This window comes from Colletotrichum siamense, assembly GCF_013390195.1.
Source record: "Colletotrichum siamense strain Cg363 chromosome Unknown KSG_Cg363_contig11, whole genome shotgun sequence".
NCBI lineage: Eukaryota > Fungi > Ascomycota > Sordariomycetes > Glomerellales > Glomerellaceae > Colletotrichum > Colletotrichum siamense.
In genome coordinates this window covers 207,191-279,279 of record NW_023501024.1, presented here as the reverse complement: position 1 = coordinate 279,279, position 72,089 = coordinate 207,191, and the positions used below count along the sequence as shown (strand labels likewise).

At 50.1% G+C, this 72,089-nt stretch overlaps 4 protein-coding genes across 4 annotated transcripts; 1 reads left to right on the top strand and 3 right to left on the bottom strand.

Moving 5' to 3' along the window:
* Nucleotides 1–29,054: 29,054 nt before the first annotated feature.
* asaR-1 (C6 transcription factor asaR) lies at nucleotides 29,055–31,157 on the bottom strand (the record flags this gene model as incomplete). Its single annotated transcript, XM_036646881.1, has 2 exons — nucleotides 29,055–30,170; nucleotides 30,255–31,157. 2 exons carry the CDS (start codon nucleotides 31,155–31,157, stop codon nucleotides 29,055–29,057), a joined length of 2,019 nt encoding a protein of 672 aa, XP_036487898.1.
* Nucleotides 31,158–46,258: 15,101 nt separating this feature from the next.
* Nucleotides 46,259–47,298, bottom strand: CGCS363_v015031 (uncharacterized protein; the record flags this gene model as incomplete). The annotated part of the gene is made up of 2 exons (XM_036646880.1): nucleotides 46,259–46,826; nucleotides 46,886–47,298. 2 exons carry the CDS (start codon nucleotides 47,296–47,298, stop codon nucleotides 46,259–46,261), a joined length of 981 nt encoding a protein of 326 aa, XP_036487894.1.
* A 2,014-nt stretch (nucleotides 47,299–49,312) lies between these two features.
* On the bottom strand, nucleotides 49,313–49,690 carry CGCS363_v015030 (uncharacterized protein; the record flags this gene model as incomplete). Its single annotated transcript, XM_036646879.1, has 1 exon — nucleotides 49,313–49,690. One exon carries the CDS (start codon nucleotides 49,688–49,690, stop codon nucleotides 49,313–49,315), a length of 378 nt encoding a protein of 125 aa, XP_036487901.1.
* Nucleotides 49,691–70,023: 20,333 nt separating this feature from the next.
* Nucleotides 70,024–70,372, top strand: CGCS363_v015029 (uncharacterized protein; the record flags this gene model as incomplete). Its single annotated transcript, XM_036646878.1, has 2 exons — nucleotides 70,024–70,234; nucleotides 70,326–70,372. The coding sequence occupies 2 exons, from the start codon at nucleotides 70,024–70,026 to the stop codon at nucleotides 70,370–70,372; spliced, it is 258 nt and encodes an 85-aa protein (XP_036487909.1).
* Nucleotides 70,373–72,089: the final 1,717 nt, after the last annotated feature.

The following is a 72,089-nucleotide window of genomic DNA, read 5'->3' as shown; positions in this document are numbered from 1 at the left end:
GGTGCACCTGCTCAAGCCATTGGGCCTGTTCCGCTGGCCTTGATGAAGGTTCATCTGAGTTCCTCGCTCCGCGCTGTCGGATTAGGTGACAGACATCAATCGTAAACCTTCGCAAGATAGATCGAGCCACTCCGTCGATCATTTCGTCACCCGTCAGATGAGTATCGGTGAGTCAAGGGGTGCTGCAAATAGGGTTGACCGTCAGGTAGGCTGGATCGCTTTTTTGTCGATCGCCGGAGATGTCGATCGGATGCAGTGCATAATCGACGCCGGTCTCTTCCCGCATCAGGATCGGGTTAATGCCAATCAAGTTGCTCCTGTTGTAAAGTTGATTTATCGCTGGAAACTTCTTCGGCGTCTGACGAGCCATCAGATGCTTCTTGACCGCACAGGAAAGCTGGAGAGCAGCCCCTTGTTGTGTGTTCGGCGAAAAGTTCGTAGAGAATGCGACAGTCAGAATCCAGAAGCAAACCACCAACTTCAAACTCCCTGAATCTGGCCACGCATTCATGTCAGCTGGTGGCAACGTAAGATGAATGTGTTCAAGCTGTATCAGCCGAAAGCGTGTTGGAAACATGGAGAGCTGGCTCATTGTCTTGATTCCTTCACTGCGGGCATATTTGTCGGGAGCGGCGATGTGACCTACTGCTCGCCCACTTTCATCAACTGCTCCTGTAGAACCACGGCGCAAGGCTTCCGCTTCCCTGACGACCTTCTCATCAGCATCGCCCAACACAAAAGAGCCAACTCCGCCGGCAGGGCCGCGCGTCTGGCTGTCAAGCTCGACAATGATGCCGCAGGCGCACCTTGGGCCTGCTGGAAACCGTGGGCGCCGGGAGGCCCCCGAGAAGCATTTGCAGCGCTCCATCGTCCATTCGCCCGAAGTCCTGGCGGTCAGCATGCGTGATACCATTCTTCAACCGTTCCAGCCCGGCAAGAAGGGTCAGGAGACCTGCCTTGTCGGAGCCGAACGGACCCAGCTGCCATGGTCAGATCCACGCAGATTAGACCTCTCAGTCATACCAGTGGACATGTCTCTCACGGTGAAGCCAGTCAACAGAAAGCAAGAGGTGCTCATGCCTCTGATCAGTGGTCCTGCTGATATTTTGGCAGGGCAGCACTTCCCTCTGAACGAGACTTGGAATCTCGTGCGCCGCCTCCTTTCAGATGTTTCCACGTGACGGTGGCTGTGTTGGGTAGGTACCTACTTTACATACGGATACCTAGGTAGCTAAGGTAAGGTAGGTAGGTGCACCTGCGGCGGCTACCACCTACCTCGAGCCCCTGTGTGAGGGTAGCCCCACAGGGCACTACTTGTGGCTACCTCACGCCCCTATGTACCTAGACTTGCACTCAACCAATACATCTACACTCACACCACTACGCAGGCCTCACACCCTGTCTCCTGCTTCCCTTTCTGGCGGAGGGGGGGGGGGGGCAGGTTTCCTGCCTTCTTCCCCCTTCCGCCTCGGCCCCGATGCCCTCGGTCGCCGCCACATCGTCGCTACCTTACCTTAGGGGAGGGATCAATGCAACTGAGCTTCTTCTTTTTTGGGGTCGGCCGGTGCAGCGAGTTACCCGACTCCCGTCTACATAATGGATGCATGTCTCGGCTCGGCCCGTCCCTTCCATCCTCAGACCCAGTCACTTGCAAGAACAGATCGGAGGCTGGGATGGCTGCGCTTCAACTGTTGGCGCTGCAATCACTTGGTCGCAGTCTGGATGCGATCCAGGTGTCGCTCTCGTCTCGTCAGGGCGGGAGCTGGCACGAGAAATGCCAGAACGCTCTGATGACGTAGCGTTCTGGCCAAGAAAAAGCCAGAACGCAGCGTGGCACCTCGCGACGAGAGGAAGGAGCGGACCGACCTGTCACCTCACAATCCCCCTACCCAAAGAGGGAGGCCCGAAGCAGTCGCTCTTGCCCAACCTGCAAGACTCAGAGGTAAGGTACGCTTCCCCGCACTGCCTCTCTGGATAAATGAGGCATGATGTCACAATCAATAACTGCCATTCCCCCCCACCACACCACATCAACCTACCCAACACACATTCGTGGACACACCCAACACTCTGCACCGGTGCGCTCGGCCAAACCGATGCACCCGAGTGCGACAGTTCAACCAATGTCTTCCTTCACGGCAGCCACTCCGACATTGTAGGGGCGAATCTATTTCTCGAGGCATTCGCGGCCACCGAATCCCTCTCGTTGTGGTGACGCCCGTCGACAAACAAGGCCCCGCCATCGAAAACACTCGGGAGGCAAGAACGCACCCAGCACCCACCGCCCTCCTATCCTGTCCCTCGTTGGCTGATCTCCTGACCTGGCATTCCTCCCAACCCCCATCCATCCATCATCACAATTTCTGCAAACCCGTATACACCTGGAAAATCTCTCGACTTTTTGGACCCTCACAACCTAGTCATCATTGCCACCCTCGTTCACTTCATCGCCATCTTTTCAGACCGCGCAAGCATGTGCGAAGCCACCTACCCTCTTTGACACAGATAACCTAAACGGCATGCACTCCCCGGAGACTCTACAAACGAGGATTAATTCCTTCCTCCAGAAGCTGCCCGCCCTCACCGACATCACGGCGCTTGATGATAACGTCGTAAGGTACCTCGTCGATTTCGAAAAGGCAGTTGCTTCGGAGGTCGACTTTCTCGAGTTCCGCGACAGGCTCCCTGCCAAGGCCGTTGACATCTTTGTTTACTGCATCGGCCGCTCCGACATCTGCGGCGCTCACCATCGTTCCAAGCCGAAGCTCGAAAAAGTGCGTTCGGCCTAGGGCGTCGAGTCAGGCTTCATCCTCTTCCATCTAGGCTGGAAACACGGCCGGACGACGTGGGACAAACTAAAGGACCTCGCCGACTGCCTCTGCTGGAGGGACGCAGTACAACAACTGAGACAAGAAGCAGACTCACGTCGGAAGCAACGTCCAGAGGATCGCCCAGGGGTCCACGTTCACAAACCAGGGATTATCCACGCAGATGTCATTGCCGTCCTACTTCGCCAAAAAGGACCACCAAAGGTTCCCCGTCGCACGAAGAGAGGCAGACCCAGGAAAGAGGTCCCAACGCCCGTCGCCACCAGTCCCGATTCCAAGCACAGCGAAGACGACACCATCAGCGACGAAGAGCCGCCAGAAACGGCAAGACACATCCCACACTATCCACAGGACGACGAGAGGAGTCTGGGCTCCGATCCTTTTGATTTCGGATCGAACGACGGCTTTTCCCCTCTGTTAGCGTCTCCGTCACCGCCGCATAACACATCGCCAATAGCTTCTCCAGAAAACTTTAGCGTTGACGTCTCCGAAGTGGACATCATCAACCTGCGCCCCACATCTCCAATCACCACCATTGGCGACCACGCGCCCATTTCCCCCGAGGTAGACAGGCAACTCAGTTCCCCCAACGCCTCCATTGCAGACAGAACCAGCAGGGACATCGAAGCATCCCCCAGTCACTCAGTACAGCTACAACTATCATCGCCAGACGAGTCGGATTTCAGTGTATTGGACGTTAATATTGACCCGAACGCGAGCATCAACACATCCGCAAGCATGGATTTGACGAATGTGACCATAAAAAGACCCCGTGCGCAGTCTGATGCAGGTGAGTTGTTCCCGATTGCCCAACGCTTATCTACGCCACCTCCCCCACCATGTTCTAACCATTCTTCTAGCAGGAACATCAAGCAAACGACCAAAACTGCCTGCCAAGCCCGACAACAACGAAGGCAGCGACGATCCGCAATCGATAACAAAAGAGTCGCAATGGGTTCGAGGAACCTGGCTGCAAAATTCCCTTGACGCCATGACACGAGGCATTGATGGGGTGGTCGTGGTCGACTTTTCCGTACTTGAAAATCTCGACAGGGAGGACCACACACGCCACCGCAAGCTGGCCGCAATGGTCGAGTCCCACTCCACGACATGTCTTGTGCTCCCAATGTATCACGACTCCCACTAGTTCCTGGTGGTCGTCAAGCTGAAGGACGCCCAACCCTATGTGGTATCGTTCTACGACTCGGTCCCGGCCGAGGAGAACACCAAGGTTGCCCGCCGCCGGACCCAGCGCTTGCTTGAGCTGTACCTACCAAACGCCACAATATCCGTCAACAGACTGTTCAAGAGGATGGCGGGACCCCTACAGAGCAATGGACATGATTGTGGAGTTTACGTCTTTGCCACGGCTCTCCACCTCATTGTCGACGAGAACCTGCCTAGCGAATACCATTCGAAGATATGGAGGAAGCTGATGGCCTCAGCCCTAAGCCAAGGCGGAAGTTGGGACAGAGCACTTATGCTTCCGACGCCCCCGAATGACCCAGCCAAGCCGCCAGCATGTGTCGACGGTTCAGCGACGGCTTACGGCAACTGGGAGGCCCAGATGAAGAAGTGGCAGGACGACAAACGAACGCGTATGATTCACAAGACAGAGCAGTTTGTCGTCAAGCTTGGGACTACCATCACTCACATCGAGTCTGCCGCGAGGGTTGCTGCAGATTTACTCAGCCAAACGAAAAGTAGACTGGAAGCGACATTGTCACAAACCTTCCAGGCCGAGCCAGAAGGGGCCGAACACGACGAGGAGGCCGCCGCAGAGACTGCAAAATTGCGGGTAAGAGTCAACAATCTAGAAAAATCGTGCAGCATTCTGGCCGGGATTGTGGAGGCGCTGGGACAAAAGGAAAACACATTCAAGCAGGCTCTGGATAAACAGGAGAGGGAAGTTGCCATATGGGCGAACCGTGTGGCGTGATCAGTATTAGTTGATAGGTGCTCTGGAGTAGAAATATGACTTGCTTTGGTGCTATCCACGCATTGATCTGCGCGACGTTGAGAATTGACGTCTTGCTCGTTTGTTTGCATCTAGATTCCTTGATGTTGCAAGCTGTAAGGAAATGTCCGTCTGCCCAATATCAACCAAGCATCACCTGGCTTCCGATTCTCCGAGGGATCATTAATCGGCTCGAGACATGTCAACGACGCTCCTCGCCTAACAATTCCAGCTTGCTCCCGTAGTCCAATCGGTCAAAGAATGAGTACTTCGGACGCGAGTGATCGCAGCAGGCGGCACGAGCTGCTGACAGAACCGACCTGGTGGTTTCCGGCACAGTCACCTGAAGGAAAAGGAGGAAATCCGTGCCGACAGTCACTTCTCGACGGGAAACGTGTTCGAGACGATGCAGAGGCTTGGCAATCGTCTGGGCTCGGCGGGAGACTTGCCTCTGGCCTGCTCAGCAGCATTGCATCGGCCGGGGATGCAGTGGCGGAGTCGAACTTTTTGCCAGCTTCGGGGCCGCAGAGTGGATATGGAGTTGCCGGGGTGTGACGGCTGCTGATCAGCTGGCAAAAGATATTGGGCGCACCGAGTGACACGGCGAACATGCACGAAATTTTCGTCGACTAGCGTCTTGGTTAAGAGGTACCTACAATGGCACCGTGGGGCTTTGCACGCAGGTTTTCGGTGCGTCACAGCCACATCGCGTCCGAAGCGCCAACGCTGTGCGTCTCGTCAACCACACTGCCGTGGCGGCCCTGCTGCAATTAAGGGCATTCCCAAAGGAAGCGACAACAATGGAGAAGTCCAGCATGCGATCGCTCTGGCCGCGTCAAATATAGCTGCCAGGAGAACGACTGAGGCCAGACTTCGTTTTTTCCCCAGACCTTGATTCTTTGCACGTTGTGGCTGAAAATCGCCAGAACGCTCCCTGGGTCATCAGGGTGCTGGCTTTTTTGGCCAGAACACTACGTCACTGGAGCGTTCTGGCGTTTTTTGGCCAGAACGCCCCTTGGATCATCAGGGTCCTGGTGACTTCCAGCCAGAACGCTTCCTTGGACCATTAAGGTAATGGCGATTTTTAGCCAGAACGCTCCCATTCCAGAGAGGTGCTGGCGATTTTTGGCCACGACGCCCCACAGGAGCTGTGGTCACATGGCCCGTGCAGTGCTGACATAACACAGTCTGGAGTACGTACCCTGCCCGTCTGTTTCACCGTCCAGCTTTCAACTCGCCCCTCCCGCTCTCCAACCCGGGATTCTTGATGGGATGTGCAACTTTGTCGAGCTCTTCGCTTTCAACTTGGGTTGCCAAGTAGACCGTCTTCGTGGACGGTTTTGGCGGAAGGTGCCGTTTTCAGACGACGTCCTTTTTCGGTCTCGTTCCGGAGCGCACGAGATTCTGCGTCTCGGTCGGCCTCTTTCATGGCGCGCGGCACCGGTTGCCAGCCACCCAGATTGGGCCCCGGGGTAGTGGGATTGTTTCTGGTGTGCTTTTGGAATGCTCGATTGACTGCAGCTCCTAGGTAAGACCCCTCTCGTCCGCAATTTGTCTCGATCTGACTGCCCAAGCAGGACGTCGCAATCATCAACGCTTCCCAATCTACCATGCATCGCGAACATTCACGGCCTTCAACTGAAAGTAACATCAGACACGCTGCAGCTGTCCTTACAGCCGACTGAGCAGACTACGAACGCTGCCAGCTCCACCGTTGGGAATGACTATGCCTTCACATCTCCTGTGCTCGCCGCCGAGGCCAAGTTGGAGAACGAGGCCGCTTGTGGCTGCTGGGGCTGAAGTTGCTGTTCTACTTGGGGCTGAGGCTGAAGCTAAGGCATATCTACTGCTCCGACAGCGGCTTCTCCCTCTCCTTCTCCACACCATCCGCCCGACCCCCCCTGGAAGCAGGCTCCCGGTCCGCACCCTCTTCTAGCTGCCAAAGGTCTTGGTCAAGAACGCCCTGAGGTACCTGTGCTGCTCTTTGCCCCAGCTCAGGGGTCAGCAGTCCTGCTTAAACTGCTGCTTCCATCCAGACGGCACTAGCTCCTCCAGAACCCCGTGGCCTGGACCAAGGCTGTCGAGCAGGTCCCAGACAGCCCGAGCATATTCTCGGCACCCGCATCCCGAGGGTACGCCGCGAGGAAGCGCTGGAGCTGGGCACTACGAAGTCGACGAAACAACTGCTCTTGTTCCTGTTTCTATGCGCCGGGAAGATCTTCGATGGAGCCTGTGTCGTGTGTCAGGAGCCTGCTCCTGCGAATGGTGGTGAGGATGGCATGGGGCCGAACTTGATGGGCTTTGTGTAGCTGGCTTCGGCCCAAAGGCGTTGGCCGTGGCGGTGGGCACGATGGGCGCGTCTGCCGATGAAATTATGTTGCCTCACAGACCAGTGCGTATCGCTTTCCAAAGTTGCGACGACGGGGCGGCAGAATCTGTCACAGACGGTGTGGCTTTGGCACCTTTGACGATGTGGCGATCGGCGCCGTGGCAGTCGACGACATAGCGGGAGATTCAGCCGTCAAGGTCAGCTTCATCAATGCGATGGTGGTGGTATCTGTCTGTGTCGGATTTGCAGGTGCTGTTGTTGATGGGTGAGTTCCGAAGCGTATTTTCCTGGACTCAGATGCCAGACACACCGTCAAGGCGTCAAGACAAATAACACAAAGCAAAACACCGTCAAATCAGCGAAAGACTGGGCTTTCCTAGACATGCGCACTTTCCTTCTTTTCTTCTTCCCTTCCAACTTTCTTCCGCAGTCTGCCGCCTGTGAGCACACCTTTTTGACCGCCGAATCACTCTGACGGAGAAATATGTGAGAGCTAGGATGGCAGTCGAGCCTCCATGACCCCCTACGGGGTTTATGGAAAGGGCGCAAGTCGCTTCACATGCGACAGTTTGCTCTTTACCACTGCAACCAATTACTCCCTTCAACATCAAGATGCCGAAGTCCTTCCAATCGCAAACCAATTACCTCCACAGCCTCCCCAATCTGTGAGATGCGTCCTTTCCACCACACACACACAAACGCACACATGTCTGAAGCCGGGAGGCCCATCTCAAACCATCAACACAAATAAAACGCATCAATCCCCATCAAATCAAAGCCAGACGCCCCACGACTCACCCAGAGGCACGCAGTGACCCACGCCGTGGCCCGCGCAGTGTCGTCAAGCAGCGTGGCCGTCGCCTGCCCACGCATGCCATCATCCCTATCGGCATTGATTTATGACGATACGACAGCCTCTCTATCGATCCTATCCACAGCAACGTTCCGTGCCCGACTCAAGCTGGCCTCCGGCTTACCCACGTTGACGATGCGCGCGTCAGCATCATCGCCGTCGGGATACTTCAACCGCGGAGCGCCCTCGGCTGAGGCAGGAACCCCAAACAGCGTCGGCAGCGCGTGATGACGGCACCTGCAACCAATGCAGCCTGGTAATGCGCTTGCTTGCGCTGCATATCATGCGCATTGAGATATTGGCCTTCGACACCGGCGCTGCTGTTGTGACTGTGGGGGCGGTCGTAGCAATCGTCTGCTTCATGGTCGAATTACCCTGGACATTCACTAAAGCGACGATCGCAAGCACGTCTACGGTTCCGACTCTGATCACAAGGCTCTTGCTCTTGCTCTCATCCGTATCCTCCCCGTCTGTCCGCCTCTTCGACCTTGACTTGCGGCTGTTTGTCGGTGACGTCAGCGCACGTTGTTCCAACACGAGCCCCCATATCTCCGCCTCGAATTTGACGACGAAGTGCTTCGCCTCCCCACCTGGCTCGTTGAATATTGGACATCACGCTCGTTGTCGACCAGGCTGCGGCTCGTGGTGTCTTGTGTCGTGGCAGCGGGCTGGAAGTAGCTGACCAAGCAAACGGAGCAAACCGCGGTTTTCCATCAGCCCACCTTCAACAGCAAGCTGCTCAGCGTCAACGACGATGATTTAGTCCCCGTCGGCATAGTCTCGACTACAAGACTGGCGACAAGCTGACGCGCAGCCTGAGCGCCAATAATGCCATCCAGAAATACTCCTGGCCCCATAACTTGCGGCAAACATTCTAAGACCAGGCCGAAGAACTGGCCGAGAGACGCAGGGCGGAGCGGAGAGATGCCCAAGCAGTGGAAGGAAAAGACAGCAACGATGCCTTTGACGATCCCTACACGAGAGGTGAGCTCCAAGTTCAACCAACTGGCTCCAGATCTGTGCAGCTAACGAAACGCAGTAGTGACAGCCCAAAATGGGATTGGCTGCGAGCAAGGCGGGCATCAGCACTAACACTAGCACTCACAGCAGCGATGACGGTGAAAGTGACAGTGGGACTGAGACATCCAGCAGCAAAACCGACGACTGCAATGGAAGTGTCAGTGTCCCGTCTCAGCCTCCCGTCTCAGCCTCCCGTCTCAACCTCCCGTCTCAACCTCCGTCTCAGCCTCCCGTTTCTTTGATGCTCAATATTCGACACGACTTGGTTGATGGAGCAGCACAGACACAGCTGGCGCGGATGATTGGCAAGCGAGATGGAGACGTGGAAATGAAGCTGCAGCAGTGGGGGATACGCGGCGAGTTGGATGCGCATGCACTGACGAACGGCGCTGAGCTTCGCCCCAAGACAGCTTGTGGGAACTATTGCCTTGATTGCGCAGATGGATGGCTCGGTCGTTGTCGAAGGTATTGGCGGGGGTCGGATCCCGTCGTTGGGAACGGGGATTTGGTTGCCGTCGTCGATCGCGAGCAAATGGACAAATACACAGGATGGACGTACATGTAATCCTTCGAGATGATTCGACACTCTGTAGATACCAGCAATACAACACAATCGTCAGTCGAGACCACCCGTCATGGCTAGCCGGCTGTACCATCCCGAAACGGCTCAAGCATGCCCTCCGTCTCATGCAATTCTGGGTCCCACTGCTCGAGAAACCTCAACGCCACGCGGCTGTTGTTCTGGTGTGTATGAGGTGATGAACCTGACGGGACAAAGGATTCGTTGTCGTAGAATCGATGGGAGATGGAAGCTTGAAGAAGGGAGCATCGTCATTTTCGTAATGGACTGCGATCGTTTCCAATTTGTCGTGTAATTGGCGAGCGCTATCGACAAGACGGGAGATCGATCTGAAGCCACATTAGTGTTCGAGGTACACCCTGTCAGCAGATCCATGGCTGATAGATTTCGCAATCTGGTTAAAGATTGGGGGGATGTTAAGCTGGACATGTACTGTGGCAACGCGTGAACGGCCTCATAGACTTGATGGGCAGCATCTCACAGCTCGTCAGGGGCGCAATTTTGCCAAAGTCGCCAATCAGTCGGATATTGGCATATGGGTCAACATAGCCGTATGCATCAGTGTTGAGAGTGTGAAAGCGCAGTCGAAACCGACGAGGTGCCTGGGATCTAGGCCAAGTCAGCAGCATCAGAGGGGATCTATTGGGGGAGGCGAATTCCCTGGTGCTGTGTGACACAGCAGACGTACCACAACTCCCACGGCGGTGCAAGAGACCGGATACCGTCATAAGGGGATCAGCCAAATGTAATGAAATAAAGTGGTTGAGGCTGCAAATGAAGGAGCTGTGGAAACAGCTCGCTAGGCTGCAGAGCTGAATCGACATGTTTATCGTCGCCATCCTCGTTTCCGTCATCAACGGCGCAATTGACATGGCCTCGATCATTGTGCGGCGGCAGCCCAACACTGAAGCGCAATATCGTGCAGTTTTCACTGGAGTGTAGTCCCTACTCATTCTCCTCCTGCTGTTGCTCTTGCCTTCCCGCTCCTGGGTCTTTGGGGCTGTTGCGCCGTGAGGGCGATGCGTCGGTGTGTGCCAGCGGCCGCGGTGAGATGAACAACCTTGATATACCACTGACAACCTGAGACTCAAACAACGGGTTAGCGCAGAGGCACAGAGGACGCAGGGGGAATGATGATGGGTAATCACATGAAGGCGACCGAAAAATGGTTGGTTCGTCGATCGATCGTCAAGTATGCGTGCGGTTGGAGGTGAGGGCGAGGGGTGCTTGACCGTGGAAAGAAAGACCGGTGCCTGGGAGGGTGGTCGACTAAAGAGCATGGCAACGGTGATTTTGAGAATGAAACGATTCATTTCGGCGATTATGGTGGTTAGGTATGCAACCAAATCGACGTGCGTTTCGGATGTGTCCTGCTTACGTTGGGAATTTTCGCAAACGTCAATTTGGAGATCAATGTTGATGATGTCGGAGGCTCAAAAGAATGATTGTGAAAGTAGGCAATGCGCTGACCGTCTATGATGCGCCGTAGAAGACTGAGCTGCTGGAGCGACACTGCAATGCTTGCGTCTTGAGATGGAGATGCTTGTCAACGTGAATGCTTCCAAGCTAGCGTGCCGTGAAGCGAGCCTGCAGACTGTGGCCGTAGTTACCTTGTACGTACAGAGAGACATCAAGTCCTTGACTGCCATCATTGTCATTTTCAAGTGCAGTACATCTACCTGCCGATCGACGAGGGCCTCCCCGCAGTCTTTCTCCAAAGCCGACCGAAGGGTGTACAAATTACCAATGGGAGCCTGCTTCACTGGATATTCACAATAAAAAAATCACGTTATGTCTAACGGCTCGAAGATCAGCGAGATGGAGTTGTCCATCAAGTAGATCGTAACCGACCAAGGAGTTCTAAACATTGCCGCTACGGAGCATTTCGGCGCCAGCCAACGCCATCCGTAACCAGAGTATCTACAGCCTTTCGGCCATGCATCTGCATCGGCTCTTGAGAAACACGACTGGATTAAGGGAGAACTTGCAGACCTGCTTTCGCTATCTTGCTCAGTAATCCAACCCTCTTAATTCAGCAGCTGACGCAGACGCACCGACAAGCGCCAATGCCCCGGTGAAGGAAATGACTCGCAAAGTCAAAAACCTCGGACCGGGCGCCAACGGATTTATGGGGGCTGCCATCAAAAACATCCACCATTGCTTGCCATCTCAGTCGTCTTTGGTCGATCTGCCGCAACATTGGATCTATTCATGTGACAGGGCCACGGCTTTTGTTCCTCCCTACATGACCGAGGTTACCTACGAACTCTCTCCCGGCATGGATATGGCTCGATGGAAATAGATCGTGGAACACATATTCTAAATTGAAGCAACACCGCGAACCTGCTTTGCACAGCTTGAACGACACGGCCAGATATTTCAAGCAGTGTCGGAGTCGCCTGCCTCCTTCTTTCGAGACTATGACAACGCGATTGCAATTATTCTCAGATAATTTCCTCGCCGCATATCAACCAACAGATCACAGTCAAATCTCCATTTATCAAAGCGAACGTCTGGTTAAAGAGTCACTATGGCTTGCAAATCAGTGCTGCAATAACTTGAGAATAAGATCAAGCGCCTGACGACCTGGCCGCGCTGTCTGACTAGCAGATTCTGTACCCGACGGCGTCTTGCTACTCCCCGTGATGTGACCCCCCAAGAGATTCAGACCTTTGAGATCTTATGGAGGGCCAACCTGCCTGATTTGAATTCAAACTTGCGGTGTCGGAGCAGACTGCTCAGGATGCTCAGTTCGCTGATGTCAAGACGCCCACGAGAAGATTCTACTACGGTAGCTAGCTCGTAGTCTACTCTCTGTACCACGCCTCTTCAAGAAGGCATGCTGAGCGCGTTTATACCCCTTGTAGATCAGACCTGCATGTACATTCACAGCATGCGATGTTGCGATGTTGCGCGTGAATGCCACGCTCCGAGCTTTGAACGTTTCTCTTCTGCTGTGTATCCGAGAGTGGGCCCATTATCACCGGCTTATCGGATCCGCGGCCCCACTCCGGGTCCAGAGCACTATCCGGCAGGTCGAATTGTGGATAGGTTGAATTATGGACAGGTTGAATTGTTGATAGGGCGAATTGTGGACAGGTCGAATTGTTGACAGGTTGAATTGTTAACAGGTCGAATTGTTGACAGGTTGAATTGTTGACAGGTCAAATTGTTAGACAGGCCGAACTTTCAAACGCAAGGTGGATCAGCAATTACGATACGGACATTAACTAGATTGTGAAAGCCACGTTTGTAGGATAGGTGGGAGTAAATTACCGCGTGCTCTCTCGTTAGCTAGCAATTGATATAGACGTTATTTATTGATCTCACCGGCAACTCAGCTACTGTCTCTGTTTGTGAGGAGGTTCGCAGTCGCCGAAGAAATGGCGGGCTCGCGGCACCGACGGCACAATATGCCAACCCTTTTCAATGGCATTGAGACAACGATGCGCAAGCACCAGGCTTCAAAACAAAAGCTACCAGCTTCAGCAAGCGGCATGTCCGTCTGGCTGAAATTTTTTTAATCCTGTCAAAGATGCGGCTATGCGTTTAAATTCCAATCGAAAGATTCGATTTAGCTGTATCTTACAGTTTTGCCGCAGGTCCTTGCTTCGATGACCAGGAAAGAGCCGTTGAGCGGAGCTCATTGGAGACAGTAAAGACTCATCAATAACTCTAATGCTGGCCAGTAACTTGTTTTTTATTTGCCCTATTGAACAAGGTTCAGTGCCTTAGGTCCAGCAGCAAATGTGGAATCCAGATTCCAATTCACTTCCGAATCCGGATTGGTGCCGCGGACGCTGCGCGGGGATTGAATGAGATCAGGGTTATATGTCTTTTTGATTGTCGTTATGTGAGATGCAGGCTTAAGCTAAGCGTTCTTCCCACGCGCCTGCAACAACCGTTCGATCGGCCGACATCAAAAGAAACGCACTGATGCAATCCTCGTAACCAGCTGCACGGGTGCTTCAATTTTCCTACAGGGTCATACAAGCTCAGAGCCTTTTATCAACACGTCTCAAGCCTCGACATTCTGAGAGAATAGATTCCAGTTTTTCGACAGCCTGTGAGTCGAATTCATCATCCAGCCATAAGTTGCTTGTAGGCGAGCGAGACGGTACGCTTCATCGGTACCAATGGCTCTAAAATGCACTTCTGGGCAAATCGCTGCGTTAATGCTGCATATGAGACCCGAAAGCAACTTCTATCAGTCTAGAAAATGGTAGTTTTAGGTCTGCGGCGGCCCTGTCAGCTCCCGGATCGGACTTCTTCCTGCAGTACCACCGGCTGGATCTGCCGAAAACCGGACGGAAGACTATGGCTTGCTTAACGGGACGTCGAGAAGCCTGGAGCACTTTGATGTGGTGTGGTTGGGCACAGCGTTCTTCCCATTAATACTTCGGGCGGGCCAGGGAGATCACCGAAGGTTGCTTCTGAACCCATCTTCCTCGAAGGCGATAAGATGGACTCGTTGGGGAACTTGTGGAACGATGGTGGAAAGTGCGACCGAGCGATCATAATGTAAGCTGATAGGCAAGCGGTCGAGATAAAATTCTCAAGGGGGTGTTTTGAACAGCTCGTCTCGAAACCACGGCCGGGGAGCAAAGGACAACGAACCCGGTTCGTATGACATCGGTGGAATGCAGAATAAATTTCGGCTTCTAGACAGCTCCCGTTGATCTATAACAAGACGATCTTCGTGCTGGAATGATGCTGGCCACACGGCGGATAGGAAGGGACCGACAGGCTAGGTTCAAATGATGAGATGTTTCTAGGCAAGGTCGCGACAGACTGTGTAGGCACATGTTTGTGGAAGCTTAAATCATGCAGTGCTTTGCTTCCTGATTTTGCAGGCGTACAGTATTCCAGGTCTTTTCAGTCCTCCCTCTTGGCCTCCTCTATCTGCTGCTTCTCTCAGCCCCTGTCCTCATCCCTGAGACTCTGCAGCTGAACGGTTGCGCGTCTAGAAATCCACTACAAGCATTTTAAATAATCTTGAAACGTGAACAAAGGTGAAGTATATCAAGGGCACCCGCGGTTCTCTGAATATTTCTTACTTTGTCAGGATTGACTGACCTGTCAGCCTTTTGCGCCGCATAAGAACTCAAAGCCTCCATGCCGCATAAGTGAGGGTTCTCGCATGATGGTCTCATTCTCGTCTCTGGCAAGAGACTCCAAGTCTTGGACGCAGTTGCGGTCTTGAAAAGACCGGTGTTGTACTCGTGGAACGTGAGCATGGGTGTAAAACAAGACTTCGCTGTGATGCTCTGGAGTCATTGGACCAGGTTCTTGTTGGTACTTTGAGTTTCTAGCCGGTATGTGTAAGGTATATCGCATAAGATGGCGAACTGAAGAGAGCTCTGCTTTCCCCTCCACTGCGTCCAGCGAGACGCGCTTCCGTCTGAAGAGTTGGAACCGGATCTTGCTCAGGGGTTTCAACCCATTCAAGCTGATGATGAAGCTTGAATATTCATACGCCACCCGCCTCTTTTCGAAATGGAATTGAACTCTGGTGTGGAGTTTTGGAAGCTTGTGTTAACTTGAAGAGAGTTACTACAAGCGCCAGCTTGTGACAGGCAGAGGGTGCTTCTTCAGTGGCACGTTGTTGCGGTGTGCTTGGAGTAGTAGTTCATATTTGAGAGGCCAGCCGGACGAATGCAAGCGACATCTTTGTAGTTTAGAGGGCTGGATGAGGAGGTATTCGAACCTCTGCCTATGAATGTACGTTCGATGAGTATTTAAAAATAAGGCCTGCCCTTCGGGTCAGGAGTTCGTCTGTCCTGTGAATACGGTCGTTGACCAGAAGGTGCCTAAAGCTCAACTGGGTGAGTTCATGTTATGTACCTACAGCTGCGGCCATAGACGAGAGGTAATGAGGTCTGAACGTAGTTTTGTTCCAAATTTGGACTGTAAGAGTCCTTCCTTACGATGTTGTACGTGAAAAGTCCTGACTCTGAGCCATGGTTCGGGAAGGCCGCTGAGTTCAGCTGTATGCAATGAAAACCTGAGAGAGGTGACACTTCCTGGGAGACCGGTTACACTCAACATCCGAAAGCTCGTCTCATGATTCAATATCACTAAACTAAGGAAAAGTGTCTCCGTGACTGATAAATGCGATATTTTAGATTCCCTTCCTCCGCGTTTCCAACACTACTACCGCTGTGAACAATCGTGAGAAGTAAGGCCCGGAAAGCCGGGTGACCAATACCGTAAAGGCGGCCATCACATGGTCTCCATAATAAAGCGGGAACCGCGATGAGAGTCAACTTCTTTTTAGAAGTATCATGCGATACCATCGGTTCTATTTGAAGGCCCCTTCAGGAACCCGCAGTCATAACTTTCAATGGCCGGGTATTGAACGGAGTATTGATCAAACGATCGGCATTAGTGCGACTCGATGAAATTGGCTCTTTCAATGCGGACAAAGATGTTGTCTCAGGCATCATCTCGAAAGTAGGCCGCCAAAACCAGTGCCTTGAAGCTGGGCTTGTGAGGAATCGGCCTGTGAAAAAGAGGGAGATTAAAAAAAGATAGAACTAGAGCATCTAGCAGGTCCCCAAAGTTCCCGCGCATAAAGAGTCACTTCTCAGGACCCGCATTATGCAACTACCCGTCGGTCCCTTCGTGCTCCACTGAGCTGGAGTTGCCCTCACACCGCCTTTCATCCCAGCAAATACACGGCACCAGACCTATTTAGACATGATCTTTGGAGAAGCCTCCCATGACAATTATTCTTCGCAGTCAGCCTCGTTGCGACACTCTCTTCAGCCGTCCTCTTCCGGGTTCCTCGATCTCCGAGCCTCTCGAACTCGTCGCGATTCGCTTAAGAGCTCCCCAAACACATAGCTGCAACAAAACCTGCTTCCATTGCTAAGAGTCCAGACAGAGCAAAAGAAATCCACACTCATGGTCCTCACACGCTCCGACGTGGACAAAAAGTCGCGGAAGTTGCCCCAGCTGCCGAAGCTAACAAGATCTCTGGGAGCGATCCAAGCCAGAAGATCGCCGTCAAATACCTGCGAGGCCTCTTTCCTGACGCAAACGTCTCAATCCCACCCAGGACTCGAAAGTCCGATCCGATAAAGATGTGCACCGAATCTAAACTCATCTATACGAAATCAGAGATCAGCGAGGCCGATGCCACCGGAGCAATCGGAAAAGACAGCTGCGGCAAAGAAGTCAATGAACCTGGTCCTGATGATCATTCACGCCTGCTGGAGAATATGCCGTCTCAATTCGACGACGTATACTACCTGATACCGGACTTCGTTCCTACAACGATCAAAGTACCGACGTTGCGAAACATTTTCTGCAAACACAATATCGTCTACAACGGAAAGGAGACCAAGGAAGATCTAGTCAATCTCTTCAACAAGTACTTCAAGCCTAAAGTGGCCGTCACTTTAGCTGCAATTGAAGCCGTCGAGAGATCAGAAGAGGGCATTGTGGATGTTTGATATAGGTAATGGATGGTGTCTGAGGATTCCGAAAATGATCGAAAGGGAAAGCATGGGAAGCGGTAGCTCAGCAACGAATGGAATGATTGACAAATCTCGGCTGCAGGATACCTAGGTTGAGTATGATAATCTGAACAGCCAAAGCCTCTATAGGCACAAAAGAGAATCCAAACTCCGCTTGCTGCCAAGATAAGCAGCTTCGCGGACGTTCAGGGCAACAAGTACCAAGGGCGGTGATGACCACGGGGCCATATGCATCGGAAGTGAATGCGCCACTTCGAGTGCCATATTAGAAGCTCTGGCTTCCAGGTAGATGTGTAACCGACACCTACGATCCCTTGGCGAGCAATAATGAAGCTTTGTGCCGGTCGTTCATACTGCTTTCCGTGTGATCCAATTGTCCCCGTTCTCATCGGCAGTGTTGTTGCGATGACAAAGCAACTTAACCAATCAATCAACAACGTCTACAAGCATTACAGTTGCGTCGTTCATCATGCCTGGAGCTGGTATCGCCTCATCTCAGTGATTTGAAGTGACGGCCGCAAAGGCTATTGACATTGTTACCCTAAGGGACAGTGATGTCAATCATCTTGGTTAAAGTAGCTATCCCCGTTGCTACTGGCATTACCTGCGACATATAGGTCGGCATTAACAACGTAGGGACTCAGCTTTGAGATGAGGTTCTATTCCGTGATCACATTCTTGCCCACTTTTGCACTGATGGCAGTGATCAATCAACCTGCGGTCACAAAAGCCTCCAGACTTTCGAAGACCTTTGGCGGCCATGACCCGCGGGTCCGTGACCTCAACACCGCCTAATGAGAGAAGATTACATCGAGCTCTTGATGTTTTGTAAATATATCGGTTACTTAAACTGTCACGGGGCGTCGTTGAGGCGACAGTACTGGAGAACGCAGCCCTGACAGGAGATGAAGGGTGGCGTAGTCCACTGTGGGAGAACCCTGGTATGACATGAAGTTCAAGAAGCTCCGGAGAAGATCTTGCGGATTTCGTGGTCTTCAGTCGATTAAAATAGCTGTCCATTACGTTGTCACTGGAAAATGGCGTTAAAGAAAGTGAATGACGTATGATCACGCATGTAGAGGCTAATTAGATGACTAGTCACTACTTAGAGTGATGGAAGTCAGTGCAAGATGCGTCTATCCTAGGAAATACAACAATATGGCCTTTTCGCAAAGAGGAACTTCATCTGTACACAGCAAAACTTTGCGGGTTAGCGAAGATAGATCTCAAGCAGGCTGGTAAAGTGCCATGGGTTAACACTGTGTTTTAATTTCTGGTATGAGGGAGGGAAACGCAGCTAGTGAACTGCGATGGGTCTCTTGCTGGCACCAAAAACGATTGATTCGGCCACTCAAGAGAGCTTCCACGAGGAGCTGAGTCTTTTTCTGTATTCTAGAAACACAGTGGATGTATTGCAGTCCCGACAATCTTCAGCCAGCTTTTCTCTTGGCCTTCCCTTTCTTGCGCGTCCACGGTCCAGAGAGGGACCAACGCATTTTGCGGAAACGCAAGCTGAGCCAGTGTTCCAAATTTGTTCCGAATTTGGAGGTTTTCAAGGATTGTGTGACGACAATCTTGTAAAATCTCTATCTCACACTTCACTGATGTGTCCGCCATCTACAAATGGGGATCATCAAAGTGCAAGCGTGCTTCACAGTGAAAGATGGCAGCTGCTGGTCATTTGATCCTTGAATGTCAACGAGGTTCCTGACACCGGTGTGTACATTATGGTGCCGACAACCGACGACGGTAGCTCGTGCCCCGTTTCAGGGGCTACCTTAGCACAACCACGTGATGCAAAGGTCAATTTGTGTGATTTACTGTGCTGAGGTAGCGTCCTCAGCGATGAAGCAGATGTATTTAAGTCACCGGATTATTCACTACGAAACACGATATGAGCCTCGGAATGGATTGGACCAGAGAGGGTTCCATTGCGAGGAATTATCGAGAAGGGTTTGCGGCTTATGATGTCCGGGTGTCCTATAAGCATTGCTGGGCATTGAAGATAGAGACCCCTCTTGGGGACTTGAGCATCTACAGCACAGCCGACGCATTCCTTCCCCGAATCAGAACATTAGTTGACAGTGGTTGGGCAGGTGATTTCCACGGTAGTGGGTTTAGCTGGGTGCGTAATTGGCCTTGTACCACGCGGCGCACTCGCATTTCCATTCGCTATTCGTAGTAATTGGAAGCCGGTGAAGAGATGTATGTTGCGCAGCTGAGCCTTCTCAATAAGTGCCCGGACATCCTTCGTATAGTGCTCGTCCTTTATCAGCTTCTGAAAGGTAAGTCTGGGATTCGGGGGAATGTAACGTTCTTTACCTTCCAAATCCATGCTATTCTACTCGCTCTATTTGGCGCAGTCTCTAGAAGTGTAGTATGCTGAATGTTGGCGCCCCTTTTTCGTATATCCAACACTACTTTATTGAAGGAAGTTAAGATCTTTAGAGCGGGAAGAATCGTGGGAGCAATGGCGCTGTTATTGTGAACCGAGGTTCCGGATGAAGGAAATAGTTCGGAATCATCAATAGGTGACTCTTCCGAAGAGACATTGCGACCCAAAAGAATTTCCACATTAGGTCTTGGTTGTGGTAAAGGGCATGGTAGGAAAATGGATTTACAACGCATTGCGTCTCTGGTGACCATGAGTGACCAAATAATGGTCAATTTCGAGTTGTCTTATTTCCCCTGTCTTCGCAAACTAGCAAAACCCAGCTCGTAATGCCCTTCAGCTTTGTAATTTTCGCAAAAGAAGCCTCCTGATCAGTTCTTCGCCTCCGATGTTTGGCTTGTCAAGTCTCACTGTCAATTAGATCAGAGTATTCGGGTGCAAACACCAGCAGTGGCCACCATGTCGAGCTAATTTTATAAACCTTGGATGTACCTTTGGTGCTTTAAAAAGATGAGCATCGAGCTCAACATGTTACATGTGCCTGGGGTTCCCATGTGCGAATGATCTGATAGCGAAATGTTGCTAAATTTCGCCGGCCCCTTTGCGTTTCTCAGCGAATATCCCATTCGACAACAAGTTGCAGCGACGAGTCCAACGTGGCACTGAAGACCCAGACGACATGACCCACACCGAACAAACACATTTCTGCATCAACGTCCGCAGCGTGGATGAGGCTGAGTGGAACGTGGACGTCTCAGAGAACTCCCAACGAGTCATCATGCAGGGAGTCCGGATCACAAAATTCCTCAGTCTTGCCCAAGGACGATTCGTCACTGAGGGATCGAACGATATATGCTAAAGCCGCCGATTTCCACCAAAAGGTTACTGGGGGTTGGAAATATAGATATAGTTCTCTTCAGAGAAGTACTAGAATCTCTGCCGCTGGAAACGATATTCTTCCGGCGATACGGCACCCGACCACAGGTCGCCAAGCCGGTGAAAGGCCTGCTACTTCAATTTTTGCCAAATGCAAATGCACGGCAATGTGTAGAAAAGATTACCTAGAGCGGGCCTCTATTTGTGATAGAAGCTCATACTACCACACGCAGCCAGAAGCCGGGTATCAGCCATGTTGAGCAGGCGACTGTGAAGCAGCTTCAGCAGCCACATCAGAGGCACAAAATCTCCTAGGTGGATAAAACTCTAACACTTGTCTCCTGTTGCTTTCATCCCACGATTAAGCAAAGTTGAGAATGGTCGCAAGAAAAGTGAGAAGGTTTGCAGACCCTAACGCAAAGATAGCCCAAAGAACTGATCCAAAGCCGGCTAGTCCATGATTTGGGAGAGAAAGTGGCGGCAGCCGTGCGTGGAGAGACGACCGTGTTGGGTCGTATGCTGCCAGATAATATGCTCGGCGACTGGTGCCAGAAGACCCTTAACTTCGAGCGCTCCAACAGACTTCTCACCAGTCCAATGGAGCAACCGGCGGACTGCTTTCCGCACTCCTGTATATGCTCTGTGTAGGTGGATTTGGTGTACAAGTGCATGTAAGTGTGCACAGGTACATGCTCCGCACAAATCCAGGTTCTCTGTATAATTACCGTCGCAGTTAAACAGCAACAAGGTCCGGGCTTCGGCCTTGCTGCTGCCTCACAGGCGCCCTTTGAGAACTGAAACACGCTTGTGTCCGGACAGACCAGGGCCTGCCGAGTTCATCTTCCCGGCCAAACGGCCGGGAGATGTGGGGACTGGCCCGCGCTATCCGCAAGGTGGGGCTCGGCCATTTCGGACTTGAGAAGCCAGGTGCTTTCCTCGCTGCGACTCACAGCGACTGGTACGTGGTGTGATCCAGCAGCAGTAGAAACCATTTTTCTCTTTAGAATTTTCACCAGTAGCCGCAGCTCGGCTATCTTCGCTGCGACCTTCAAGGAACTAGTAGTGGTTCTCGGCAACCCCCCAACGGCTTCGAGAAGCGCTAACGCACGTCATGCGCTATCGCGCCAATCGCTAAATTGCAGTTCCCGTTGCCTTATGCTCCTCGTCGCACTTGAATGTCAGAATACAGAGAAAAGTCAGAATTCCGCCCGTTATCAGCTTCTGTTTGGACGTCCTTGTCTCGGAATGACTTAATAAGCCTCAGCATCCTCGCTGAAGCAACTCTCAACAACGCGATGCTACAGGCTTCCGCATCCAATCGCATCACACATAGAAATCTATTTCCAATACTACAAAATCTCGGTAGAAGCCTGCCAGACATATTGACAACATGGGAGCCTTTCATCTCGCGTAGTATCATCCCCGGCCCGGCTGCGCCATCACTCAGCGAGATCGAGGAGGGGAAAGGTGGTTTGGTTTCAGGGCCGGCCATCTTCAAAATCACTGTGGCCGACTGAGCTTCTGGGACCATCGCCGACGTGGTCACCAGTAAGATATGGTTCAACGCCGTCGAAAGTGACACTGCGACGGACCGGTGACAATGCAAGCCAGAGCAGATGCCCGTTTTGGGTAGAGAGTTTGGACTTCGCTACCAAGTGGTCGGCCAGACATCTCGAGCGACGCCTTCTGAATGCCGGCCTCCCGTTTCTATCACTATTTGTACCCTCCGCCCCCGATGACGGCGAGCTGCTCGTCGTACGCGTTCCCAAATGCCTCCAAGGCTGCCACACCTTTAACCAACGCCGCGGCAATTTGTGCATGTACCCCGCCTCCAGGATAACGACGCCATGCGTCCCTCATCCTCGGGCCTGAATAAAGTGGTACGTTCTTCTTTTTTTCATCTATAACGATATCGATATCAAAGAGAATCAACCTTCGAAGGCGGGTAGGCCGGTGCCGGCCTGGCAGAAACTGCGGGGTGTTCTTGTGAGGCCCAGCACGGAAGTCATTCAGGTGGCCTACGATATTTCCAGCTCGCAAAATAGATTCCTCACCAACTTGTGTTCACTTGTTGCTTCCGTAAACTGATCCGTACGTCACCGATAATTGAGTGAAGTTTCTACAGACAGGATGTAAAGCCAGGAGCAAGAGCTGACAGGTCGGGGTTCCAGGCTGCCTTCTGCAGCAAGGTAGCTTTGAGTGTTTTTCTCGAAGCTATCGGCCAGCTGACCCCAAACTCATGGCAAGCAATTCCAAGCACTCATACGGAAGTTCTGCGGGTCCTGCAGGTTTTACGACAGGGTAGCAGTCCGACAAAGGTCGATTTCGGCCCCAAGGCCATTCACGCCATACGATGAGAACAATTCGCGCTTTCCAATCTTCCGTGCCTGCAACAATTCCAACGACCGATCAGAATGAGGCATGGAAATCTCGATGGCCCAGACATAAAATCAGAAGCTGGACATTGGGATTTGGCTGGGTGCATGCCGGGCAAGGTCGCTATCCAAGGCTCAGAAGACTTCCCTTCACATTCTCAAGCAAATGGCCTGCAACCTTCATTTCCGTAACGGGTTATCTTGGGCCTGAAAAGGGCCTCTCAATTTTACGTGGAGCTAGACTCCTGTGAAAGATGCTGTCGACTTGAGCGATGCCAGCCGTGGAGATGGTGTCCCTTGCGTCATTGTTGTCTGTGAACTAAGATCTCCCCGTCCGAACTAGCTACCTGTTTTGCTATTCTGTCCGCTGCGGTCGATCTGCGTCATTGTGTGATTACTGGGGTCTATGATGAAGACCGTGGACACGACAATAACTACAACGACAGCACATGGCAGCTGGCGTGTCTACAATCACTCGAGACGCGCTCCTCCAATATCTACCTTTCTGGAACAGTGAGATATCTCTTTCTTGATATTCCGCTGGCAACGAGGCCAACATGCGCATTTTGCTTTGATACGGTACGAGTTGACTGTCTCAGAGGTCTTAGTTAGACTGGCCTTTGATATAGCCAGTTCTGCTGTAAAAAGCCTGAATCCCCAGTCGCTTCGCTGTGCTTGAACGGTTGTGAGGGCAAATTGAAATGCTCTTCGCATGCGGCACCAATGGGGCTTGTCTGGTAATCCGCAACCTGCCCCCGTCGAATCCTTCTTCGTGGTTGTCACCATCTCGAAACCACACAACTGACTGAACCTGCAAGGGAATCATCCCTCAAGGGCAGGTGACGGGTTAATCTTCAACAGCTGCGACCGTCTGACGCCTCCTTAGATCTGTGACATGCTGGATAGGATCAATGCGTTGCGCCCAACGGTTCGCAGATGTCGAGAACGGGGCCTCGCGCTTTTGGGCACCGCTGACCACGGCGTATTCACCAAGAAGTTGTGACCAAGGTGCGCCTCCAGTCGGCAAACTGCGGAAGAAAAGTTAGAAGGGAAGAAGGATGCGGTGGACTTTGTATGTATACGGCGAAGTCAGAGGAGCGGACCGCGACCGGGAAAGTATTTCCATAGCATTGCCGGTGTAGTGTTATCATGCTGCAGCTGTCTCAGCCACGCGTCCTCACGGCGCAAACACCAGAGGACACCTAAGGTACTTTGCTTTTACATTTTCGATCTGATTCCTGAAAAGAAAGGCATAGTATCACCTTACTCAGTGTCGCCAAACCTAACATCCTGATTTCCAACTGGAACGCCATGCGTCGACTGCGTTGCTCGTGCTCGCAGCGTTCTCAAACGCTCAGCCTTACCAGGTCGAATTTTTAAAAAGCCATCGATACGGATGCCAGACAGATAATCACATTTAGAAATGCAGAGCGGCTCATTAATACGGTTTTGTCCCCCCCTTCCTCCCAACAAGCTCACAGGAAACAGCATCGTGCGTAGGTTCTGTGTTTACGTCGTTTCAGTTGATCGATCTTAAAGCGGAAGCAAAGACAGTAAGTTATTCGCTCTCCTCCTCCGGCTTCTAAATCCTCAATACGCAGCCAAGTGATAACTAAGCTCGCCTCACAGGCCTCTGAAACAAGCCCCATAAGAGAGTGGCATTCTTGCTTTTCCAATAGAAGTTCGACGGTCTTCATGTACTTAACAGCACGCCGGCCGTGAATCATAGAGACGGCAGTACTAGTGTAAGAGATAGAATGCACTAGACAAGAATGCTGAGTATGAAGACGACCAGGGGCCTCCTGATTACGTACATACAAGCTGGCAGTCACTCGTTGATTCCAGCAGGGACGCACCAGCATCAAGCCTGAGGATTCAATCCGCGTGTGGCCAGACTTGAAGGCGATGGCGCAGCTCAAGTTGAAGAAGCTGGCGCAACTGCTGGTTTGTGATGGGTACGGGATCCTTTCGAGCATCAGCTTCACCGGCACGAGGACCAAGGTGACCTAGGCCGGTTTTGACACTTTCGTCAACGCTGACTTTTGAGTATGCTCTGACCTCATCAGTCTCCGTTGTTTACCTAAATGAAATTCCTTCGAGGCTGAAGTAGGCCGATTGACGCGTTAGCGCGCCCCTCATAGGAAGACCAGATGGTTCTCGTCAACATCTGGGACTGAGGTGACATTGTCTCCAGCGAGATCGTTGATGATAACAAAATAACCTATGTTATCAGTTCATCTTCCATGTCTGTAGTGATGAGGAATTCTTCTGCCGCAAGCATGAAGTCGTATTATCTGTCTCCAATCAAACAGTGTCGCGCAAAGCCCCCCCAAACAACAGCATCATGGAATCAACCAGGGAATGATAAGGGTGTGGGAAGACGGACCGAGCGCTACACCTCTCCACTTGAAGTCAATGGATGCTGTAGACCGCTAATGTTTCTGGCGTCACAGCTGTTCTCACCAACAACACAAGCGCTCTCTTTATGTATTTCGCGACAAAATGGTGACATTCTTACGGCATCCAGATCTGTGATTCCCTTGCCCATTATCTAATGAGTTAAACGCCGATGGTGCCGCCGATGCTTCTGACGATGCTTCTGACGATGCTTCTGACGATGCTTCTGACGATGCTGGCCCTTCAACGCGACACAGCCGTATCAACTTTTGGCATCCACACTGCTTCGAAGCGTCACGAAGGCCATACCACTTGCGGCGAGAACTACGGGTGATGGCACCGGCAGAGTGTGATTCCTCTCCCTCACCTTTCTCTCCGAATGGCGCGCCATGGCTAACACTCTTCTCCTCTACTTATCCCAAGATGTCGCCAAAGCGATCAAGGAAAGCTGCCAGCCGTCCATGATAGCTCCTTTGCCACGCCCGCCCACTGCTCTGTGTGGCTGTGGGTGGCAATATCAATATGCATCGTTTCGTCATGTTTATCCTTCTTGGTTCTAACCTGCCGATGTCATCTGCAATGAGACTGCTGTCGCCTTCCTAGTCATGGACGCCCTGCTACAAGTGAAGACACTTCGACATTGGTACCTTACTCCATCTCCACCGCTGGCCTCGCCTTGTACCACCTATTCTGACATTCTCGGATCTCTCGCAATGGTGCCAGATTCTGGTGGCGTCTAAAGCACTTGTAGCATCGTAGACGCCATCCCCAACAATGTCTCCAGGGCTCTCGACGGCGATAACGATCTCTTTCCCGGCGCGGGCGCCAGCCGCCGAGCGTTTTGCACACGCACCGATACTGAGACACCTCTGTATTGTAAGGGTTTATTTTGGAATTCGCAGAGGCGACCGGCCATCATGTCCAGTCGTCTCTAATTGAAGTATCTGGCTGAATGGATGGCGCTGCATAATTTCAGTTACACAGAGCAAATATTCTGCTTCCTGCCTAACCCCTCTTCCCAGCTTGAACACCTTGACTGCTTGCGATTGGATTCGACTGGGCCGGTGTGTCTTTGCGTTGCCAAAGTTTACTATTCGCCAGACGTGCCTGTGGACTCTTTTATCCGACCATAACCTCAGACTTCACATTCCAGGTTGTGGGCCTCTCTCCCTCGTCATACAGTGTCATCCACCCCTCGCCGATCTACGCCTTTCCTCCAGCTCCATTCGATCTTGTGTCCTCCTCGCTAGTAGTAGGTGCATGGCGCATGCGAGGCTTGGAGTTAATAATTCTGTGGATGGGGATGGGAGGGAAGATATCAGTTGTGTGCATATTTAATCGCCACACTTTTACTACTTGCCTTCTGGGGCGGCTCGATTCCCTGTAGTCCAGTGTCAGTCTGTCAGTTGGCAGGATTGATTGTGCTTGGGTCGTCACAAATGAGCAAGGCTTCTGAGGCTGAGAGCGTGGATATAGTAGCAATTTCCTGGGTACAGAAATGACTCCTTATTCTAGAAGCCACTTGCCAGCCTTCCATGCGGCGCCGCTGCCACACACCGGCAGTACAGACCGTCGCATCACCATGACCGCCACGGCCCTCAGGCCCTTCCAGGTCTTTGCTTTGGTTTTGCAAGGTTTCAGGCAACCATCTACGGGTTTGCTTGACGTGCCCCGCCCCCAGGTTACTCCCCATACTCTTCCAGCAGACTCGACCGAGAGGACTGTTCTTCCGGGGTTCCTCCTTGCTCTCGGTGAAGCGAGATACCAGAGATCTCGTCCAGTCTCCATACCACCGGAAGATACTTGGTCACCCGACAACGGGCCTCCAAATACTAGGCGACAATCAAACCGGATTACAAGGCAAGACAAAAGTCTACTCAATTTCATCTTCTAAGGATGCGAGGATGCTTATCCTTTGTTTCTCTCACCCACGGGGGGTCACTGACGCCTGCTTCCGAACCTTAGCGGCAGGTCTGGGGTCCGACCCAGAGAGAAACATGAACGCACGCGCTTCTTCGTTCAAATGAAACTATTGGAGGTTTTGGGGCAAGATACTCCAGTTGACACCGCGAACATGTATGACGGTATCGCGTGAGAGATAGGCCGAGGCAAAAAAGACGATGCGGAAGATTGTGCACCAGAACTTTCAGGGGCCGTCCATTATGGTCACATCCTCGACACTACGACTGTGACAATGCTGTCCTGCTTCGAAAAGGGAAGATGAAGAGACGCTTCGATATCCCATCGATCCCCATCCCATGGCCTTTCGGACGCAGTGTGGCTGCTCGGGCGCAGTGTGGCTTGTTCGGACGCAGCTGCCATCAGGGTCCTTACCTGGGTGCCTGCTCTGCTTATTCGGACGCACCCGCAATGCATGCGTCCAAGCTTCGGACGCAGTCAAAATGGCTGCGTCCGAAGCTTGGACCCACTAAATGAGGTAAGCTCATGATTCCCCCTATTGGCGGTGGCCTGCGGACCCCATAACATCGACGCCGTCAAGGGAGCGGCTTGCCTAAATGTAATATTTGATTGAAAGATGTCGCGTCCTGTGCGAGGGCTCAGCCTCTCATTTAACTCCCAACGTCTATATAATGCAAGTCTGCAAAATTCAAGTCGTCAATCATAATTATGGTGCTTGGTTTCAGCCGGCCAGCGCCTTTCACAGGCGTTCCTCCTCTGTGTCAGATGCCTCCTCCAACAGCCCGGTGACAAGACCCGGATGCACCAAAAATGCGACAACCAAAACACCGCAACCATGCCCATTGTCCTGGTGGGGCTTGAAGTGCTAGCAAAAGAGCCTCCAAGGAACTTGGAATCGGGTAAATGATTGCGGCAGAACTTGGCAAGTCGTCCCTCGGCGTCCTTGGTGTGTGTGTGTGCCTGTAATAATAGTTGGCCCGCTGTCGCGGTCTGGCACCGCCGCCAATGGCCATGTCGTTTCCGTAATTATCTTCAATGTTTTCACTGCTGTCGACGGCAAACCTTGGTGATTCAGCAACGCTGTCGACAGCCTGGTCTATCACAGTCTGGGCGCGGGGCTACTTCGTGATGTTCCCGTCGACTGGAGTTGTCGAGCCGGTCCTTGCGTAGGCACCGGCCCTTGCGGCCGACTTGCCCCAGGAATTGGGGTCCAAGTTAGTCATTGCCTGCTTGAGTTGGTCGACGGGCGTATTGTTAGTGGTCTTGCCGCGGACAATGCGTGTGGCCTCAGTGGCTTCAAAAGCTTGGGCGATGGCGATGATATTGAGACTGGGTCATCGGTCGTGGATGAGCTTCAGAGCACCGCATTCGTGTGCGGCACGACTGGCGGCAATTGTAACGGCGAAAAGGAAGAAAAGGGTGCTCTTGGAGATGGCGTAGGGGTTGAAGTTGGCTTGCATGCGGTGGCTGACTTCACTGGAGATTCACTCGGAGAGACTGGCGAGGTCTTCGGACAGGGTTTCGTCGAGGATGAAATCGAGCCGGGCGTGGTTAATTCAGCGCACTGCAAAGAAGGCAAAGCTGCTATTTAGCACTTGAGACGTAAAGGGGAAATCTTTGCGCTGTGTTCTGAGCGAATGCAAATCTGAAGCGATCTACCGATTAGATCCAGTCAGACTCCCTCGCAGTGTGAAACTCGACATAATTCCTTCCTGAAAGATTGCAGGACTTGTCAAGGCAGATTGCGCGAGACTTCCCAAACAGGTGGCTGCTATGGTCCTCAGTCACCCTGTTGGAGTATAGGATATATGTACTTTAAGTAGGCCCAGAGTCGCATGTCTTGGCCGGCCTGGATTTTGGGATGGCCTGGTATGGTTAGGTAACTGAATATTTGCAGGCCGCCGCATGACTCTCACGACAGGCTCAATAGATACTTGATTCCCCAAGATCTTGAATTCAGAACTTGCAGCTATTTCAGTCTGTAAATTGCCTCAGACAAAATGGTGGCAAGGCTAAGCATAGCTGGTTAGTCGCAGCGCAATACTCTCAAAGAAAGTTTGCCATCCCTAGACCGTCATTTTGAAACTCCTGTATCATGGTATCCCAGTCTACAAACTGTGCCCATTCATTCCAATCTGTCTCATGATTGTTGAAACCAAGCAAGATCCCCTCATTATCCTGGCCACCCGCGGATTCTTCGAGTCTCGAGAAAGACAGCTGCTGGGGAGTCCTACCATTACTCGCGACGTTCCCGGCCTTGTTCTCCTTCCGACTCAGCGCCTTCGAGTAGAGCACAAGTAGGACGTTCCAATTCGACGTGGGTAGGAGACCGTCCTCTGTCTGACGATGTCTCACCTGCCGCATCATCTCCTCAACCACGATCCACGCCCTGTCGACGTGTGGTCCGTCAGGCCGTGCGCATAGATGGCTGAGAACATAGAGCGTGAGGTGGTACTGGGGGTAGGCGAGCGTCAACCAGCGGAACGGTCGTAGAAGCTCGTCCTTGCCAAACCACATGCCCATCTCGAGGATCTCGACGGCTTCAAGAAGGTCCTGGTTGGTGGTAAAAGACCCGCTCAGCCACGGGTTTGGATGCTGAAGGGCAACCCATTGCTGACGCGAAATGAAGTCGATTTTCCGGATGACGAAGCCCGAAGTGTGCATTGTGAGACGCTGTGCCGGGACAACGGGGCTGCATGCCCGAAGCAGTTGTCCCACGCGGCACCTCATGTCGTTGATGATCTGTAGCCTCAGCTCCTCTTTCGGCACTTCCAATGACGTCGAAGGTGCGATCTGCATCAGCCGATGCCATGTGCGGGAGAATTCAATGCCAATCAGCTGGATAATCATTGGAGTCCACGCCTCCCGTGCGGGTGGCAGTTCTTCCATATCCCTGTAGATATCGCCGTCGTCGAGATTGCGAGGCGGCTCGGCCTCGGCGACGAGGTTAAGGCTAGATGTGCTCTGCAGGCCGTAGTCCTCGGCTGTTTTGCCGTCCCGAACGATGAAGTACCACCAGAGCCTTCGTCGTATCTCAGTTTCAAAAGGCGACAGACCTAGATTCTGGCCATCGCGGTGGAGACCAATAGACTGGGCAGCTCGTATCGCGAAGCCATACAGGGTCCAGACGCATCTTCCATGATTGTAAAGTCGCAGGCCCACCTAAAATAACTCATTAGATGGATTCATGGGCTAGGACAGCGAAAATGCACCAGGAGACGCGGGGATCGGGCGCAGGATACCCACAAGATATATCCCAAGCGCTTTGAGCAAGGTGATCGTGGGACGCTCGAGGAAGTTGGCATGCGCCAGGGCTTGCTCCAATCCCTTTTTGAATCGATGAAGATTGAGTGTTCTTTCCTCTCGACCGCGGAGGTCAGCACCATCGGGGACAGCTACCGAGACGAAGTAAATGGCGAAACATAGCGCCAGATTTTCAGGTTTTGCGCGATGGGGCTCCGCTATCGTACTGTATACAGTCGCCTCATCGGTCGGAACGTGGAGAATCTTCACATAAGGCTCGATGTTGTTGACGTAATTCGTCCATAGCAGGATAGCTGCTGACTTTTCGGGATGCAATGACGACATCAAGTGGAAGGGGAAAGGCTCAGAGATGATCCCTATGGGCACGAATGGTGATGGAGCCGCGACAGTAGCGGTCTCTGCTTCGGAGATTGACAAATACGAGCGGACATCGTGTTCCTGCGGCGGTGTCAGAACCAAGCCTGATGCCTGTGCTTCAGCGAAGACGTGCGGGGCGTGTACCAGTTTGATGATCTTGGAAAGGATCGCTTCATCAAAATAGCGGCTTGATGAATCATGTCGAACTAAGACGTCCTCCCCGAGGCCACCCTGGGGTGTGACCGGGCTGTTGGGCTGGATGCGACCCCCGGCCGCCGTGACGAGGGTGGTTTCGAGCCCGGAGATGCGGCGCACAATGTCGGCCGCGGTCGTCGCCTTAGCCCGCCGGGGTGGCTTCACCGAAGACGGGTAAACACAGGGAGCTCCGCGACGACTGCATGCAGCGCATGGTTGTTTTCTGTTGCATCGTATCTTGCGCTGGTGACAGACATTGCAGGATCGGTCGCGGATCCCCGGCGCGTCGGCTTCGGACCCCGAGGCAGAGCCTGCGTTGGCTACAGTGGCCATTTCTTTTGCTTCCATCCTCTTTCGACGTGGGATTTGTGCGAGATGCGGTTGATTGATGACTAGTTCCTGGTTCGGTCGCATGAGTGGTAGTTCCAATTCTGAGTAGAACTCTCGGGCTTTCTTGAGGGCGACCCCGGTCCTCGGCGCCGCGTGCGGCGCCGAGACCCACCTGAACTAGGTACCCGCGTCCGTGCCGCTGAGCTAGCCGGGGTACCCCACTCGGCTTTTCCCTCAGATTGCGATGTCGGAAAAACGTTCCGACAGCTGCTACTTGCAGCCGAACAATTCTCAGTCAATCTGACGATCCGAGGTAGATGCCCGAAATTGTTCAGGCAAGATGAAGAAGGCAATATATGTACAGCCACGTTTCCGTTCAGACCTGCTGAATCTCACCATCCTCATACTCAGCATACATCCAGTATTCCTTGACAATCTTCCAAAACTCGTTGCAAATATGATTACAGGCCAGAAACCTCATGTGCTCATCGTTGGAGCCGGGATTGGCGGCTTGGCGCTGGCGCAGCTATTGCGAAAGCGTAAAATTAACTTTGAAATTTTCGAAAAAGATCTGGAGGCGAGGACGTCTGGCTGGTGTATCTCGCTACATTCGTGAGTAGCACATCACACTCACACACTTTCCAAGGATTCGAAAGCGTTCAATGTAGTTCTAACCAGGTTCCAATAGGATGTTGGAAGAGTTGCGGGCCTCGGTCCCAGACGACATGGCGCCATTGGAAACGACTAGTCATCTTGTCCCGTTCGACCTGCCAGCCCAGTCGGTGATATATCCGAGCAACGACCCCGATGTTCGCTTTGGGGCAACATCCAAGGGCCCCAATGACTTTCTAAGATGCAACCGCGAAAGACTCCGGCAGTGGCTGAGCACCAATGTCACAGTGAACTTCAACAAGAGGCTTTCGTCCATTAAAGAAACCTCCGATGGGGTCGTTGTACAGTTCCACGACGGTAGCTCTACCACCGGTGACATCGTGGTTGGTGCGGATGGCGTGCATAGCGCTGGTATGAATCCCCGGACCCGCAATCAGAGCATCTGGATTGTTTCTGACGCACCAATAGTGAGAAAGTACCTGTACAGCGGGGAACTTCCGAAGCATCTTCCACTTGGAGTGATCGGGGGTGAGCTCACCCTGAGCGGTCGGGACATGGAGATACAACTGGAACAGGGCCACTCCACCCATACCGTCTTTCTCCCGGAAGAGTCAGAAGACGCTGCGCCCAAGTTTATCACACTCTTCACTGCCCTGAAGAAGGTCCACCCGTCTGGTGACGGGGGTGACTTCTACTGGGCTCTGACGTGGAGAGACGAGAACGCCGAGTCTGAGTCCTTTTGGACCAAGTCCGCATCCCAGGAGGACTTGCAAGCATTTGCCAAAAGCCTCACCCGCAATATGCGACCGGAGTTCCGCGACGTCATCAAGCGCACAGCTGTCGATAGAATGCTGGGCAACCCCTTTCCACTCCGAACCTTCACGTGCCCTGAGCTGCGCGAAGGCCGAGTGACCTTGCTCGGCGATGCGGCGCACTGTATGCCCCCATGTAAGTGCCCAGCTGGCCAAGTATTGCGCCTGAACTAATCCATTCTTGAAGTCGGGGGCCAAGGTGGAGTCCAGGCCATTATCGATGCGCTCCTCCTTGCGAAACGCCTCGGAGAGATTGGCGATCAAGTCGGGAACGAGGACCTTATTAAGAAGGTCTTGTCTCAGTATCAGGACGAGATGATTGCTCGTGGAAACGATGCCGTCTTGAGGAGCTTGGCTGTGTACGACCCGAACGCCAAAAGGTTTGCGTTTGACCGAAAGCCTGAGTCAGTGCCTAAAGAGCAGATTTCGTTGCAGCATCTCGCGAGAGTGTGAAAGCCCCGGAAGGCTGTGAGTGGTAACGAAACATACCAGATATGGAAAAATCTTTTTTGAGTTGCTTACCTCCATAATAGATGTGTACGAAGGAGGAACATGGATTGGAATTGGGCATGTTCTGTCGATCAGACGAGAGATTAGGAATGCAGCGGGAGGGGCAGATTTCTGAGTAGTCCGTCGGACTGTGTGTTCTCGTCCAACAGCAAAAGATAGTAGCCACTAGCTAGTATTTTTTTTGGAAGATTTGACTGCTTTGGCATTAGACAGATAACTCTGAGCATGGAAGAACCAGGTTTGAAGAAGCCATCAAGTGCTCGATTCTGTAAGCGACTTCAACCCAGGGAGCGTTGTACATGAGGGTGCCTCTGTGCAAGCCAGAGCCGACAGGTTCCGAACCCATGAATTTGCTGATGGCGTTGCTTCTTAACCGAGACGTCTTCTATTTTTCTCAAATCAAGCCAATAATGCCTGTAAACTGCGGCTGATGGCCAGTCCTGCACCGCCGAGCAAGACGAGCCTCAATCAAATCGATCTCGGTCGAGTGTCGGATTATTGTGGGGATGGCGCTCTGCCTGCGGGCCTCGGCCCTAGGTAACTGCGTTATGTAAGCTACGTGGTTCAAAAAAGAGACTTTTTAGGACTAATTAATAGGGTACTTATAGTAGCTATATTACTATAAATCCTCTTACGCTTAATACTACTATATTTTAGCTAATAGAGCTATCTATTATACTAATATTATTAATATCTCTAATAATATAATCTCTAAAAATTAATATAAAGTACTATTATTAATTATTATTAATATATATTTAAAAACTTCTTATATATAAGTAATATATAACTAGTTTATTATTAAATTTCTTAGAAACTATATATAGCTTAATAAGCTAAGTTAAATTCTTTAATAATAATTTATTTTACTATCTATTAAAATTAGTTTATTTATTCTTTTAAACCTAATATTTTTAATAAGATTTATATAAAAATAAGAATATTATTAGAAATTAGGATTATTTAAATAGTTAGTTATAGCTATCTCTATATTATAAATATTAGTAAAGTTAAGTTAAACTATTTTAAAAGAGATTAATAAAGATATTATAGAAAAGTTAATATAGTATTATAATCCCTACTAGTTTAGCTAGTTTTATAGCTATACTAATCCTTATTTTTAAAGTTCTCTATAACTTTAAGAAATAAAGCTAAATAGTAGTATATCTGTTGATACCTTAAAGCTTATTAGTAAAAAAAAAAAAAAATCTCTTTCTAGAACACTAAAAAACTGGGTAACAAAACCAAAGTGGGGATGGCGCTCAGTGTGGTGCCAGCTGAGGCGGGCCGTGCGTCAGTGGCACTGCAGGCACGTGAGAGCGCGTGTTAAGCGTGACGCGATGACATAATCAGCCGTTTTCTTCATCACGCGTAATTTTCCATGCTGCAACTCCACCTCCATTCATCGTCTCTTTTTGTCCTTTCTACCTCGTTAGCCCAGCCACATCCACTTGTGCGTGTTTGAAAGCCACAGAAAAAGTCGATTGGTGATACTGACAAAAGCGCCTACTTTCATCCTCTCTTTTGACCATTGCATCAATGGAGGCAGAATCAGCACCAGGCCCGCCATCTGGATGAGGTAGCACGGACCACAACATTGTGACACCAAAAGGTTTCTTAGTCATCCACTGAACCTCACAGCAGCCAGGGAACGAGATTCCCCGTCTCGTTCGCCCGGGTCGCATGTCGACCCCCGCGATAACGATGCCTACCTCTGACGAACAGCGACATGTAAGTAAAGATATGTATCTGTTTCTCATGACTTGTGGCAACCCCATAGATGGCCATAGAGGTTTCTCTGTGAGCCATCCTGGCCCTCGAATATTTCCCCGTGAGAGTCATACGGCAATCAACAAGGTGCACCTCCAGGCGGCAAACTGCGAAGAAGAAAACTTAGAAGGGAAGAAAGATTGTGGCTTCCCACACATAAAATTGGTGCCAAATCCCTAGGATCATTTCCGCCCAGTGTAGACCACCCCTGGTCGGGCGCCCCCCGCCCCCAAAGGCCCATACTCTCAGCGCTCCCCGTAAAGCAAGTAAACTTGTCAAGTTCAATCAATCAATCAATCAATTATGAAGCCATCGCTAGTCAATCAAGTCAAGTTTGAGGCTCAAACTTGATTGATTGCCTTGGGGTGGGCGCTGCATACTCTCTCCCGTCCAACATCGCACCACTATGCATTGGCAGCATTGCGCAGAGAGGGACCCAGCGACCGAGCCTCATTCGCGCCCTGGCAATGGCGGAGTCGCTGTGCACTGCAGCAATATCGAACCAATTTCATCATCCCAACCGAATGAGTAGCTGCTGAATCCGCACGGGAGGTGAGACATTGTGCGGTTCCTTCACTCCATTATCCATTTGCTCCGTCCGGCATATTTCGGTCCGTCCGGCATATTTTTGAGCACAGCAAAAGTCGGAATTTCAGCAAGCAGCGCTCACTGATTTATCGTTAAGTCGCGACGCAGCGTGGGGTCAAAGATGCGAGCCTTGAGAGGTAGATGATGTTTCAGCTGTTGTTGGTTGCGGTCTTGGGCGCTTGCTACTGAACATAGAGGCCACTTCAAGAGTACCTCATTCATCTACTCCAACGCCCGCCAGAAATTCGGCAGCAGTGCAATCCACGATACCCTGATGCTCATCTCGCATTCAACCCCGCTTTCCCTTCGATCTTAGCATCATCTCTTTTACATTAACAAGTCAGCTCTCCAAATGACATCAGACCACTCTGGTCCTGGCGCCGTCGGAGTCATGCTTGCCAATCGCCCCAACCAACCCATCCGATCAAGAAGATCAAGCCATCATCCTCGACGCACGGGCATCTTTTGATGAAGACCAACACCAGGATGAGAAATGCAAGGCGCTGTGCTTTACTTCGGCGCTTGCTTCATCAAGATCGGAGAGTGAGGCAGAACTACACTGTCTACGGTGGACAAGACTGCACTCCTGCGTCCATCCCGTCGCCACAGGTTTACAGCCTGACTTATGGCATGCAGCTCGCGCATCATGTACGCGACCATGCCGGCGAGGTCATTGAGCTGTCGAACTTTTCACAGTGATGATGACTTCAAGGTCTTGAACTCTTCCTTGGAGACTTTAGAGAACGAACCAGAAATTTGGCGAAACTATTGCTCAGTAATTTGAGGATCTTTTGATCGCCTGGAGCTTGGAAGTATTCGAAGTTGGAGTCCCTGAAGACGGACTTGCCAGCATCAATAACGCTCTTGGCCGTATGTGACGGAAAATGTGGCGACCGATGATCTGGTACATTGCTTTCATAGTCTCGGGGCGAAGACGGACACCAATATCCTCGCCCGACGTCTTCATCTTCCCCCTCTTGATGCGAGCATTGCAGGAGTAGGTCCAGCGCGTCGCCATCTCCGGCCAGGCCGGTGGCATCGCTGTCGACACCGTCAGTTCCGGTCATCGCTTTAGTTATAAATCTCCATGACGACTTCGTCCCAAATCTGGGACCGTCCTGCTCGCGAGGTCTCACAAGTCTGGCTCGAGATTTATTGCGACTTCGAGAATGGCCTTCTAGCCAGCCGTGACAAAAGCTTCTGTGGAGTTGATGGGATGCTGAATGGGCGAGGAATCGTTGTCGTTGTGATCCATCTAACTGAGAAGGCGGATTCAGGAAAGCGTTGTGGGCCATTGCTTGAGGGAATAAAGGAGTAACTGGGACGTGCGATCGAAAGGATGGAGATTTTCGTGTTTCTCAAGAGTGAAATCTACGTCATGAAACTCCAGGCACAGACCCCAGGCACACATCGTGGAAACTCGTTTGAACAGCCGAGGCCAGCAATGGAGGAGACACAACCCCATCCACGGCTGTCGCATATGGAGCGAGCCCCCGATGCGGTCTGGTGCAAGAGAACCTTCGCCTAAGAATGCATGTAATTTCAAAGTCAAACACATCCCCACATCAACAACAGGCTGTCGGTGCCTATGGAAATATCTCTGTCTGAAATGCTCAGAGCATTGGGACATTCTGTCTCAGGAAATCTCAGGCTCCCGCTCTAGTCTCCATCCGTGAGCATCCCCAAGAGCACCAAGCATCAGATCCATGCTCCTTTGGTGACAGCAAGCTCTGAGATGCCATCTACGCCCCCCCCCCCCCCCCCCCCCCCCCCCCCCAAAGTCGCTCTCAAGACATCCTTCGACGCACTGTGAACTCTAGCCCTCTCGCTCGTTTCCAACCCCAAAAATTTCCTTCGCTCCACCACATTCAACAGCTTTGTTCATCATTGATGACTGCATCAGACGTCCTACGAGAAAGCCGGTTGAATGTATTGACAATATGGAAACCCTCTCTGGAGCGTAGACATTGACCCTACGATGAACCCAATTTGCAAGTGTCACATTTAAATATGCCTCGTTCGTTGCATCAAAAACGATAGCGGCGCCTCAGCATCGAAGACTTGGATCAACTGCTTCGTGAAGCCCCTCATGAACAAGTCTGATCTGAGGAGTTACTTGGGCAAATAGTGCAGAGTCTACAGCAATTTGATAGATGGCACATCGAACGCGAAGCGAACAACAACATCTCACCCCTTGAGTATATCAAGCAACATTTCTTCTCGTATCGGGCTGCAGAGATCTAGCCTGTGCAACGCCAACCTCCATCAAATCCAGCAGACTGAGCGGCAGATGGAAGCAAATGACTGTAAAGTCGTCAAAGTCGGTCAACCCAAGCTTATAAAATCATTTGCCGCAATCATGCCATAGTCAACCAGAAACAACTTCATGCCGAGTGTGGTTGCTGCAAGACGCATGCCCGTAACAAAACTGCCCTCAAAGGTGTGATCGGTGAACGTGTTTTTCAAATTCTTGCGTATTTCTTTCTAAACAGTTACCCGTAATCCTGTAATAGTGGTGAGCCAGCAGCTGGTATATTCTTTATCCGTTTATTCGTATTGCATGACATTCAATTCTGTCTTGCGAGCTGATGGGAGTCCTTATGAGAGTTCTGCTGCAGGATTGTGATCTTCTCGGACGTGGCGCCTGTTCGCAGCAGATGATTCCCATTAGTCGTCCCCATGCCAATATACGAGGTTGATGGTTGTTGTGAAGCCGGCCTGGAGGACTCGTTTGCTTCAGGCAGAGTGCTTGCTTTTGAGATGCTCAGACTTTTGCCACCACTCAAGAGGCGTTGTGTTACCAATGTCATACTATATCAGCCAAATCTGTTAATGAACGGATCTGCTTACACACCAAATCAACACGTCCTTCCTCTTCAAGAAATCGACTTCCCGCTTCGTAGGATGAACGTTCACACCTTCGCTTGGCTATATCATGATAGATGAATATGGGCATGGATTTCCGACGACGAAGGTAGCCACGAGCGCTTTCGGCTGTAAGGCCGGTAAAATAGAGTACGTATTGGCTTTGCGCAACTTCGAAGAGTCATGGCACAAGACAGGCCCGAAATGAACCCGAGACTGCTCGGAAGAACCGATCGGCTGAGAATAATCTTGAACAGGTTCAAGCCGAGCTTACAGAGCTCTTAACCATGTTAAGAACTATATTGCTTATAAGTAGCAAGACTGTTTGCTAATCATGCTTTACCAGACCGTGCAAACGCCATTAAAGCGCTCAACCGAAGCCAGAACAAGCTTTATAGCCGTCACACTGGGAATCTTAGCCATTATCAGCAAGGCCATCGTACCAATAATGAAGTGTGTTGAGGCTGAGACTGGCGTTTGGGCGTACATATCTATTGAAAACAATCCTGGTTTCCGGGCAGTCGAGACTATCAAATCATAGGAAGCGGAACTCCCTGAAATGCCCAGACTGGTCATAGTCGTCAAGCAGATGATGTTGATACCCGACTTAGATGAGGTACATACGGACGTCGAATATGCCGTGGCCCACAACGAGGACATCGAGAACAAAGACACTGTGGTGCGGTTCGTGGTTAGACTGACGCACAACCCTGGGATCGAAGAATCCAAGATTGGCTTGTCATGTCTGTCAAGATCCACTAAATCAACCTCCAAACCGCGGATTTCTTCGAGGCAGACGCACCAAGAGGTAGAAGCTTGACCAGCCAGCTGGTCATCAACAGTCATGGGGCTAACAGGTGTTCCAACGGCAAAAAGGGGACGAATGGCACGAATGATGCTTGTTCTGCCAAAACTGTTAAGTCTAACCGTCTGACCGTCTGATTCAATTCAACCAAGCTGATCGCGAAATACATAGCGATATTGGGGATAAAGTGATTGAGCGGATTCACTCAGTATCAGATTTAATACGGTGTTTCGACATGAGATCACTGAAGGAGCAGTATCTGCAAACGTGTCCTATCCATTTCTCCAAAGCCAGAAAGATTAAGAAAAACAGAGTAACATAAGTAACTACTAAATGCACCATGGGTCGTGCCCAGACAAGAGCTCATGCAACGGGCCTAGTCCTTAGCAAAAGACACGGTGTAGTCGACTAGCACACCGGGAGCCGGTCAGTCGATAACGGTCATTCAGCAGCAGATGCTAAGACAAGATGTGCCCACTGAGCGCGGTGCTGACTTTGACAAACACCAGCACCCATCATACCCTGAAACATGAAGGAACTTGGATTCCTTGACTTCGATGCCTTGGAACTCACTCGCTCACTAAGGTAGTCATCATTGAGGCCCGCCTTTACGTCAATATCAGACCCGCTGAGTGTTTGTCTGCATCGGTCAGTAATTAATGAGCAGGCTCGTTCGTCCTCAGCCAGCATGTGTTCGATTTGAGGCCGATCAAAGCCCTCGCCTGGCGTGTCGCCGTTCTGCATCTTTCATAGCGAAGATGCGCTTGCGCAGTGTAATAACTCACGCTCATGAACTGTATTCACTCATCTTTACTCTCGCCGTTTTCTGCTAACCTTCCTGCACACTCGGTGGCACCTTTCCTCATGGCTACAGGGAACCGTCTACCGCGCTTCATGGTGTGCCATTCTCGCCCAGATCCATCGGGGGTTATGAGTCATCTGGCCAGCCCGTCCCACTCATTCCACCCTCAGAGGAATTATTTGATTTTCGCCGCATGCTCCTTCTCAGGTACTCTTCAAGCATCCGTATTGAGACCATAGGGGAATTATAAGTATTGGGTGGTTTTCAGGTCCCAATTGTCTGTATGGCCCTTTATTTTTCCTCAGCCTGTATGTCTTCAGCATCAACTAGTTGTCAGGTCAGACAGACATGGCTCACCTTCAACTCAAGAATTCTGTTTGCGGGAGCCATATGCCATCGAGGCAGACGAGAAGCACGTATCTCATTGATGATCCCAAGCGCACGTCAATACGTTCGGAAGCTGAAGTTTGAGTCAATGAAACGTGCATCAGGTATACTGAAAGCCACAACCAGAGAATGTGTTATTGGTGAAAGTGGACTCCAGCATGAACAGGAGCAGGATACACAATCACATAAAAGATGAGAATGGTGTCTTCCACTGCCATAGATCGGGTGGGAAAACTCGACACTGAGAGCAACACAAGGTCTTTCGCTTGAAATCTTCAAGGCCGTTTGGAGAAACTCTTCACTGTCCATCTCCCAGTAATCCATTACTCTACCCTACTCCCCTCGCCGTGCCATGGAGTCTCACCACTTTACCGACGAGCCTGAAGCCCGTGAGCAGATACTACACCGTTAAAGGTGAAACGTGACATACCGTGATCCGCCAACACCAGGAAGTCGCCTGCCATTGATGTGTTCTTCATCAAGTTGATCTTATCAACCTGATCTGGCAGATCCGTGTAGAAGATGAATGCTATCGAGAGACACCAGAGACCTAACACGATGGAGATCTGTCGAGTTACATATTCCAAACGCAGTGCACTGCCGCAACTAATCTCGGGTGCGGTTCCAAGCCAGATCGACCTATCAAGACCTTCATACGCCTTAATATCTCTTTGCGTCTCCTCCACATTACCGACCTTCACAATGTCAGATACGAGCAGAGAAATCTCCACATGAAGGCATTCACGGCCATTCAACTTCTGAAATTGCACCATTCTTCTTAGTACTCGCGGATTCAAAACGCTAAACATTCAAGGAGAAGAACCAACTTATCTGACCCACACTTATCCGCAGTACCAGACCTCAAAGGGTGCGGACATGGGCCAGCTCTCATCGTCCCGACGGACGACTCACCGAAAAATTTGATCAACTCAGCTTTGAATGAAATACAACCTCGAAATTATCGTCCATTCACTTGCGAGTCGCAACGCCTGTGAAAAGACGGAAAACTGGATGGCGCAGCCTACATCTTAAACCAGCTCAACTGTGCAGTTATGTAGCAATCTGGTCCCGGTGGGCATTGGATACTTTGGATTGGTGTTTCATTCGGCTGCAAGCCACTTTAGCGCGCCCTACAACGGCCAGACTCTCGGAACATGAGTGTAATAGGCAGCCTAACGACATAGATGGTTTTTGCTCCTACCCAAGTGGTGTTGGCGTTTACAGTTCGAGATCCTGTCGGCCAGATATACAACAAAAGAATGTAGGAAGTTCGCAAACTTCGAGGCCACAACACTGTTGCGGTACCAGCATCCTCTAACAATGGGACGGCATTAGTACACCGTTCGCGCTGAATGTTGTCCGAAGGGTTACATTCAGCCTTGTCGCCTAACACACCACCTTTCTCCATATGTCGTTCCTAGACCAGAGTAAGAAGTCATGTTGGTGTTCACTGATGATTGTCAGAGTTGACAACCCAGGTGGGAGAGGTTGAGATCAAATCCGTTCGCGTTCGTCACCAACATGGGGATACACGTAAACCGGTAGACAGGAACCGTGAGCATGAACGTCGCTTTCACAAAGTACGTCCTTGTTCGGATCTTCAATATATTCAGGGAGAAGAGGGGGAAAGATCCCGCCTTCTTTTGGCCCGTCCTGTGATTGATCAAATGTCGTTGTCAACGCGTGTGATGGCTCGTTGTCAGCCTCCAACGTTTCTCTTCCAGCGTCCACCAGGGACGTCAGGATACAGTTGAATTCAGGTGCTTCCTACTCATCTTCGGGTTGTGCGCCTCAGTGATAGTGACGACGTGACTAGACTAGATAGTGGTGGTTGAGTATGTCCTGGTGATAGTGCCAGAGGTTGCCTCAAATATATGTCGTCGCCTCAATATCCGCCAGACCTGCAGAGGTTTTGCTCGCAGCAAGTATTAGCGTGATGACACGAACTACTCACGGCACGAGGCACCCACTGATACTCAGTATACGTCCGTGTCGGGGTCGAACCAATGCAGTGACAGACCACAGCGAATCGTAGTTGGGCAATGATACCCGTCTCCTACGCAATCGTAGCAACTGTGGCATACATTGTTACCACCAGAACAACGGCAAGTAAGTGTCACATCGCACCAGTTCTCTGTCCTACAAGACGTGTGTCTTACCTTACAGCAGTGGACAGGTAGACAATTTGCTCCTGCTGGGCGAACATGTAGCTCTCATATTGACGGATCGTCGCCTGTTTGACTCTGGTTGAAACAAATAGAACCAGTGTCTTTCTTCCCTTCTAACTTTTCTTCCGCAGTTTGCCGCCTGGAGGCGCACCTTGTTGACTGCCGTATGACTCTCACGGGGAATAATCGAGGGCCAGGATGGCTCACAGAGAACGTTGTGGCAGCGTGAAGAGGGAGATGCCTGCCCCCTGGCGATTCGCGCTCTCTTCATATACCCCCAAATAGAACCAGTGTCTGACGGATTCAATCGACCAAGTGTGCCGTGAATCTGATGGAAGGCTTTCAAAATTGCTCCCAACTCGGATTTGGTTAAATGGGAAAAGACGGAGAATGCAGGCGCCCCTCTAACTGCAAAGTGGTGGCTTAGAAGTGAGAGGAGGCAAGCTAGCTGTTCTAGTGTATCATCCACAATATCAAATCTTTGAAAAGCTCCGTGTCGGCTTGATTATGACTCATGATGTTTTTTCATGAGGGTACACTCCCGTCTCGCACGCCTGGCAACATTCAACCAATTTCCACGAGAGAGGCCACGATCTCTCCAAGGACAAGCTCGATCAACCAAGTACAAGCTTCTCCGCCAATTCGACTCGGCTGCAAGTGCTACAGGAAGCGATCAAAGCAGAGTCACAGGCTAACGCGGAGGGAGTTGCCCTAGAGTTACACTCGGCCTACAATCAGCAGCCCACTTTCACCAATAAGCTTCTCCCAATCCATTCACACCAGGAACCCGTTCGTGCAAACCACCCTTTTTTCCGGTCATGGTGAGTTAGTTCTAAATGATGAGCAATGGCAGCTCTGGAGTAGTTGAGTGTACCATTCATGCCGAATTGAACGCAGATGCCGATTTGCGGAATCCTTCTCATCGACAGACCAGCAGGTGATAAGCTTGTGCAACAGTTCATCCGACATGGGCATTCAATGTAGCTAGCAGGTGGAAGAGCGCTAGCTCTCCAAAAATGTCAACATCCGAAGCACGGCTTTGGGTTCAGAAGCTTCGACTCCAATCGCGGGAGGCGCATTGCGGAACAACGAAATTCCAAACGTATGCCAGTTGCTCAATTTGCATCCCACTACCGCTCATAGACTTCTTCATGGGATTCTCTAACCTTAACGATTGACTGAAGAGGGGCCTCGAAAACTCCAACTGACACTGCAGGCGCTAGACCCCGAGAGGTCCTGGGTCAGTGGATTCCCTCCGATGCTTATTTGCCGTCTAATCTGATGTCAAGATATTGGCACCGCAGATTCTGTGCTGGGTCCTCAAGGAAAAGTTGGTCATGCTGATGCAATTACCTTGGGGAACGAAGTCATTGGACTATCATTACTTCTACCGTTGAAAGTAGCTACACGAAATCGGTAATACACCGAAAGTCGATGTGCGAAGGACATGTCGAATAACCTCAATGTCTGTCTGCGCGCCTCAACTCCGACGAAGTCGCTGAAATGACACCAATATATCCACGATCCACCTCGGGTTATACTCGGGATCTGCTCTGCTCACAACATCTGAACTATCTTCGCTCTTCATTATTCGACTTCATTTCGGTTGGCTGATTGCCGCAGAAGCATGAATACCGCTAGGATCACGAGAGTGGCGGGCAATGAGGATCAGGAGCAAAGAAGCTACAGTTGCGCTTTAATCAGCAATCAAAGCCGCCCGTATCTCTGAGGACTTGCCTTGGTCTCTATCTCCAGGAAGTCCGCAGACAAGACCCGCTGCAAAATCCTCCTTCGATGACAATCCCCGACGGCTGCCTACGAAGCTACACGGCTCACTGTCCTTGAGCCTTTTGGACCATAGCTGCCGTCTATGAACAACTTGATGGGGTCAAGGTAGCGAGTACATCCCTTCAGCTATAGACTTATCCTGGTACATCATTCAATTGATTTAAGAGGTGATTATATATGCGGCGCTTACATATACCAAACAGCCCGAGGACAGGTCTTATCTACATTATCGAGAATATTGCTTTTAACGCTGGCTAGACAGCTACCTGTGGCGCCTGAGCTAACAGAATAAGGCTCCAAAAACAATTGCTCAAACAGGACGTCCGACCCCGACAACTTGTATGTCCTAATTGAATATTTCGATCTTGGATAGAAATGACGACAAAACTGATCTTCACAACCGACGGAGATGACTCGTGAAAAGAGGGCGATGTTTGGGGATCGGTATTTGAATTCATCCCCTGCATGTTTCTTTCTCCTTTTTAGGGAGCAATATTTACCCCAGACTCGTTTGAACTGGAAAGAAACGATGGGCAGGTCAGGAGCCGAAACCTCCGTCCCGTGACGTACACGCGTCGAGTGTCGATAAATGTCAAGAGGGCCGACTCTGATTGATTTCGTCGGTCTGGATGAAGTTAGCAGTCTAGCTTTTCAAACAAAAATGACGGCCGCAGATCTACGCGGCGGGGTCAATAATGGTCAACTGCAGTACTAGGAGGCGGCCAACGCAGTCCCCTGACGATGAGCGATCGCCTGCCTGGCTATTTCCAGGACGAGATGAAGCCACAGAACCTCTTTGGACAAAGCCCTGAACAGAGAGGTTTTGGAGCTACTCAAACCGCTCGATTCAGCATTCAGCGTGCCCAAAATAAATTGACTCATAGCCGCAATACTTCACCTTCAACTGCGCGCATTCTTGACATGCCAACCTCCTAGGCCCCCTAGGTTGTCCGTTGTAAACTTGCCCGAGTACTGCCTCGCCTTCCTTGTTCATGCGCAGTTTTCGCCACCAATCACGCGTCAATCTTGACGACAGACCTTAACCATAGCTTGAAGAGCCCACAATCCGACTCCATCCCCAACAAGCCGACCCAAATCCAACTGCAAGTCTGCAATCCAGTCCTACACCCCATGCCCATATGCGGAGACTCCTGGGCCCTTTGTTGCTACAGGCGCTTACCATACCCGGTTCGGCAGTCGCATGATACCCGATACTGTTGGGCGTGTCGTCAAAATACAGAAGATGAAAACGGCGGTGGTCGGGGTGTCTGCCGCACAGCAGACCTGCGATCGCATGCGTCGAAAGCAGCCTGCCACGCTTTTCCCCTGATGCGGGAGACTCTGACATGATCGAAGCTGAGTTGAATGCCAACACTTCCGCTTGTCGGCATCTTCCTGCTTACCACACGGATGCTGCTTTGTGAACAGCACCCGAGCCAATCGATCCGAGCCCGAATGGAACCGGACATTAGACCTTTGATCATAATGCTTGCCGGCCACGGTCATGCTCAAGAACAAGGGCCAAGATCATTGTCCACTACCCGTTGGAATCAAATACGACTGTCTGTCACATTCTCTGCCTGGAACTTTTTGAGAGTCCCTCCCCATGCTCTTCTTCCACCAGACGCAAAGGATCACCTTTTCAGCTCTCATACGATTAATAAAGTCCTGGATGACATACCCTGTCGCCATCTGCATCATGCAGATGCTGTATGAGACCGCCGACAACTTCATCTTCGACTTAATGACTAAATTGTTCCCCCCCCAAAGCCCTGCAACGTCTCAGTCTCATCTTCCAACGTTTTCAGGGATGACAGACTGCTCAAGTCGCGTGGTTGGCACATAAGGTTTCGAACTACACGCATGTATTCTGCCTGGACAGAAATTGGTCTGAGACATGTGCATCACTGTAGATTCCGGTCATGCCTCGGCCACGCAATCGTATAATTTGTATTCTCACTCCTCGATGTCTACTCCTATGAATGTAATTTGACCAACTAAGCTTGATTGAGAATGGCGGACTTAAACCAAGGCCAGTACTCACTTTGAATCCAGTGGCCTAAGAGTTGTATGACGGCCGTGATTCCATAGACGCCTTGAGTTGACGTGGTTGATCCAATGTAAACTTTCGTCCAAAACACATTCTTATTACTCGATGTCCTGCTCACTGCGACAAACCACCATTCATGTCCTTGTACAATAACACCTGGTAAAAACTCCAGTCCGGATGCCGCTGCTGGAGAACTACCTGGAGGTATGCGCTGGCCAACCGATAGCTCTACGAGGTCATCGAGGGCGTCCCACTGGGCTAACAACCATGATGCGATCTGATAAACCGCGGTTGACCAGTCATGACCTGTGATTTTTGTCTCAATAGAGAATCCAATTGGCCTACGAAGCAGACCAGCATAACTTGTATGGTTGATTGACCCGGTTCTCGACGCTAGAATGACTCTGTCTAGCTGTGGCGATTTCTCATTTACATGCACACAAATGTCGATCTTTCGATTGTATTGGGCGGAATTGTCCTTTCTCGTGTAAGCACTATGGATTCCCGCCGAAGTGCTGTTTTCTTGTTAGCGTTTCTTATGGCACTGGAAGGTTATGAATAGGGGCTGGCCTACCAGCACGATACACCAAGATTCGTCAAATGCTTCAGGGCGCTTAGGAGGATCGGTCCCTGGACCGTTAAATTCCAATGAGACTCCTCATGACCGACCAGTTCCGCATCAAATGCGGCAGCCCAGATCTCCCGCACAGAGTCAATAGATGGCGTTGGCCCTAAGGCATCGCGATGTGGGGGAAGTGATGGTGTTGTCGGTGTGGCGTCGGGTTTGGGAGCGAAGGTTGCTTCATCAACCCAAGAAAATCGGTTGTTGGTCACAGCCTCGTTTTTTAAGGATAGCTTCTCAGCATGCGATACAATTCCAATACCTCGGCCTAGAACCTGAATGTGTTTGCGGAGCCTGTTCAACGATGGGGGTGGCGCCTGCTCGCCGTCGAAGCTTTGGTATTGTAAAGTGTCCTCTATCGCCATGATGTTTGCGTTGACGCGTGACCCAGATTGCCGCTTTCGCTTTTTCGAAGTCGGTGTCGTGTGCTCGGTGACTTGGCTAGTAGATACAACACTGCCAATTTCCGCATCAACAACCCGGAGGGCTGCATGATGGAGACCTGCTTCATTGTTTGACTCAGGCTCAAGTCCTTGTTCAGCTCCATCCCCATCTACCGAAGCCTGTGGGTCGTTTTCTGTGTAAGGCACGGCCGGGTGAATACTGGATTCTTGATTGTCCATCATGCCTTTGATGAACCTTTCCGGCGGGCTGAACGGCGGTGATGGAATGCGTTGCGGCGAATGAGAGTCTAAGCTTCTCTTCCGCTTTCTAGTCTCCCTCTCGTTGAGAATACACTGCGTTGGCTCAGGGAAGGCAGTAGAGGGAGTCGGTAACTGGGAGATCCAGTTCAGTACATTCGTCTTCTCCAGCATGGACAAAAGTTGAAGCAGATGCAATAGTGAGCAGATAATGAGATGGCTGCTGGCTGTCTTCATCAAACTGTTGTTTTCCTTCGTCCTTTTATCTAAATTTTGAATTATGCTTTTGTGTATCAGGGTGCTGCCTACAAGCCCACCTTGTTGACTGCCGTGTTGTCCGGGTGGCGATTTTATGAGGGCCACGATGGACTAGGCATCATAGAGAAACCTCTTTAGTTGACCTAGATGGACGTGTATGGATGTTATTTCGGAAGAGATTTTATCCGGCTGTAAGCACCGACATGTCTGGTTTGTAAAGAATGCCAGATGCCTTGATGATGCCATCTGCAGATACCTCAGCAAGGGGGGAAAGTTCCCCGGATCCAAAATCTCCGCAGAAACCCGCGTCAGAACCACATCAGGGAAGGCTGGAGGCCGGTGTTCTGGTGCATCGGCTACATGATTCTGGTGCATCGGCTACATGAGAGGAAAGGCCGCTTTAAAAAGCTGCTGTCAGAGACGGTCAAGCCCTCTGTTCCCTAAAAGCTTGCTGTCCAACTATCCCCTTTGCTGATTGTGCTAAAACGCGAACGCTGGCGGCTCAGTCGAAGCCACGGAGCCACTTTGAGATCTTTTGGTTTACCGATTTCCATGCTCTATGGGATGTTTCTGACGATGAGCCAATATGGACATGGGCCCTTGAGCAACTCATTCAACAGGGCGCCTTGCTCTTGATCGAGACACCGTTTTGGAATCCAGTCTTGAGCAGCGTCATATTCTCGAGTTGACGAGGCACTGATTTGAGTACGAGCAGTAGCACAGTCATGACGGACGAGCTATGACAGCAAGGACGACGTCGTAGAACGGCTCATCGGAGCAAGGCGTGAAGACCAATTTGTTCTTCTGGCGGCAGAGATGATTCTTTTCGAAGGAGGTCCAGAACAGTCTCGAGGGGCATCAGACAGTGTGCTCAGGAACGGGTCAAGGTCGGAGCTAAACCGTGCAGATGCTGAAGGACAGAGTAGGGGTTTTGACCGCATGCGATAGACAGGAGAGCGACAGACGGCGAGCGTTTGTGTTCAGACCGATTTAATTAAGCTTGCCTTCAGTAATTAGCCGTCTTTTGCCGGGGACCAATCCCCCACACTGAGGGCCATACGGGCCGGGCCCACTCGAAATACATTATCAGCTTGTTTATGACAGAACCCTTTCCAAAAAGAAGCATTCAACGAAGACATGTTTTGCAGCTGCTCGACACTCTCTGACGTGACTATGAGTTAGAACATGCTGCGATTGCTCGATGATATGCCCAGTCTCGGTGGACGAAGCTACGCTACCCGACAGGTGGGCTCGGCGGTAGGATCTGTTCGGCGAAGGCATTGGATGGCGTCTTCGTGAACGACATAACCAGCAGATGAAATTCAACGTAGACGCAGAGTCTGATGTTGACCTTGAGAAACGGATCTGAGGGCGCTTTCGGATGTCAATGAGGCGCCTCTGGACAGGGCCCACAGGTTCGCCTACTTGATTGAACTGACACCACCGGGAGGATGCATGACGCAGATGCAGATGCACTCCATCAGTTGACGCCCCCTAGCCGCTTATCCCCGAAGCCAAGGGCATCCGCATCGGGCAAGGCCGAATTGAGCAGCCAGCCGTCGCTGAAGGAAAGGCCAACGTGCTTTTCGTAGCATGCAACGCAGAGCCGCAAGTTCATAAACCTACGCCTTTCGGATCTGCCGCACCATGCTGAGATGACGCTGCAAATAGCAACTTCTTCTGACCTGTTCCAGACTGGGTGCGGACCCCGGGGAATATACTTTAGTATGAGGTCGATGAGGCGGTCGGCAGGGTAGTCTTTGTGGCCGCATGTGGGATTACGGTCTGGGTTGACCATCCGTGCTTTGATCGCGCAGACGGGGCAGTCGGTTGCATAGACGTCTTTCTGGTTTTTCATTGCGTTTGGTCGGCCGAGGAGTACTTCGGAGTGCGATTGCCGCAGTCAGGATAGACGAGAACGGCACCGGAGGTCTCCAGATAGATATGTCGGTTTAAATAAAGAAACCCGGCGGAGAGATCTATTAGTTCCTCACATGATAGAGGAGCATTTGGCCTCAGCCTGCGGACTCCTACCCAAGGGGGAATCAATGGCGAAAAGGGGCTTTTCGGTGTTGGAGGGAGCAAGCAAACATGATGCTGGGAACTGGTTGCTGGCCAAGGTCGCCCTCCGGCAACGCGTGTTGACAGAGGGCTATTATAGAGGAAGCGAAATTGAAGACCTAAAAGGGTCAGTAAAAGACATCGGGTTGGCTGCTTTGCGGGATTGAGAAGGACAACAACCCTTCAACCAGACATGGACGAGATGCAAGGTGTTGTTGGCACATCCGCAGCTGTCCACACTGCTGGGGCCAAGAGGGAACATTTGTTAATACAAACTTGCAAGCAGGTAAACCCGGCTGAGTTGATGAATACCCGGCAAGGTACCTTACCTTACGTTGTCCCCTTCGCAGCCAACCACCATCAGATCGACAGCCAACACACCCAGTTCACAGTGCTGTGTGGATGTACCTTTGTGATTGGCCATTGATTCGAAATGTGGGGTTTTGGGTTGGAAAGTAGCCAATCAGCACGGACTTTTCCTCCTCTTTTGGAAAACTGCCACTGCCGTGGCAGTTTTTGGTGGCAGCTTTTAGAACAAACCAGCCACCATTCGAGGTTCGTCAGACTCTCACACACCCTACTGCATGCCCCCCCTGTTCGCGAGAAGCAAACAAATGCGCAAGACCCTCCCCACTGGCTTGTTGCAACTGACAAACACAGGGGCCGATTCATTCGCTCCCAGCAGAACGGGCGCTGCCTCCCCGCCCGGGCGCAAGTACTGACAGATCGGCCGATAATAGCTTCGGAAATGATGAAAACTGACAAACAACAACGAGACTTAGCAGAAACGATCCAGGCGGCGGGTGAATCCAATGGCTGGCTCGGAGTCTACGCTGAAAAGACATGGCGAAAGCTGGAGATGATGGGGAACCGGTTACAGGACTCTTAGGGATAAGTGACTGATGATTCAGCCCTGCTGGACCAATTCCAGGGAGCAGTAAGCAGGACGGTGGGATTGCTGGCTTAGACTGCAGGACACGTAGACAGGTCCTTGAGGGTAATAGACCGGAAGACAAGTGTTGGCAGGAGCTGATGATGCTACGACAGATCATGGAATTGTAGCTGGCCAAATTGTAGACAATGTTGGAGGGATACGCATGGCTGCCTTTGAGCGGACATGTGTGGACTTGGGAACCTCAGACCCGAAGAACGTCGGAAGAGGCGAAAGGAGGAGCCCCGGGCTCACCACGCAGGGAGGAACGGAAGATGTAGACGAGCGGTGGGGCGGGATACCAGCACCGACGAAGCCATCGGAGGCGGCCCCAGGTGCCCGGCCATATGCATCATAGCCTGTTGGTGCACAGAGAAGTATTGCCAAAGAAAACGCAAGGATTTTATTGGCCTCGCACTGATGAGCACTCTGGATGTCGCAGACGCACTGCCCGTTTGGAACAACGCAGTATTTGCCAGATGGAGCAACCAGCAGAAAGCCCCTTCTGCGCAGGCGATGCCGCCGATGTTGCTGATGCCAAATATTCTTCAACGTATCCATCCGCTGACTCTTTCGTATCCAAGCTCAAGGCAGCGACTGCAGGACCTTTCCTTGCGTCACCAGGTCCCCAAGAAAAGTCTCGTTCAATATTGTGCCTCTCGCCTGGTGTTATGCTTATCGACGAATTTGCCTAGATCGAGATGCAAGGTCTGGTGTCGTATGGACGGCGGTCACCGTGTCTTTTCGTCGTGGAAAGCGACGGCGACTTTGGCGGCTCTGTAGGCAGCGTCGATGGTGTAGAAGTCGACGATTGAAGACGGGGCTTGCCGAGCAGTAGCATTGTTGCCAGTTATCGCGCTCGAGGTAGTCGGCGTCGCGTTCGTTGGGGCACCAAGGGCCACGATCTGGCGGCATTTGTGGAGGATCTGCTGTCGCCTGGCCTTCTCGCTGAAGGGTGCCACCGTCGACGTTGAGGTGGGCTGAGGAGCCGCATTTGGCGTTTTTTCTGGGGTCTGCATGGTCGCTGCTGTCTTCCTGAGAAGAACGGTACCAGGTGACGAAGAAGAGGTAATTGTTATTTGACGGTGAACTGAGGATTGCAGGTTGGATTTGGGGTTTGGACGAAGTCAGATGTTTGGAGAGAAGAAGGAAAGCCACAGAGAAGGTGTGGGGGGGGAGTGGGGTTTTATGTCGAGGTAGGTGCTCCGGTTGCGCATGCCTCCATCCAGCACATCGAACGACACTTCGGAAGCTGCAACCTCATGACCAGCATCACGAGGAAAGAACCGCTCGCTCCTGCAAAATCAACAACAGGAAAGCATGGCATGGCACTTTGTCAGCAGCACCCAGGATGAGGTGGCCACCCTGAGTGACACCTAGGTGCCAAGGTGTCTTCCTAGGTGTCGTCACAGGTGCAACACCCTGCCTCCATCACCACCTCGCCTCACATCACCTCACCTCACCTCACCTCACCAGGCCTTTTCTTGCCCTGCCTTGCCTTGATTGGCGTGTTGTGTCCTGCTTTTGTCCGTCCAGCGGTTGAACTTTGTGTTTTGATAGATCCAGCGAGTCCAGTCACCACCACCATCGCCAGCCATGCCACGCGAAAGGATCGAGATCGAGGCCGAAGTCGCCGCGGAGCTTTCTAGACTCAGACAGATCGCCAGTGTCTACGCCAATCCGGACATAGATCTATCCGACGTCCCGGCTACCTGGTCCAAGCTAAAGACATTGTGGTGGTCTCATGCATACAAGCGCCAGCACGCCCAATGGGACTTTGCCACCTTCTTGTGCTCCCAGCTGTCTGACGACGAGATCACCAATGTCTCCCGCGTGGTCTTTAGAGCCGAGCGAACCTGGTATCGTATGGAAGCATCCGAGGAATGCCGCAAGCGCTTCGATGCCGTCAAGTCCAACCTGCGCTACGAGCCCCTCGAGAAGGTTTTCCTTGTCTTAGGCCCTGCCATCGCCAAGTCGTGGACTTCCCTTAAGCTCATCAATTCCCTCGCCAACTGCAAGGACAGGCCCAAGCGCAAGACCGACTCCGAAATTCGCGCCGCCATCAATGCCGCAGCTGCTTCGAGGCATGCCGATTCCGACGATGTCGAGACTGTGGTTCCTGAATGGACTCCCGAAGACGTAGATGCTGCATTCAAAGGTATTACATCGCCTCTTAACTTGTTAACAATATCCATACATCAATTATTGACTATTCGAATATCCCATTATTCGATATCATCCCAGGCCCAAACGTTTTCACTTCAGCCGTACTCAACCTCAAAACATAAATATGGCACAAATAACAAGTCAAATCATAAGTACAAGTCTCCATTCCCCGTTGACTAACCAAAGTCACAGTCCTACGCCCTGGTGAAGAACCCGGCCGCGCCAGCCGACGATCGACGCCCGCTCTGAGCTCCCGCGCCGCCACGCCAGTACCCGCAGCTCAGGGCCTCCCGCTCGCGCCCGTCTCCGAACACGGCACGCCTATGCAGCCCCCGTCTCTCGGCCCTGCCAGAGATGCACTTTCGGGGTTGGCCAGAGACTCTTCGCCTCTCGCTGCCCCACCCCGTACCGTGTTCAGTCCCGTCATGCGCCGCAAGCGTCCCCGGGAGGACCTCGCCTACAAGCCACCGGTCTCCAAGCGCGCCCGCCTCGCAGTCTCGGTCGATGATGACGAGGATGAAGAGGAAGAAGAAGAGGAAGAGGAAGAGCAGGAGCAGCCCGAAGATCCCCGTGGCCTGGACGAGGATTATGACCAAGGGTTTGGAGCCTCCTTTGTCGACAATGATGAGGCTGGCGCCAACAGCAGCCGTGACTTGGGGAAGCGCAAGAGCAAGGGCAAGGGCAAGCAGGTCGCCTCGGACATCTTCACATCCGATGCTGAACAGGAAAAGGGCGATAATGACGATGATGACATCCAGCTTGTCGAGGCCTGGGGCAAAATGGCTGAGGCGGTTCTGGCTCTTCCCGTTCCCAAGGGCAAGGTCAGCAAAGATTCTCTCTACGTGGCTATGATTCAGAGCTTCAAGGCTGCCGCCAACGTCACTAGTCGGGCTACCAGAAACATCCTTATCCGGGAAGATGATGCTGCTTAGAGAGATACGGGTGCCTTTGCTCTGCTTTTTGTTATCCAAGTTAGAAGTCTTACGCACGTTCTTTTTGTCGTTTATACAATTCGAAGCCTTCAGGCCTTTCTGAGTTCGAAATCACTATATTCCTGCAGGTTTCTTTTATTTCTCTTCCTGTTGATAACCGGTCTAACGTGAAATACATCAGCGCAATGTACTTGCCGACGAAGTAACATGACATGCTGCACATTGAATTTTCTTCTGAGACAATCATCTTGAAGGGCTTCTGCGTGTCCATCTTTGGAATTGGCATTGGACTGGATTCAAACCAGACGACAGTCTAGATGCCTCGGTTACGTGTGCTTTCGTTTGTCTACCTTGGTAAATGCTGCCGGAACAACGGGTGATGTGACTGGGGAGAAAGCACATCGAGGAACATCGAGTGGAATCCGCCAGAGTATCTGCATAATGCCAAGAAGTAGACATATCGCACGCATCATTTTGAATGGCGCAAAACGGACTTCTGGCTCACGCTGAAATCTCGTATGAAACCACGGGATGAACGTCCATTCCGGTCTTTGACTCAGAAAGCACGGCTTCAAAGGTTTCACATCTCCTGCGGATGGGAGACCTCAGAATAGATCAACTGGGGGAGCAGGGTATTCCAAGTCCGTCAGCAAGGTCAAGTAGTCAAAGAAATCTCCTGTGAAACCCTTCTGTTTATAAATGATTTCAAAGACCCTGTCTGAGCCGTGGTAACTCCATTATCATCATGCCCGCCGAAGCCCTCTTGCCCACAAGGTCTCGTTTTCTGCCTTGAAGCCGATGCAGTGGCCAGCACGCTTATCCTCCAAACTTCAGTATTCAATGGGTATTCGGAAACCTTGAGTTGGAAGATCAGGCTGTGGTTTTCTTCAGTTGCTTCTTCTGGAAGACGCCATCGATGGCTGGCAGAAGCGAAGCGACGTGATGGGTATAAAGTGATTGAAAGGACAAGGAGTGCGTAGCCTGGAAGTCGATGGGCTGCAAGCCTGTGTGGAGTAGCCGCATCAGCCTTTCGTAATCTTCTTTGATGAGGCCTTCAGGCCATTAGGTTGATCAAGCGCTGAGGCTCGGTGGATAAATGTTGCTCTTGTGGTGTGGTCTCGCAGAATCGACTGGAATAGATTGAGAACCAAGACAAGGAAAACGCTTCTTAAATATGGTGCGGGCGCAATACAACGCAACCGCGTCAATGGAGGCGGCGTAGAGTGGCGTTACTTATAGAGGCGATAGTGAGTGACCGCATCGCAAAGATGGCAGCTGTAGATCTTGACCCTGATTTCCAGACACACTCGGTGAATGCAGAAGCGGGTCAACGATTCGCACCGGCGCCAGTCTGCAAAACCAACAACGATCACTCCTTCGGATCCTCTGGACGAAAGTCATTCAGTGCAACGAGGAGAATCTCAACCTGGCGAACCCAATCTCGGCGGTCAAGGACCAGCGAGTGATCGCGATTACGCTGCTTGAGGTCAAGTTCGATAACACAAGGATCTGCCTCTTCTTAGTTGGGTCTGTGCTGGGGCGTCCAGGATTAGATCGATGTCCAACCCAGTGGGATGATCATCTCGTCGACGGCACTCTTGCTCCAGGAGAAAAGCTAAAAAAGTTTCATATTCATTCCCATTATATTGGATAGCCCATAGTATGTATTCCTACTTGGCCGTGAAATCAGTAAGGCAATTTGTCAAGGGCTTTCTTCGACTCCAGTAAGCGCTCAAACATGAATCTGTCGCTGTCGGATTGATGAGTTTCTAAAACGCCTTTGTACCACTCGGGTGGTATGAGAGCAACTTTGAATGAGCCAAGGTCTCTCCTCACAGCTGGTGGCAGGATTTCCACCAAGGTGTACTCCGTAACATAACGGCCCCATCTGCTGAAGCTCACGTGGTCATTCAAAATTGTTCTTCTGTCGCTGAATGGCAGTTCTGACCTGTTCTCATACTGAAGTTCCTGTGGTGACTGGAGCAAGAAGTTCAACACGCCAATACAACCAGGGTGGTGGCAGGCTGATTTTTACTAGACGAGACGCACGTCAGCTATGCTACTGCGTGGACCTCTTTGGAGAGACTTTGCCTTGAATTCTTTTGTTCCTGTATGGTCGGTGTCATGAACGTGTTTAATAGCCGTCCTATCAATATGCTTTCCAGGTTGCAGCGCATAAAGGACGTCAAACGTCACCCAGGCATCTAGACCTTTCGCAACTATCCTGCCGACTGGTGACCGGACGTCTCCAGACTCCAAAGCGGAGGCAATACCAAGCTGCTCAAAAAGATCTATCTGTACCAGGTCGTGAGATGTTTTCCGTTATGACTCGCGGCGTCGACATCAACCCCAAGCCCAAGAAGACGGCGGACACCTTCAGCATCTCCTGACACAGCTGCAAAGTGTAACGCTGTGTAGCTGAACCGAGAGTCCGCGATATTTAGCAGGCTCTGGTCAGTGAAATGAGCCAACAGGACGTCAAATACCTTGTTCGCATCTTCAAAAGAGTCTTTCGACTCGGGCTGGATCCCTACAAGTGCAAAATTTAGATCAGGTATTCAAGCTCCACGATTTCACCTACTGTTCTTCGGTGTATCTATCCACCTCTCCCACACAACGTGAAACATATTCATGTTTGAGTCTGGGAACACAACGGCAGGAGGATCAAGTCCAAGAACGTACTCTACGGCGGCTCTTCGAGAATTCCTTCTGGTCGCTCCCGCAACGAGAACTTGTCCCAAGAGCGTGCACTTCTGGCCTAACACTGAGACAATGTGAATGGACGTGTCATCAGTATGGTCGCGCCTGCATCCGCCCCATGGATTGCATTGTAACACAATATGAGCGGATGTGCTATCAGCTCCTAGCACATGGAGAAAAGTTGCGAGTTCATAGTTGTTCGTTCGCCAGCACTGCGAGGTCGAACGGAGGGAAACGGGACCTTCTAGCGAGTGGGCTAGCCATTGCTGGTACGTCCGCTTGTTCGAGATACAATATCTGAAGCGGAAGAGCAGGCCAGCACTGTTGAGCTGCGACATGCAACAGATTTTTGTCATTGGCGCCGGCGACTGTGTTGTCGAATTTGGTGCCAAGTTGTAAATAATGCCTGGCCATGTCCAAATCCCCGATAATACCAAAGCGAACCATGGGTTCCATCAGGTCATGGGGCCAATTATCGACATAAACAATGCGCTTAATGAGATCGTGTGCTCGAAAACGCGCCATGGCCAAGATCGAGGCTTCTTGTGGCATCCCTTCAACCAGTGTGTCAAATACCTCGTAGAATTGAAGATAACTGGCCGCCCCCGAGACTACAGGTGAATTGTGCGAAGTGTGATCCATCCACGCCCCGTGCTTCCCTACGCGGAGGGCTTCAGGGCCTTTTGCTCTTTCAAAATCTGAGAGAGAACAATGAGCTTGACTGCAAGTGCATCCTCAATTTGGTCGCGGGTATGGTCGCAAGTTGTACGAAGCGATGGGCTGATGGTCTCTTCGAATAGCTTAAATAGACTATAGTCGCGTATCACCGGAGAGCATGGCGTTTACCATGGGGATAAGACATTCTTACCCCTCTATACTGGCGCCGCTATCGATGAGAAATCTGGCTGCTGTATGAACAGAAGATGGGAGGAAATTGTTCTCTACATTGAGTATGAAGGCGAGAGGCTGCTGGCCTTTGTCATCTGATGCTTGGATACAAGCACCATAACTTAACAGCATACAGCCAACGTTCTCGACCATGTCGTCATCAAGTCTTCCGAGGAAGAATACCGGCGTGCGAAAAGTCTCGTCTTGGGCATCCGGATTGGCTCCTTCTTGCAACAGATATAGCGCGAGGTATGCGTGTCCGTATGCGCATGCCTGTAGTAGTAGCGTCCCAAGGTCCAAACCATTGTCGTTTTGAATGTTGGATATCGTGTCGTGTCTTACGGCGCTTTCGACCACGTCAAAGTCACCCACTCGGCAGGCGTCGAGAAGGTGTGCAAAGCCGGTTTTGTTTGAAGAAATGGGACGGAAAACAGGCCCCAAGCCTTGGCAATCGGCCTTTGTCGTTCTGGAGCAGTGAATAATTGAAGTAAATTCTTCAGGGACGTGTGTTTCGAAAAACGCTGCTGAAGACAGATCGGGGTGTTGGTAAGACCCACCCCCAAGTAACGAAATCCCCCCACAACGAAATCGCCAAAATCATGCATTTTAACCCTCACCCCAATAATTATATTTTTATATATCGCTAAATATCTCTACTATTCTATAATAATAATATATAATTTTACGCTCTCTTTATTATTAGAAGATTTACTATTAACTAATATTATTTCTAACTTAATTAGATAGTTCTATACCTCCTATTTCTTCTTATAAATCTCTTTAACTATTATAAACCTCTTATTTAGGTTTAATTTAATTTTAATATATTTTTTTAGCTTATATTTCTTAACTTATACCTTAAGGGACTTAATAATTATCTAGTTACTTATTATAGCTATATTATTAAGGTTTAGATATATATTAATCTTATAAATAAAAAGTATATAAACTATAGTATTAACTTCACTAAAGCTTAACCTTATCCTACTATTAAATATCTATATAATATACTATATATTAGCTAAAAACTTTAGTATTTTAATAATAGTATTACTAAGCGTCTATACTATATCTATAGATATTTTATACTATATAGAAGCCTATAGAATATCTATTATAGTTAGTATATAGAAGAACTAACTTATTAATAGCTTAGCTATATTTATAAGCTATATACCTATTACTTTAAAGCTAATATATATTATATGAGATTATATAATATCTATTCTTATATATAAATAATATTAGAGGAAGTTCTACTTCTTAATTAGTATAGTATTAAGAGTATAATTCTATTCCTTAAGGTGATATCTATAAGCTTTCTTAAGAAGTAAGAATATTACTATATTAAGAAGTTATATAAAGTATAATAAATATATAAGTAAGTATACTAAATAAATATTATTAGTAAAGTATTTCTATATAAAATTATTAAATATATAGCTTCTATAGCTATTTATAATAAGAAGACGCTTAGAATAAAGCTTTTTAGCCTCCCTTATAGTTAATAAGATAAATACCTTCTTTAGCTACTTAATACCTATAAAATTTAATATCTAGCTATTTTAAGATAATATAAAATATTATCCCTTAAAATTTTTAAGTTTATTAGGGAACTATTACTACTAAACAGTCTTACCCTTAAAGATAATAAGTAGAAGTAGATACTTATTATCTACTAAGATATATTTAATAATAGAGGTCTAAGTATGCTTATTAGAGCTTTAGATAAAGATTAAAGGCTTATTAGAATAGCTTAATACTAAATTATCTTTTTATACCCCCTCTATAATTCCTATTTTATCTATATTCTATTAGAGGCTTATTAGAATACTTTTAACTACTAAGAAAGCTAAAATATTAAAAAACTACTTTATATTATTAATTAATATATCCTAATATTAAGTATTAATCTTTCTTATTTTTAGAATCTTAATAGTAAGGTTATAAGCTAGAAAACCTTCTATTTACTTCCTCTTAAGAGGTTAAGTATTACTTCTAGCGTAGAGGATATATTTAGCGAAGATTTAGATATATTAATAGCTAGGGGTGAAGCTAAGGGAGCTTTACGTGAGTACCTATAATATTAGAGCTAACTCCTACTTCTTTATAAAGCGTTATTAGGCTTCTTTTACCTCCCTCTTTAATATAGTGTTATTTAAATAGTAATAGATAGTAGGAGATAGCACTCCTTATTAATATAATGCGTTAATAAGGTACTTACCGCCCTATACTACTATAACTATAGTAGTAAGGTCCTTAGGGGTATATAAGGGTATAATATATAGCTTAGTATTTTTAAAAGTATTTTTTTTAGTTATAGTAGCGTTAAAAAGTAAGGCTAGCTAAGATGAGGCGTGTTGTGAAGCATGCAAAAGTCGCGCTTTGATGCGATTTTGTTATGGGGGGATTTTGTTACTTAGGGGTAGGTCTTAAAATGCGTCTCTCATTGCTGCTAAAGCAAGCTGAGTAGTCTGTTTCGCCTTAGCATCGTCAGTTTTGATTACAGGTGGTCTTGGTATTTAATTCGGAAGGGGAAGAAAATTCTCTAGGGCACTTTTCGATCTATTTGTGATGGCCTGGATCATGTATTGGCGAAACAGCTCCACGTCTTGGGATACTCCCCAGCTGTGCAGAAGGCACCATGAAATCTGGAGGGCGGCCTGGGCAGAATCATTATCTGCCATCCGTCTTAGCTGTAGAAACAGGTCCCTTGTAAACAGCTTATCTTTCACAAGATGGCTAAATGTCGGATCAAGAAGCTAGAACCTTGTGAGTTGGTTGACACAATATAACGGGCAAAGTGAAGGTTTCCCTTACGTTCGGGACTCCTGTTTTTTCGTCGGCATATCTTAACATCTTGTCGTCTTGAAAGCTCTCTCTGTCAACAGTTTCGAGCACTCTACACAGAGTATCTGTGTCTGGGCAACGAATGCTTAGTGTACGTTCATGGATAGATAGACGGACGTACCTCTCCAAATCATCGTCATAGCTGTCCACGATCTGTTCAAGAAACTTGGCCATGACATTCATGTCTCCCAACCGTTCCGCCGAAAATGAATTCAGTGTTCTTTCCATCAGCATGCGAATTATGGAGCCTTGAACGTTGGTGTAAGCGCAATTATTCCACTTCGACTTGCCTTTTGTGTCAACGTCTTGGAGATACTTTTCTCGCGCCTGGTCGTTCTCATACAAAATGGGAAGGTCAGACTGGTGTTGAGAATTTGCTCAATAGCGTGTTCAATTACGGTGTTTGGCTCTTGTAAATCTTCCATTAGAGAGGTTGAATAATTGGACTCGCCAACAGAAACTACCCGATAGTTTTCGTTGAATGGATCGTTCCCATCGAGGAATATTCTAGCTAAGAGGAGCCCAAAAGAATAAATATCAGTCCTTATGAGCCCCTCTCTACTAAGTTGTTTCTCTGATTCCGGGGTATCCCACGGAAAGGAGCGCTATGGAAGTGTCGTAGTCGTGCCATGTGGGATTTCGGAGAGAAGCACGCAGCTTCCAAGTTCGCAAAGTTGTGGGAAGTAATTGGAAAGTGGGTTAATTTCCCCTTCTTAGACTGCGCAGCAGAGAAGATTTTCCATTTTCACATCGCCATGTACAATGCCGGCATTATGAAGTGTAGCAAGAGCAGAAGCAAGCTGGGAAGCTAGACGCTTCTTTCGTTCCCAGCTGAGCACGAGTCTTGACCTTAGAATGTCGGTGAACTGAAGCCATTTTCGACCAGCAATCATGTGTCAATTTGGGTGTACCAGCTTGGCGCGCCACATGCCCCTGAACCATTCCTTGAGATTGCCGCTGCTGCCTATCTTCAGAAGCAACACGGGGTATTGGTGTATCTCCGCATAGCTTTTGGGCGACTCTTCAACATGAAACCCAATAATCCCCGGGAAGAAAGGAGACCTTTGGATGGCAGGATGAGAGAGAGTTAAGGCTTCTGTGACAAAGGCCGTCAATTGTTCGCTTGGATCTGGTGTTGCGAACTTGCTGCCGACGTTAAGAACTTTGGAAGCGATAATTGTACTAGCTTCTATGGTTCCTGTGATATTCGGCTGAAAGGCCCACGATAAATTGGCGTGTCTCTTGAGGAAGAAAGGCTTTACTGAGATATTCTGGTCTTCAAGAGTCAGTTCTCCCAAGAGGGCCAGCATCCCGATTGATCTGAAGAGATGATGTTTTGAAAACAGGTATCTTATGACCACCTATTATGCGAAAGAATCCTGCGTATGTTTTGTGGATTCTGCAGTGGCTTGCGGATGCAACGGTGCCCCTTGGCGACGCGATCTTGGGGTGACTCCGTCGAGATGCCGACCAGTTCTCTGACGAGCTGATTGAGTGGTTGTACCGGCTGATGGATGATGGCACATAGCTCCCGGCCGACCTATACGGCAAGAACATGATTGCTCTGGACATCAGCTGGATGTCTATGAAGGGGGCGTTGTCTGTATGGTTTCGTAGCAGAAGGCCGCTGTCCGAAAGATTCAGCGCCCATGCGAGGGCTACAAATTTCTACAGTTAGGACATATTATTTTATTGCAAGTCACCAATGTTATGCGTATGACAAGGGTCATCCTAATGTACAGCAGCTAAATGATCCACATGAGACCGACTAAGCCTGCATTTCATTGCGCATATCTCCTAGTAAGGCTGCCACAAAGCACCTCCAACACACCGATAAAAGGTGCATACAGCACACCAAGATGCTCTACCTTAGATACAGTCAGCACACCACTTTCCGTGTCCATTCAACGTGGAAGCCCTGTTCGCCCAAGCACTCTGCACACAAATCAACCTAGGTACCTGCCACATGCATGATGAAGTGTGGCGAGACGATCAATTGAAAAGTGATCCGCCTCCTGACTTACGGTGTATTTCAGAATACTTTCGCTGTGTAAAATGTTGTTTTTAGAACATACCAGATATCGTTCCTCCAATAGTCGGACCAAGCCCTTTCTCATCTGCGTGTTGCATCCATTCTCAGAGTCTCTTTTTGCTGACATGAACACAGGATCTGGGTCTTTGTGGAAAGGGATCTCCTAGAAATGGAGGCTGTGTCTCTAGGCATAGGGACATCGGGTCTCATTACTGTTGTGGAGGAGATATTTAAAATATCTCGCATCTCACATGATATAAAGAGCTTTCCAAGAGACATGGCCTCCCTAGCTATGCGGCTGGATCAAGAGACGGTCAAAGTCAATATTTGGTCCCTCCAGGCCCGCGCTCACTCTCGAGATACAGAGTCTCTTGCAAGCTCGAGTGCTGATGAGCTTCAAAAGGTCTTTCCGACCACTTGCTCGTTTTATCGAAGGAATTCGACAGAACCTGGAGGATGCCCACGCAATTTTGAGTAGTTATATTCCATGTACACTGCTCGACAAACACTCAGACGAACTTCGAAGTCCACCAAAAGCAGAGCTATCCGATGTCAACCATCGCCTTTTGAATGAGAAGCGTTTTGAATGGTGGAAATATAATGTTAGCACCCGAAAGGAAGTCCTGGCTGTGTCTAAGCCTTGGGGAATCTCGCAAAAGAGAGGCTAAAGGAAGCTATCCACAATCTCAAATACTGGAACGATGAACTGCTTTCACTTCTCAATCGACAAGACCTCGTTAGCATCAGCCTATGGCATTCAACGTTCTTCATGGCCAGTCATAACGGTGACCGGCGAGCCCTTGGAACGCTTAGTGATGCAGCCACTGCAACCACGGATGAAATAAACACCTCGGCTCGGCTGGCACTAGAAGTAATGGACTTAGAGAACACCAGGTTTACAACGCTTCACCCCTGGTACAAGCCGCATCTCATTTCGGACACAAACCCCAGCCATCATGTTGACTGGCTTAATTGCGCCAGTCTTACACCGGAGCAAAGAGAAATCGCAGCCAGTCGCATCAATTCTCTCTGTCAGCTGCTTTCCAACCAGATGCCCCAGGGCTTACTTACTCTCAAGCCTGTGGGATACGTCTTCAACCCGAAAAAGGAGTTATTCGGGATATTCTCTGAGGCAGAGAATGCGGGTAAGACAATCACCAGTCTTCGAAGCATCCTAGGCTCAAGCAAATACCGTCGGATTTCCTTGAACGAACGATACAATCTCGCGCGGCAGTTATGCCGCTCTTTCCTCGAATTCCACAAGTCGAGGTGGCTCCATAGAGGCTTCAACTCAAACTGCGTCAACCTTTGGGCCACAAGTGAGCGCGATATTTGCGACTTCGCGGCAATCACCGGGTTTCAATTTGCCCGACCAAAAGACGATGTATCCTTGGCGAATGCACAAACACGGGACGGCCTGATCTGGTACCATCACCCCGAGGTTCGATTGAATCACAAGATGGGCTCACGGAGCTACGTGCGATACACCTTGGTCCACGATATTTTCAGTCTAGGTGTGGTTCTACTGGAGATTGGGATATGGAAAAGGATCGTGGATGTGGAGTAATTACCGCATGAAGACTACTCTGTGGAAGCCATCCCGAAGGTGGCGTCGCAAAGACTTCCTCATCAAATGGGTCAACGATACGCGGAGATTATGTACAGCTGTCTTCAGGGAGGGGAACAAGCTATGGATCACGAAGATACCTGGGCCATCAGTTGGATGTTGTACAGAGTAGTTGAGCCTATGAATGCTTGCCATTGTGCATGAGACGCAAAACTCTTATCAAGCAATTTTGATTCAGAATCTTAGAACAGGCACCATACGTACTGCTTCATCCTGAAAGCGGCATTATTTGGTCCTCCCTCAAGAAGCTCGTTATATCTTCTATCCATGCGGGAGGCAATGTAGCACTGTATCTATGTTTCTCTTCCAGTCGATCCATAGACTCCTTCTTGCGAAGGCTGAAGAGCATGAAAATCATTCCCGCGGTAGCGTGGGGCTCACCTGAGCTGGTGGATGGAAACGGTCTTTACTCTTGATAATGGTCTTTCAACAACTCCATTCGCGCTATGCGTTTGTTGGATTATCGAGCATGACTTCGTATCATAACGTTGCGGTCTGCAGCGTTAAGTTAGTAGACTGGCATTTTTGGTTGAGCGAGAGCCAACCTTGTTTAACACGGATTAGAAAAATGACCAGAAGTTGGCCTGGATCATGACCCCCAATGCATCACACCTTGTGAAAGCATTAGTCCTATTGAATCTACACATAAAGTGTAGCTCACGCACGTCTTTGAGGCGTTTAAGTTTCTCGGACGTCTGACATGTATTGATCATTAGAACCATTCAATTCGGCGGTGAGAAGTATTTACGAACAAACGCATTATGGTTTTTCTATGTAATCATTCCAATATTAATCATCCACCTCATATACGGCGGCAAATGCCTGCGGGCCTACCTGGCGTGTGCTAGCCTTATCAAGCTATTCGGATGATTCCGCTGTTTGGCAGTTTATTTGCCTCATTTTGCTATAATTTCCAGATTGTTATTCCATGTCACACATCCTCGCCGATTTCACCCCAACTCGAATGCCCCCCGACAAACGTCCCGGTCCTTCACTGGAGCAAAGGTGACCCAGGATGACCCCAGCACTTGTGCTACAGTGCTCCAATCTCCGAGCTGTCCTGGCGGCCTAAAATTGGATTCGGTTTGGGCTCTTGAAGCCGTCTATGACTGATGTGCAGGACTTTGAATCCCGGATGAGGGTCGGTTGGACGCGGGGAAATGCTCTCATAGGCTCGAGATGCATCCTGTGGAAAAGCAGGGCTCGCAGTATTCTGACAATGACAAGGTCAAGTTTGGTGTCCCATGCACAGTTTTGTGCTTGTACTTTCATGCTGGAGGACGTGCAAGCAAGTGGGTAGTTTGCTGGTTGAGGTCAGAGGCAGGTTCCGTGATGCAGTGTCAGCAAGTATGGGTAAGGTATAGCAGGGAGAAGCAAACGGTCGTGCCGGCAGTGTCACGAGCGAAGAGGAGAGTCGCTGCAGCCTACTGAGCTAGAAGCTTGTTGCTTGAGCTCGACGATGCAATGAGTTTGCGGATTAATCCGCGAACCTGCGAATCTGGCCGAAGCAATATGCGTGTATGAGTCTGATAAGATCTTGGTAATATTTAGAAAGGCTGCATGATTCCTTTCTATTCCCACCTCATCAAGGTATATTATGTCTTTGAATGCAGGTCTGTAAGTGGATGTTGGTGCTTGAATATTTGCTGGAGATAGAGGAGTATCATCTTCTTCGGCTCTATGGGCCCTAGAGTGGCGTCCGGGAATCCTGATCAGTATTTTATGCTTCCTCCGACCAAGAACCGTCGACTGTGGCCACTCTTCCGACATGGTCTGGATCCTTGATGGGTTGAAAGATCTCCGCCGGTGGTGAAGCTCCTGGTTGATTGACAAGTGTTCCAATGATGCCCTTCGAGTACCGCTTCTACGCGTTGCTACGTTGGCTAGGTGTGCGACAGAAAACGGGGATACCGCGGCAAATGCAGTTGTTTACGACCCCGAGCAACAACAATGTCGCCGCGTAGTCTATGCCTACTGCATCTGATATGTAGGTAAGCAATATTAAAAAAGCGCCACTGACTTAATTGAACAATAAGGCTTGACTGCTGCGCCAAAGCAACGAATGGAATTGGTACGAAAGCCGATGGTGCTAGCAGGCGATAGGACCTTGGTGTGCTGCGTCGTTGCAGACAGCGGCATAAATCTTGAACTCCCTCAAAATATTCTTGATATCTCCTTTGCGGGAGGCAAAGGAGCACTGCATCTATGCTTCCCTTCCAGTCGAACAAAAAGCATATGGACCCAACTTTAAATTCGTCATAGAAGCACGACTTCACGACGCCCATGTCCAAATGGAAGTATGCCACAGTGGACGACCGCAGTGACAGCCCAAACGATTCTTTTACGGGTGGAATGAGAACATGCTTCAAATCAAGACTCTCTGGCGTATCATTCTCGTCGTCAACATGCAATTTCACTTAATCAACGCAGTCTTGCCGTATCAGCATGCGCAGGTGGTTCTGAACAAAACTTCGATCCGATACTGAATACATTCGGCAATATAACAAATGGTGCTCATGTCCTTCCTGGTATGCGCTGACTCTTTTGTTTTCCTCGTCGTGTCCATCGGGATCTGGCCTTGCTGAGGGGACGTTCGAGAGCAGCTTGACGTCCGACCGATGGAGTACCTCTTTGGAACCACCCTGCCAAGCGACATTTTTCCACAGATCGCTTCGTCATCTAGGGGCGTCGTTGCGATCCTCGAGGACAAGTTTCAACTTTATAAGGCGGACTGGAAGATTTTCCTTCTCTTCCTGTAAGTCTTCACTTTCAATATCAGATTAAATGATGACGAAGAGTCCCGCCATAGCTTCTTCGTTGACACATGCCGAACATCGTCCCCGTTCCGAAGAACCGGAGTGTCGCAACTTATTGGGATGCGTCTGGTCTCCATAAAGTCCATTCAGAGGTTTTTAATTTGGGAGCGACCTGCAATACTCGACCTCGGACGTAGTGCAATTAAGGAGGGGCTGAAAGACGTCCACCCGTATGAGAGCGACGGCACTGAAAGGCTTCCAGGCTTCCGGGAAAAAGACGTCCCGATGTATCAAGTGGCAATATTGATGGTTTGGATTAGGTTGAAATCCATGCTACCTGGACCTTTCTGTATGCTGCAGTGGCTTTTCTAGGGTTGAAGAGAAGTGATGTGCTGCTTGACTTCGTCCTGCGCCCCGGCTCGAGAACCATGTATTCCGTCGCCGGGCATTGGGTGGGGCCGGGGCCGGGGCCGGGGCCGGCTGGGTGGGCCCCACTGCGCCAGTGGCCCATCGCGCTGACCCAGAGAGTTGCGCACCATGAAGGGGGATGGAGGTACATTCAGCCCGGATCAATCCGCCAGCCCACGATAACGTCGCAAAATCCCCCAATCGACTGAGATCGGCCTTTTCAAGTCTTATGCAAAACACAGGCTTTTGAACATGTTCGGGTGGCGAGTACTGAGTTTGCACTATACGCCATACCAACTGTACCGCCAAAACCGAAGTGCACATTTTCGAAGAGAACTGAGCACATCTTGCGATCCCATAACACTACAACGTCGCATGAATTTTTGCAGAGTCGTTTCCTTCATAAAGCATCGACACGAGTATGTCTATGTACAGCAAGGAATGTCCGATAAAATGGATGATTGTTCCGGCTAGAATCGTTGACTTTCGATCTTCTGGCGATCGCACCGTCGGGTACGTACCACATGTGCACAGACCACCACATCCCCACCAACGATTGAACCACCAGCCCGCCGCGCTTCCAGCCATTGGACACCAAAACGGCGCCTCACTGAAAACACCCTGGCTGTGGCTGTGGCAGTTATCCCAACCATCATTTCTCAGATGCGACCAGTTTTTAACCGATTGAAATGTCAATGGATTCCTTCAAAGCACTTCAACAGATCTTCGGTTGACTCAGACAGTCGTGCTCTACTGCACGTCGTCATGGCCACTTTTGCTGGGCTTCAGGCAATGCGTCAAGCAGTGCACATGCTCCCCTCCCCACCGAAACCTTGTGCATTGTGTCCGAACACGTCCTCCCCTTCCTGAACGGCTGCGACAACTTGTGGCGGTGAAGAGGGCGGCTCTCTCTGTTGCCTCATCCCCCAAAGAAATCAAAGCGAAGATTGAATGGAGGGAGCTTCTTCGCTCCTCCTAGGGTGGCTGCGGACTGCCGCACTCCCCTTTACACAAGAAATCATCGTGCATTGCCCAAACCACTGCAGAAGCACAATTTTCGGGCATTCTCAGTTACCCTTTTTCCGACGTCATATGACTACGCTTTCGCGAATAGCTCGATACGTACGATCTGGCTCCAACTGAGAAATATGCTACAGAAAGCAGTGAGATCAGGGCTGTGGAATACCATACTTCTAGATCGCGTGCATCGGCCTAAGTGACGAAAGTTTGAATCGAAGTGTGTCGGAACAAGAATGATGCCGTGCCACAGGCCTGAAATTGCTGATTTCAGCAATGCCTCTATCATCTGGGTGCATGCTGTACGCGTCGATTTACCCACTTTTGAAGTTGCAGCTGCCGGCCACGAGCGCTATCGACACTGGAGGCTCCGGCGCGGCTTTGCAGCTTTGCGGCCATCGGCAACGCGGGTGGGGCGTGCGCACCGGACGCGCCGGCCGACTCCGGCGCGAATGGCGGGTTGCCTACTCCATGCAGCATGCGCAAAGACTCCTGCGCATATGGCTACGCGTCAATCTACCGTTTCGCACTCGGAATCCGCGGGCGGGCGGGTGAAAGGAGTAGATCAAGGACCCTCCCGCGCACCACATTCCGACGAAGGCTCGCCCAGCCGGACGACGATCCAATATGACAACATCAGTTTCTGCGACTTTACTCCTCCTCGTCGAGCAAATGAACGCCAAATCGCCTCATTGTACTACCATTCTGAGCAAAATCAAGAACAAAATGCACAAACACGGTGGTTGTTGCTGTTGTGTGTGTTGACAAATGTCAGAGTCATAGTGTTGAGGCCGCAGTACCCTGCTGTGCTCGGTTCCTCAACATTGAAGCGTCGCCATTTTGTAGGCCTCCGGTCAAATGTGAATTTTCAACGACGAATAAATCAATCTTAATCAGCTCTATTCACTGAGTTAATTCAAACTTTTGCTGAATGTGAACAGGCTGAGATATGCAACCATCTGATACGACAGAGTCGATAACTTGAAGCGGCCTGACTGACTGGAGGGTGATGACTGGATCGTATGCATCCAGTTGTGCGCGGCGTGACGAGACTTGAAATATGGCATAATGTGCGTAAATTTACTCACTCGACTAGATCATCGTTGTTTTCTAGTTAATGAACAAATGAGTTGACGATCAAGATCAGTCCAAAAATAGGAGTCGACAATCGATAAAAATTCAGTATCACTCTGTCCTTCCAGCATGATGTCTTCCCCGTGCTTACGAAAGTAGCTCTCCTTTTCTAGCTACTGCTCTGTGTGCCCTTCACCTACCCATTGCGTGAATGTGCAGGAAGTGAGAGGTGTCGATCTGCTTACAGGTATCAAGTATCAAACCTAAGAGTTTGATTATGGCGCAGAACAAACGCTGGCGGCATGGCTAACACGAGCAAGTCGAGCGAAGGCATCCGCCGTCAACTTCTGATGCTCATTCTTACGACTTTGCGCATCAGTGATGTCGGTCTGCTTGACGAATGCTTGGTGCCGTGTTGCCCTACAAAGGGTTGCAACTTTGCTAAATGGCATCGGGAGCCTCGCCGCCTCCGTATCGCACATCCAATCGACCGGCGGCCTGATGCGTATGGAAGCGAACCTGCTCGGCCACGACGTATCGCTGGGGTTGGACGTGCCGGAAGGCGATGCCGATCCGCTACCGGCTGTTCCCTAAATGCCGTCGGCCCCGCTTCTTCGTGGCCAGGAACAGAAGATGGCGGGGCCGCTGTGACCGTCGCGGTGCTGATGGCCAACGGCAGCGGCTTGCGGGCGATGACATTTGCCATCGGGGTCATTGTGCTACTGATCTGCCCTTGCTACTTGGCCGAGATGGCCATGGCGCCGCTCGACTGGGGCGGCATCGCCATCAGCCTCGTGATGCCACTAATCCCGAACGGCATGGCCCTGAGGACCACTGTGGGCATCATTGGTGCTGCCGTGACGCCGCATGCCCTCTGTCTATGTGTATTCCAGCCTTTGACGGCCGGTAATCTCGAGCTGGCCGCGCCGGGTCGTCACCGTAGCGCCGCCCTTCGTGGTGGTGCGTGGGGGGTGGACTCGATCCGGCGATCAATTAGCAATAGGTCTATGTTTAAAGTTCCACTTGCTGTAATGTTTGACGGATTGTGCAGTCGTCATTATCCACCCAGGCTCTGTCGTTTGCAATCTGAATGCGTAGGACATAGTTGCAAACGGGTTTCAGAAGGCAACGTTGATGCAGTGCTGCTACCACAAGCTTGACAACCCACTTGACTACATCGCTCTACCAGCCATTAACCGTCTAATTGTTCAGGTTCTACATGCGGTCAATAAAAGGTTTTACTAGACTGGGCATATGTCTTCATCCATTCTTCATTTTTCCATTCAGCGTTCAGTTGCTTACTCAAGGGGTGCCGCTCGGGAAGCTTCTATTCTCGGAAATGGCCGTTGAAATTTATAGCCGTGCTGTTCACTTGCAAACCGAAGAATTTCAACGTGGTTTCATGTTGAATGGACCACTTGCCGTTCTTCATTAATGTTGGTCAATCTTGATCACCAGACCGGGCCAAGGCTTGATGCTGTTAGAGGCCTGCTGGTGGCCATGATCGCAGAGCTAGCACGTCCAGGAGCCCTCGATCTTCAGGTTGGAAATAGCATTGAGTTGTGCAGCGTCCTCGGGTCGGGTCTCTTTGTCCGCGCTCAATCAGAGACTCGGCCACCGTGCAGCAGCTCCACGACGCGGTACTTCAGGAAATCAAAAGTGTAGCTCTCTGAGCCTGAGCGTGAGTCCTCGCCAAAGGCCCAGCCATCTGGAAGGACATTTACGTGGAGCGTTGTCTGCACACTCCCTCGCAGCCAGCCTTCGCACAGCTGCATGAGAAGTCTGGCCGTCACACATTTTATGAAGAATTCTTTTGTGAATTTTTATATAACTAAGGATATATAAGAGGTCCCCCTTACTCTAACTACCCCCTATATATCTAACTACTTTTATTAACTACTACTATACTATAGTAATTATATATATATCTTTAAGTTTTTTTAATAAAATACTATACTTTAATAATATAAAATACTTAATTTAATTAATATTATATAATTTATTTATTTTAAAGTTTATTTTAATATATTTAAAATATCTCTATATTTTAGTTTAATAATATATTATTTTATTTAAATATATTAGTAAAAAGTAATAATATATTTAATATATTATTAAACTTTATATTAAAGAACTAAGTTATATATATAAAAATCTATATACTTTATTTTAGTTCTTTTAAATAATTATAAAGAAACTATTATTACTTTTAAAGTAATAATAAATAGTATTAATATAGTATAGTAATAATATTTTAATATTAAAGGAGTAATAAGTTATAGTAGTATAAAAAAAGAGATACTTACTCCTTATAATTAAAGTAATTTATATTCTCTTTATATACCCCTATAAGTAGCTATAGAGGTTTCTCTATAAAGCCTAGGCTATCCTAGCTTTTAATTATTTCTTTGTGAGAGTTATATAGTAGTTAATAAGGTGCGCCTCTAAGCGGCAAACTACAAAGAAGAAAACTTAGAAGGGAAGAAAGATCTAGCCGTCACACCACCATGACGTTCTCCTGACACCTCTGCGGGGCCAGCTGTTGCTGAGCGAAATGCTTGATCCCAATGGCGCGTCTTTGAACAACACCGCCACGGCAACCGAGTCAAATAAGCTTCGTGTACTTCATCGCCAGTACTAATGGTGATGGGGTTGCGCCAGGTCGGGCGCCGGTAGGCCGGAGCTCGACAGGGGAAATCGGGGATTCCTCGCACTGCTGCGAGTGACCCCTTAACCAGTCCGTCGATTGTGGAGATATCTTTGAAATAATACGCAACCATCTTGAGACAAAGTTTCAATAAGACCCCAAAAGTTA